General features: G+C 38.1%; 1 protein-coding gene across 1 annotated transcript; it reads right to left on the bottom strand.

Annotated features, from left to right (window-relative positions):
* Positions 1–10419: 10419 nt before the first annotated feature.
* On the bottom strand, positions 10420–34563 carry Mal2 (mal, T cell differentiation protein 2). Its single transcript, XM_026393886.2, has 4 exons — positions 34432–34563; positions 21208–21378; positions 14287–14448; positions 10420–11506 (listed from the first exon to the last, which is right to left on the bottom strand). The coding sequence occupies exons 1-4, from the start codon at positions 34561–34563 to the stop codon at positions 11435–11437; spliced, it is 537 nt and encodes a 178-aa protein (XP_026249671.2). The 3' UTR covers positions 10420–11434.
* Between the last annotated feature and the right edge of the window lie 37526 nt (positions 34564–72089).

Genomic DNA, 72089 nt, shown 5'->3' on the forward strand with positions numbered 1-72089 from the left:
AGAAGAATAATGAGACTGAGAATTGTTAACAAGCAGTGAAAACTAAACATACCAGCCTATTTTGTAGTTTACAAGGAGGACCCCATCTTAGGCAGTCAAAGAGCCACACGGCTAAAGAGCACACTCAAGATCTGACAGTTTTATTTAACTTTTAAGATAGAATGCTCTGCCAAAGCAAATCTCTATTGCTAAGTTCAGTGCTCTGGTAAAGAAAGCCTGGGGCCCTGAAACATAGACTTGGGACACTTGAATGAACACACCTTTGAGTTATGAATACATAATTCTGTTTAACTGCCAACATGTTTGGAGGAACTGCCAAATTATTTTCTATAGAAACTGTACCATTGTACACTCTCATCAACAATGTACAGAGGTTGCACTTTAATTATTTTTCCTTTAAAATATCATAGCTGTCCTTCCTACTGGATGTGAGGTGACATGCCATTGTGGTTTTTAATTTGCATTTCCCTGGTGGATAAGGCGGTTAAGCATCAATTTACCCACTATTGGCCATTTGTGTATCTTCTTTGGAGAAATGTCCATTTATTTGCTATGTTTTGAATCTAGTTGTTTGGCTTTTGTTTTTGAGTGTAGAAATTCTTTATTCTAGATACTAGAACTTTATAAAATATATGATTTGCCAGGCAAATCTTTCCCATTCTGTAAGTTGCCTTTTCACTTTTTATAGTGTTCTTTGGTATACAATAATTTTTAAAATTTTTTATGTGATCTTTTTAGTTATACGTTATGGTAGAATGTATTTTGACATACATAAAGTATAATATGCATAACTTCACATTCTCATGCTTGTACATGATATGGAGTTACACTGGTGGTGTATTAATTTATGAATGTAGGAAAGTAATGTCCAATTCATTCTACTGTCCTTCCTATTTCCATCTCCCTCCCTTCCCTGCATTCCCCTTTGTTTAATTCAAAGTACGTCTGTTTTTTCCTTCTCACCCTTATTGTGCATTGACATCCACATAACAATCATATATATTTATGCCCCTCCAAATGGAACATCTACATCAAACAAACACTTCTCAATTTCAGGAACCAAATAGACCACAAAACAATAGTACTGGCTGACTTTAAAACACCTCTCTCATCACTCAGTAGATCCTCCAAACAAAAACTAAAGAGAGAAGAACTAAAATAAATAAATATTTATGATTGTTATTTCTTGTTGGTGTATAATTCTCTTTAATAATATGAAATGCCCTTCTTTGTCCCTTCTAATTAACTTTGGCTTGATGTACATTTTATCTGAGGATAGAAACCCCTGTTTCTTTGCAAGATCCATGTGAATAATTTTTTTTTTCCTCATCCTTTTACCTTCAGTTTTGGGATGTCTTTGCCTATGTGGTGAGTCTCTTGGAGACAGCATATTGCTGGACCTTGTTTTTTAATACAATCTACCAGTCTATGTCTTTTGATTAATGAGTTTAGACAATTTATATTCAATGTTATTTTGAGAAGTGATTTTTATTCCCTGCCATTTTTATTTATTTCTGGTTTTTAATTTAAATTATTTTCTCCTATGATTATTCTTCTAGTGTTTGCTGGTTTTCATTTTTCATTTCTTCTTCATGAAATATTTTATTGAGAATGTTTTGTAGTTCAGGCTTTCTAGATCTGAATCCTTTAAGCTTTTGTTTATTGGGGAAGGTTTTTATTTCATCATTAATTCTGAAGCTTAATTTTGCTGGGTATAGTACTCTTGGCTGGCATCCATTGTCTTTCAGAGCTTGGTGTATATTATTTCCAAGACTTCCTAGCTTTCAGGGTCTATGTTGAGGAATCCGCTGAGATTCGGATTTTTTTTTTCCTATAAATGTGACCTGTCATTTTCCTCTGGCAGCTTTTAAAATTCTATCCTTGTTCTGTATGTTAGGCATTTTCATAATAATGTGTCTTGGTGCAAGTCTGTTGTAATTTTGTATATTTTGGGTCCTGTAAGCCTCTGGTATTTGATTTTCCATTTAATTCTTTAGTTTGGGGAAATTTTCTGATATTATTTTATTGAAAAGATTGTGCATTTCTTTGGTTTGTTTCTCCAAGCCTTCATCTATCCTGATAAATCTTAAATTAGGTATTTTCAGCTTATCTTGGAAGTTCTATTCATGGTTTCTTAACATCTTTTCTCCATGGTTAACTTTATTTTCAAGATTATATATTTTATCTTCATTTCCTGAAGCTCTATCTTCCAAGTGATCTAGTTTGTTGGTGATAGTTTCATTGAATTTTTAATTTGGGCTATTGATTTATTCATTTTGAGGAATTTTGCTTGTGTGTGTATTTATATTTTTTCAGAATCTCTCATTATTGAAATGATCTTTCACTTCCTGTATTTTCTGATTTCACTCCTTACATTGCCCTTTACATCACAGATCCGTTTGACTATGTACATTCTAAACACTTTCTCTGATGTTTCTTCTACTATGGTGTCAATGGATTCTGTTGTTGAAGTATCTTGATTTCTTTGAGGTGATTTGTTTCTTGCTTTTTCATGTTGTTGTGTGTTTACCATTTAACACTATGAATCTGATGCAGTAGAGATTCTACTCTCTGGACTTACAGAGACTCCGAATGTTTTTAGTATGTTAGTGTTTAGGGTGAGACAAATAATAACAACAACTAATGCAAAAAATATACAGAATTAAACATCTACATTTTTGCCCAAAAAAAGATAAAATGTGATCAATTATTGCCTACAATAAAACTGTAAGTTAGCAAAAGTTTTTATAATTTCAAATTGTGGATAGGGAGAGAATCAAAATGATATATGATGTGATGATCATGAGGGTGGAGATAAAAGTAAAAAGTTAAAGCAAGAGTGAAAGACAACAGTAGAAATTGGCTGTTAGCAGAAGAAATAGATAAAGAGAATCAAGGGAAACAGATAAGTGTGAAAAAATATATATAAAGTAAAAAATTAAAAACAAGAGAATACAAAACAATTGAATCAAACATTCTAGTCCTCAAAAAACTGATGCATGAAAAATAACAGGTTTCAAAAATGCTAGAAATGAGAAAAATGAACAAACATTAACATGTATAAATGTCCATAAACCATTAATGCCACAAGTAAACAGAGAAAAGAAAAAAAAAAACCTTAATGAAAAGTTAAAGAATTGTTTGCATTGGAGTTCAAAAGATTCTCAGCTTCCCTTCTCAGCACTATTAGGTGGGTGCATCTGGAGTATGATGCTTGCTCCACCCTCAGGGTGGGGTTGCTAGAGAGATAGAGATAATACCAGTAGGTAGAATTCCTGGAAGCAGGGTTTAGGCTTAGGTAGGTTCAAGGCTCTTTGATGAATGACAATTGGCTTGGAGATTTTAAATCAGCACACCTTCATCACCCAGAAATTGCTGATTCATGTTGGAAGACTGCACCCCTGCGATCTCTCCTGGGTTCCACTCATGTTGTAGAGGAGCCTATTTTTAGTCCACTCTGTCACCTCTGGACCTCATATTTCCTGGCCTTGGCTTCAGTCTCCAAACTCAATCTCTCCTTCCTCTACCCTTTTTAATATGGTCAGTCATATTTCTCCCACCCAGTCCTGCAAACAGCTGGATCGGTGAGGGAGAAGGAGAGCCAGGTGGATTTCCATGACCACTTGTCCCCTGTGTAAACCTCTCTCCATGTTTGGTTTTTTCCTTTTCACTTAGGCACACTCTATATCATGCAGTGTGGGTTTTCTAGGCTTGTATTTTGGGCCAAACTCAGATTTGCCAGGAATTGGTTCCCTCAGCTGCCAATCCCTGCACTGCAGCTGCAAAATTGTTCCTTCCTCTGTCCTCTGCATGCCACCAGGAGAGATGCACTTTCTCTCCCATACAATGATATTGTGCAACATGCCTTTCAGTTTAGTTGGATAGTCTTTGATCTCTTAACTCCATACCCAGACATGCCTAAGTCCTCCTAAAAATATGGATTCCTTTAGTTCCCTCATCCATCCATTTTGCTCACAGGGGGATACTGTAGTTGGTGTCCTCTGGCCATGGCAGTGGCTGTGGCACTGGGTATTTTTTACTTATTTTATTATATCCAGCCTCCTGGGTCCCCAATCTGTTTGAGGGTCCAATATTAAATTCTAGTAAAGCTCCCCCACCAACTTTTTTTGTTGTTCTTGTTCATCCACCTTGCTGAGTATCCATCTGTCTGCTTTCTTGGTTTCATACTATGGAACAGCCAGGAAGGTGACCTTCTCTATTCTTCCATCTTGAAACTCTCTGACAATAGTTTTTAATTTTCATGAAATCCAATTCACTCATTTCTTTTTTCTTGCTGGTACTTTCTGTGTTACTTTTGATAAGCCATGATCAAGTCCAAAGTCATAAAGACACACCTGCATGTTTTTTTCCCCCTAAGTTTATCTCACTGTTTGTGGAAGAAAGTGTCCTGAGGTCATAATATATGCAGCATGATGCACAGTGGACTATGGAATGCTAGACTAATCAGTATGACATCACATTCCATTCGGCATAGCCAGGGAGCTATTCCCACGATTTTGGTCATTGATCAGAATATCCAGAAATGGCTGGGCTGGCTGCAGTTGGAATGGCCTGCTGAAAGCACAGTTGAAGCACTTGGAAAATTCTGAGATCAAGGTGCTATGTTCCTGAATGCCATACACACACTGAATCTGACACATCTGTAGGGTCTTGTGTCCTCAAAAGAAAGAATTTATGGAGCTGGAAAAACAGATGGAAACAGGAGTGGTCCCATGTACCATCATTTCCAATGACTCACTGAAGACTTGGGGCTTCCTTTCCTTGAAACTTTGGGTTCATTCTTACAGGGGAGAAGAGCAATGGTTTCATTGAACCCTATGCCATGACTGCTACTGAGGCTTTTTGAACCTTTAGGGGACCATTTGGCAAGAAGGAGTCTCTCTTTGCAGGGGTAATTTGTCCTGGTCAGGAAAGGGGAGAGCAAGGAGTGATATGTATGGAAGTCAAGTGGTCTGCTCGGACACCTCATTCACACTTCCTTGCCTGATGGTGACCCTCCACTTCACAAGAAAAGGGCATATTTGGGGATTTAGACCACTCAGGGATGAGGTCTTAGGTCACACACCAGAAGCCCTAAAACCAACTGTAGTGATGTGGCTATCAGTTTGCCCACTAACTTCCATTTTCTAATTCATCCCTTCATGAAGAGAGGAGAATGAAGGAGTGGTTCCAAATACAGTTTGGAGAAGTGGATTTTTTTGGCACAAGGGACAAAAAGCAGCAATTACAACAAAGTGTGCTGTTCTGACTTCCAATAGAGTCATCCCCAGGAAGTGCACTGATAGCCTCCAGTTTCAGGTGCATTGAGGATCTTCTTTTGGCTTTTAAGCCAGTGAGCTGAGGCCACACTGTTTCTGGGTAATCCAATCCATAGAGAACAGTAAGGCACACAGTCAGTACAGGGCTTATGAATTCTGGCCAGTGTGGGACTCTGTGGACAGTCTGTGCCTGAGCTCAATGTTCACTGGATGAGACTTTTTAGAAGTATAGCACCATCTGAGGCTCTTCCTACCTGATCTTACTCCTCTTCCTTTCACAAGAGCCAGACCTGCATCAGGGATAGAGTTTCCCTTTGTACTCATGTATTCCACCATTTTTATCTCCATAGTTCCAACCTCCAAAAAACATCTTCCCCTTCTAACTCCATCTTGGCTTATTCCTTCCCAAAGCACCCACTCTCCCAGTGATAGATGAAATGACGATATAAGCTGGGGTAAATCAAGAGACTTGCTTCAAGTCATGCAGCTATTAAGAGAAATACGCCTTCCTTCTTGAATCCTTAATGGGGGCTATAACCGGGGTCTCATTAGAGGGTTCTTCTTCCTGCTCAGGAGAATATAAGCCATGCTAAAAACTTAAATTCTCAAATAATTAGTGAATAACAAAACACAAATAGTCAGAAATGTATTTACAATAGTGAAGCCCCTGATAGATCTAGTCCAGATGGGGGCTGGAACTAGACAGAGAAAAGATGACTCTGGTGGTTTGTTTAAGAGGGTACATCAAAGGCATGGATAAAGTTTCAAGGATGAAGTCTTCCTTTGTGATGTCTAGTAGTCAGCAGGTTGATTGGCATCTTCTCAGGTCATACCCACTTCAGGTGCTTTGCTGGCCATGGAAGAGCAGGATAGAAATTCACACTGTCCCTGGGCAACTGACCAGAGAAAATGTCCACTGCTCATTCTCAGACACCAGATGTTTCTATTCGCTAGGCTCCCATGCATGGTGACCCACATGCAACCCATGGATGGCTCGTGACAAATCCTTAGTATAATATATTCATGAAATCATGTGTTTTCTCTGCCAGTTATAATTTTCTAATTCACACTGAAAGTATCACTGTTAAAAAAACACTAATAGGGCTGGGGATGTGGCTCAAGCGGTAGCGTGCTCGCCTGGATGCGTGCGGCCCGGGTTCGATCCTCAGCACCACATGCAAACAAAGATCTTGTGTCCGCCGAAAACTAAAAAATGAATATTAAAAATTCTCTTTCTTAAATAAAAGAAAAAAACCACTAATAATACAAAACTGGGCAACTTATTCATGTCAGTTTGGGAAAGAACATATTTATTAGTTCAGAATTTGTTCTAAATGAGTACATTTGTCAAACAGTTAATTTGGGAGACTGAGACAACTTTATCACTTTAAAGAAATGGAGTATCTGTCATCTTCCTGGGAAACCATAGCACAGGTATTTAAAGAAGTCAGCACTTATAGCTGCCAGTCCTCTGTTAGATACTTCACTTTATTATCTCATTTAACACTTCCATCAAACCAGCAAAGGAGATAGATTCATTTTTATGACCTCCTAGTCAATGCTCCATTTCCCTGGCCTCCAAAATGGGAGTATGTTTACTTTCACAAATGTGCAAGATGATTCATTACAAGATGACAAAAGAAATTTTTTAACTATATTTGTGATCTACAAATGAAAATGTTTTACTAGAGTTAAAATGAGTTGACACTAGCTCATATAGTTCACATGAATAGGAAATTCATGCTCAAATATTAAGACAATAGACCAACTATAAAAGTAACAAATGATATTCTTAGACACTATGTACATAAATAAGATTATCATATTAAAAAAGATTCTGATACAAAAGTTCGGGTATATTCAGTAAGATGGTATATTTAGATGTCGACATGTACAACATGAAAATTTCATCTCAGTGATGTGTCATTGCTTCAGCAAAACTATATACTGGCTCAGGCCACCTGACACACTTAGAACACATCAAACCTGCATATGGGAGGTCTATAATAACATGCATCATAGGGTTGACCTTACATATATCCAAGGGTACAGCTCAGAGTTGGGAGGCTAAAACAATAAAATGTCATGTTACACATGCAGATATCTTCTTCCCATTTCCGGTGTAGAAGAATGTTTCTCATCTAAACCATTAGCCAGAGTCTATTCCCATTACAATTACAGAAAAGTGACACCTTTATCAATCAATTCTTAGTTCTGATAATTATTTCTTGAGTTAGTTGAGGCTACAGTGACTTTAGTCATGATAAAAAAATGGGAATATCTAATAAATTTAGATAGGATGTTAAAGTTTTATATTCACAAGTCCTCTGATACAGAGAACTGATTATATGGCATATTTATAACTCATATATATTTAATTACCAAAGATCCTGGAAGAATTCAGCCTAAATATATCATGACCTAGGCTACAAATGCCTAGCCATTATGTACTATACATTTTCAAGTGCTAACAAGATCAATTTTTACAGAATATATTGGCTGAAACTCAAAAGTGAGGTGTGGTGGTTAGCATTCATTCATTTGCTAATTTAATATGTATTTTCTGAGAGCATGCTATTTTCTCTGTTCTATTCCAGGCCCAGGGGATATAGCCATCAATGGAGCAGATGATTCCTCTCCACAAGCCTTACAATCTGGTGGAGAAGGGTAGAATCTAAATATATAAATTATGCTACACCTATCTACATTTATGAGGATTAAAGCTAATATTTTAAAAAATGCTATCATGTCATAAGCACTTTGGAGGAAAATGAAGAAAAGGAGAACAGGGGGTGCTAGTGTGAGATGCAAGGTAGGTCTCACTGCAGTGATAATGAACAGTGACCCAGGGAGAGTGAGGAAGCCAGTATTCCAGAATTGTCATCCAGACACATAAACTAGTGTTGACATTTTGCTAGGGCACAGCCTAATTAAAGTCTAAGCAACATGCTGCTTTTGCAAAGCTGAATTCTCAAAACATTAAAATATACATATATAATTAAGATGATCTCCTCCCCAAGATGATCTCTTCCTCCATGAACACCTTATGTTGTCACCCAAAACACTGGCTCACTGAGAAACAAACTAGAGGCATGGCATTTTAAAGACAAAAACTTTCATGTTGACTAGAATTCCATATTCTAGACTGTGTAGAGATGAAAATTCACTATCCATGTATAAATTCCATGTGTACCTGACTAGAGAGACTCCTTCTGAAATTAGTTCCAGGAGTGATTAGAAAGCCAGGGTAATGAAGCTACTGAAACCCATGGTCCATGCTGGTGCTAAGACAACAGGAACAGGCAGCCATGCACTCAGGAGCCTTTGCAGAATAGAGGTGTCTGACATTTTTCCCATGGTGCAGGTCTGGCCCAAGTTCCTGTAACTGAAATCATGAGCTTTGATCATGACAATGATGTTCTAAAAGATGACATCCACTACAAACAATTATGTTAAACATTCTGCTAAAAATTTCTTTTGGGAAAAAGAGGGTCATGTTTAAATGTAAACTCTGGGAGAACTGAGGCAAAAATGGAAATTAAGAGCTTCGACTTTGAAGCCAGACTGTTGGGGTTTAAATCTCATTTTGTCACTTGGTAGGTATGTGATCCTTATCTTTCTTACAGTGTGTTTTAGTACCCTAATCTTTAAACAAGATAATAGTATCCACCCCTTCAGGTTATGATGAGGATTAAAGCTGATATTTTAAAAAAAAAAAAAACGCTTAGCAACTGCATGGTACATATAGTGCACTGTATAAATGTTCTTTGAATAAAATGGAGTAGAATTTTCATTTGAATTTCCTTTTCACTATTACTTCCAAAGACTTGCCTCATCAAGGAAAAAAGATTTACTCACTTTTTTTTAAAGATTCTTTTACATACAATGTTTAAAACAGAACTCTTATGAGTCTAGAAGTTCTATCAAGTTTATATCAAACCTTTAACTGAATTTCAAAGTGAATAGTATAAGAAATAGATGACCAAAGAGATTATCAAATGAATACTTTATTAGAGTCATAACACTTATAAAATAAATTTCTTTTCATAGTGGAGTTACCAGATTTTAAGACCAACCAACACTTTCTCATTTTTACAGCTATGTAAAGAAATTCTTAAATGCCATAATTTTTGTTCAAGTGCTTTATCACTCAACTCACACATCCAGAATGCGATTAATCTACAAATCTAAGTATTCACAGTTAGGCGTTTTAGATTTGGTTCTTAAAGATCTAGAAGCAGTCCATTTACAAAAGTGCCACCAACACATTTTAATGAAATCATTTAATTTAATGCCACCAAGTACAGCCTGTTATACCTTAGGGGAAAAAAATAAAATCTTACCACTAAATTCTAGCAGACTACCTTCAAATGATTCCAAGTAGAATATACAATATATCTTTATGGCACGTTTATGACTTTGTAATATATAATTCATAATACAGGTTTAGGTGTGTGGTATGGACCTAGAAAAATCAAGGAAGTTAGATATTACAGAAAGCATAAAGTCATAAGACTGATTTTCTCAAGCTATATATTGAAACATCTCTTTTATCTTTATGATTTTATCACAAACCAAGCTCTAACAAGGTTCTTTTTACTATGGGAGTATCAGATAAATAGTGTTTGATCACTGGGCATTGATCATGCTATTCATTCATGGTTGCTCCATGTTCCATGAAATCCAATTGCCCAATGTGTACATGGTACTCCTAGTGGGCGATTCACCCAGAATACAGAGGGCTAAAACAATAAAGCAATCCCAAAGCCCTCTGTTCCCAAAGGTGACCTTCTTAGGGCAACAGACATACTTTGCATGGAGAGCATGGTGGGAGCCATGGTCTAACCCCAAGTCCCATTCAAGCCATTTTGGTATGTTTCCATGACCAGTGTCTCTAAAAGATTAATTTTTTTTATATCAATTTTTTTTTCATTTTTTGTGCTATTGTTTTCAACTGATTTTGTCTGTCATCAATGCAAAAACAACACAGATATCTGGGCTCTTAGCAAAACACGAAATCTACAACTTTATGCTATATTTAATATTCTATTCAAAAAGTAATGCAAAATAATTAGAAGTAAAAAGTTAAGTCTTCAGAAAGCTCTATTTGAAAAAGCTTCACATATATAAATATTTTTATATTCATGCACCTGGCAAACAACTGTGATCTGAAGCATAAATAAACCAAAGTAAGACATAAGTAGGTGAATACCAGTTCCAGCTGTCACTAATGGTCTCTGGGGATCCTGTTTGAGGAACACTGGGGAGAGAGTCTTGCTCAGCTGTGAGATCATTAGTTAGATTAAGCAAGTAAGGTTCACTTCACAAATTACTTTTCCCTATACCCAAGACTCTGTTAGAATTAGCTTGAGAAGCTACATGTCCTTCCAAGGGTAAGTATTTGACCATTAACAAAAGGCAGTGTGATTATTGCATAATGAGACTAAATGTCATGTGGCTTGTCTAACTAGGTTTATAAACCTTCATGATCAATTCAGTAAAATACAGAACACATAACTAAGGTTTTTCACCAGAGGTTGACAAACCATAGCCTGTGGGCCAAACGTAGCCTATCCCCTGTTTTTGTCAACAAAGCTTTATTGGGACACAGCCACATTCATTCACTGACATGCTGACAATGGCTGCTATCATGCTGCAAAGGCAGAACTAAATAGTCTCGATGGAGACAGACTGTATGATGCATGAAGCCTAAATATGGACCATCTAGTTCTTTGTAGAAAAAGTGTCCAATTCTTCTTTTACATTAAAAGATGGAACTCAGTTGGGAAGCCTGTTTGAAATGTGTAAGTTTTAGGGAGTATTATAAATCTATTAATATTAAGGTTCAGGTGACTGAGCAAACAAAAGGGATGCTACTTTTTCATGATTGATTTCTGTATATTTTAGGAACATTATGGGAATTTTAATTGTAAAGAGGTATAAAATGAAAGGTTATTTCTCCACTTAATATCATAATAAAATTAAAATTCCACCCAGGAAATAAACCAAAACTTGCACTTAAGATTTTCTCTATTTACTAAACAGATTATATTTGGAATGTTGTTATATCTGGACAAGACAGCATACAAATTGATCAGACATATTACAAAATAGACAAATGAAACTAACACACGACTATTAGTTTCCAAGGAGTGTTAGGGTCGCCATCTTCGTAAAGCCAGACACAAACTGCAACCATAACATAATGTTGTCATAAAGGCAAAAACCTAAGGAGAAAGAAATGAAAACTAATATCAGGTTCATAACTGACTTTAAGAACATGCATTCCTAAGGGGCAATGACTTGAAGACTGACTGACTTACCTGAATATACTTCAGCATTTATGAAATGGTTTATAATAATCTTTTTGGTGACTTGCCATTGTTTTAACCTCAACACCCTTACCCCTTCTTTTTAAACATTCTAGCCCCTAGTGCTTTTCTCATGAGTAGACAGCCTTATGTTGGACATTTGCTCACTACTGGGTTCACTTATATTTTGGGGGGTTACTTCTTAAGTATTTATAAATTGTATTAAAAATTCAATATGAGTTATCTATTCATATAGTGATTCATAGCCAACAAAGACAGTAAGTATCAAAACCTGGGGATACATCGAATGCTTTCTATTTACAACTCAATGAAGAGAACCCAGGATCACTGGGCTGGCTATCTTATGTGGGAAACAGTCCTCAGGCACCAGATGTACCTCCTCTGAATCCTTAGGGGTCAGTGAGGATTTCGTCAGCACCAACCACGTGTACCTCACTGCATTCAGGGCACAGAGACACACAGTGGATCTTGTCTTCAGCTTTTGGGGATTATGACCCCTAGAAAACTGCAGGACAAAGCAGTTCAATATGATAATATACTATGATTTTGTGCTGGGATTCTTATCCAGGAAACTACAGCTCTGGGAAGGAATAGCAGATTCACCTATAGAACATTTTCACAATTCAACTACCATTCCACTATTCTCCCACCCTCCTTCTGTTATTTTTCTCATAAATTTCTAATCTCCACATAATCCTCTGAATGAGAACGATTGACTTCAATATCTATTACTAACAAAAAGGAATCATTAGGTACATATACTGAAAGAAAAAGAAAAGCATGCAATAAAGTGCCACAGTGAACAAATGATATAAGCCAGTGCTATACACACTCTGGAACTAGAGATTTACTTAGGAGTGTGAGGATGAAATGGGACTTGGGTAGAACTTGAAGCATGCGTTGGGTTTACTAAGGCAGCTTCTCTTAGGCAGAGAGAAAAGTGAAGGAAAGCTGGCAAAGCAACAGAAAAGACCGAGCCAGAGCAGAATTACGCTTCGGAGAGCTCTGAAAACAAGGCTCGCCCATAGGGCAAGGGTATGCCCTAGTGACATTAGCTCCTCTTCACCTATTTGAGATCCTACTATCCATGTCAAAGTCAGAGCTTAGGGCTGCTATCGACAGACCAAAATGGGGCTACCTCAATGATCCTAGAGAAGGCAGTGAGATCCAGCTGACACCATGGAAAGGGAGGGACTGGAAATAAGAAACACGTAAGGAAAATCCAGTGGGGCTGAGGACTAACAGAAAGGAAGAATGTCAACTCCTGGTCCCTGAACTTCGCTTTGTGAAATTGTTAAAAACTGATGTTTTTCCAACCACGAGCTTTGGATTACAGGGACTCCAAAGATTTCATTCTGCCCTCAGGGATAATGAAGTGGGTAGAGGTGACTTTATGGAAACAGAGCAGGGGTTAGATTCAAGGCCCACTTCCCCCACCTTCAAAGTTTTAAGACTTAAGTAAAATGTTTTTATTTTTTTTTAAAAGAAAATATTAAAATTATCCATCCAAATTGTCTCCCTTTCAAATCCAGAACCATGACTTTTTCCTGTTGTAATCCTACTTTTAATGTAATTCATTGTAGGCACTTAATGAATTTTTGAAAATCCTAACAGATTTGAAAATTATCACAGTGTTTAAAATCATCTGTCCTCTATCCCTCAAAACTCAGACTCTAGACCTGAACTGTTCAACCTGGACAGCCACTGGCCATAGGTGGCTATTTAAATTTGAATTTACTAAAATTAAGTCACATTAAAAATTCAGTTAGTCCTTCTAGCTAATTTAATTGCTCTATAACCACATGTGGCTAGTGGACACCCTATTGGATAGCACACATATAAAAAGCACTATTACTCCAGAAAGTTCTATCATAAAGTGCTCTTCCAAGCAGATTTCAATGACTACATGGTGTGTATGGAGTTGTTTACAGGCTTCCTGGGTGAAACAGTAAAATACTAGGGTCATTAAATTTGCTATATAATCTGTTCAATATCAAGGCATTTCAGGAAATAATTTCCACTTGTGACAGTCTAAACAAATTATCTATAGAAACAAAAACATATCATTTCTTCAAATTCCCTATATGAACACAAAATGACAAATTCATACTGGGAATTAAAGAGGATAAAAATTTTAAAGAGTTCCCTACAGAACACATTTCCCTTGGCCATCATCCACTGTAATGGCATCCTTGCCTTCCCTACTCACCTGCACTCTCCTCAATGGCAGGAATTGCAACTTATTCATCCTGACCCCAACCCTAGCAAATGACCTGCTACATGACAGGTCCATGGTAAGTTATTTTCAATTAAAAACATTACAGAATACTAAAAAGCAAAGCCAGGAACAAATGTCCCTTATGATGTCTGAAAATTAAAATAAGTGGACAACACAACTGATTCTTCTTACAAAGCAGACTGTGCTGTGCAAGGTCCAGCAGTACTGACTCACTGTCCTTCCGCATGAACGTCAGGCTCGGTGTGCTTCAGTTTAATCATCTACAACACTGAGGGGATAGCAGTATATTGTTTGTAGGGTCCCTGTTCAGCTAAGCAGCTATTATAGGTTTAATGTTGACGGCTATTATTAAAGAGACTTTTGTGGCCTGAGGAGTTTCTTGGAGACCTGGAGAGTGGAGGCTGGAGCTGGTAGACTGTACTCACTGAACACTTACTGTGGCCGCTACGTTGATGTTATACTGGTTATCATTCAGGAGCGGCTGCACGCCATAGGTGATGGTTGAGTTGCAGTGCAGATCATGCAGGGAGGTGGCTGCTGCCTCCAGCAAGAAGGCTCCAAAGTAGAAGACGAACACTGTAAAGTGGTAGGCAAAATCCTGAAAGAGGAGGGGAAAGACATCTACAATTAAAAGAAGAACTTTTTCTATTCCTTATTTCAAGTGATGAAGTTTAAGTTCAGAAAGATCAGAATAACTAATCAAGTAATCTTAACTATGTTTACTGTTTGTTTTGGATGCTTTTAGCAATGTCAGGCTATTAGACTCCAAATGAAAATTGATGTACCCATTTTATTTGATATAGTGGCAAATCTTCTGATATATGAAATTTTAAAATAAAATATATTGTTTTAATTTGGATTAAGATATATAGGGATCAATATTAATTACCATAAAAGGAATAACATGCTACCTTTAAGTTCAAGTAAAATACCAGTAAATTACATTATTTTTATTATAGCTCTATATTTTCATAATTACTTTATTTTTGAGCAATTATTTTTATCATTAGGTCATTATCCCATGTACTGAAGGGTACAGCAGACTTATTAAATCATTGAATTCAGAGAATTCATATAATATATGATATATATTAATATATTCCATTCAAAACTATATATCTCATACTCTACAAAAAGTAGAGAAATATTAGGTCATTTTGTTGCTAGAATTAATGTGTAGTATAACTCTTAACATTTACATTGTCTTACCCTAATTAATATACCACCAATAACTGCTCTTTACTTTTAATAGTACTCGTATATAACTTATTTCATATAAATTATTAGTCCTTTTAAATAGTATTTATTATATACATTTTACAAAAGAATTTCTTTTTTCTTTTTTCACCCCAAATGACTATCTCAAAACCATACAAAACTTTTGGAGGGGTACAGTTCAATCCCACAAAAGTTATTTTTTCTTTTCTTTTTTAAAATAGTAATTTAGTTGAAAAATTGAAATTGTTTATTCTGTGCAACATGTTTTAAAACATGCATACACTATGTGGAATAGCTACTTAACATATGCATTACCTCACATACGTGCCATCCTCTTTTTTTTTTAGTGAAAACATTTAAAATTGATTCAGCAATTTTCAAGAAAACATTGTCATTAACCACAGTCACCATGTTCTACAATAGATATTAAACTTATCCCTCCTCATTAAAATTTTGTATTCTATGGCCAACATCTCCCAACCTCTCCTCCCCTACTGCCTCTGATTACCCACAATTTTACTCTCTTCCTCTATGAATTCAACATTTTTAGATCCAACATATTAGTGAGATGGTGTGGTATCTGTCTTTTGGTGTCTGGCTTCTTTCACTGAACATGTTCTCCATGTTCAGCCATGTTGTTGCAAATTACAGGATTTCCTTCCTTCTTTTTAAAAGCTGAATAGTATTCCACTGTGTATGTATACCACATTTTCTTTACCATTCCTTGGCCTTTGTAAATAATGCTGCAATGATCGTGGGAGTGCAAATATCTCTTTAAGGAACTGATTTCACTTCCTTTGGATATACACCTAGTAGTGGGAACGCTGGATCATATGGGAGATCTATTTTTAAGTCTTTCAGAAACCTGTTTACTGTTTTCTATTAATACTGTACTAATCTACATTTCTACCAACCACATTATGAGGGTTCAAAGTTCATTTTGTTTTCTATCAAACTGTTCCTATTAGTGATAAAGCAGTCTCACAAAATGGATTATTGCCCAGGTTCTTTAAAACATGTCCATGAAGCAAATAACACTGTTCACTGGAATTGTTCTTACACATTGAGAAGAAACAGCTTGGACAAACTAATCAGGGGTGAGAATTACAAAGACACAATGTCAAAGCTATTTTCTATTAAACAACTCCCACTTAATCGACTCACTAATACCTTCGAAAGATATAAGGAAAATGTTATATACTGGCCACATATCAACTGCAAAGGAGAGAGGTTCAAATTTGTGTGGTTATTAAACAAATGTTCATTGATGAAGGTCAAAATTCAAATTTCAATGTTACTACTTTTAGGGTTCAATGTAAGTGAGCTAGATATTCATTAGTAATAAAAACTGAGAAAGAATGTTTGAGATCAGTAGGCGTTTACTTAACAGGGTAAGGATCCTCATTTCTGGATCCTTAGAAATGGTCTCTTTTATCTTAAAAGGGAAAGATGAAATGCGGTGACGCAGCTGGCAACTTCGTGTGATCTAATCCGTGCCTGTTTCACTACCTCCTACCTCTCTGAACATTGGCCACCTTGGCCTGATTTGGCTCCTAGGAAACACTCCACACCTTGAGCTTCAGTGGACCTGAGATGTGCCAGGGGGCTTGAGCCAAGGCCACATTCTTCCTGGGCAGCTCCCAACTAATCACAGCACAGGGGGGGCATTGGTGCCTGGTCACTGGTGTCCAGCACAAGATCTTAGAGGGTGGGCTGTGCTCTGCAGCTTCTCCCTTATTTGGCCAAGACAATATCATAAACTGAAACTCTGCCCTCCCTTCCTTCCTCTCCTTCCTTCTTTCCTTTCCTCCTCTTCCCTTTCTCCCTTTCCCTCCCTCCTTCCCTCTCTTCCTTCCTCTCTTCCTTTTCTCCTCAAAAACAAAAATGCACAAAGGAACAAAAAGTTTCTCATGCACTTCTAAATCCATCGGAGTCTGCTCTCCAGTGGGCCTGAGATGACACATATGCTTTTCCTTCTTGGCCCTTACATAATTTTAACTAATGTATGAATTATGTAAGTCATTCCTTTACTGCCATTGTCTGATACAGCAAACTTTTCGAGAACCACCCACAGGCCTGCTACACCACCGTATTTCTAGGCTGGGTATCAGAAAATACTCCAGACCAGCCTCAGAGAGCTACACGCACATTGATCACTAGCCATCCTGGGTCATCTTATTCCAATCCCTTTCATGTGTGAGACATGTGCAAGAAGGTCTTCTGCAAGGTTCACACATTGTTTTGGACCACCCAGGTCATGGATGGTAAGCCTGAGGTTCTCAAATATCAGCAAGCATCAGAATCATCTGTAGAGCTTGTTGAAACACAACTGAGTGGGCTCTACCCCCAGAGTTTCTGACTTGGCAGGTCTGGGTAGAATCTGAGGATGTGATTTCAGGCAAGTTTCCAGCTGCTGCTGCTGCTCTGGTCAGGGCCTACTGTTTGTGTGCCCTCGTTAGTAGATGACCCTAGTCCCTCTCTGAGTTTCCTTCACATGGCCTCCTCTCTGCCAATCTTCTCAGTGCTCACACACCCTAAACACAGCCCTCTTATCATCACGTTTGTCTTAGACAATCTGAGCTTTAAACACAGCTTGGATCTTTTCAGCAACAAGTGACTCTCTCCCACATTCCTGTCTTCAGCCCATGCTAGGTGCTTCTGTCCAGGGTCAAACCTTCACTAACTAGTTGATAAAATAAAAACAGCAGCATCATATATTTGGGAATCCTGGTTACAGAAGATCAGCATGAAAAGAAACAGCAGTCACTGTGAACTTAAGTTTCTCACCTGTACAAATGAAGACAGTGATACTTGCTATCTATAAAGAGCTGTCCTAAAAGTCAAATAAGTAAATGGATGTGGGGCAGAAAACTGGCTCAGGACATTTAAGTTGTTAAATGACAATGTTTATAATATATTGGAAATTGATCAAATGTGTGCCAGTTTTACTTAGAAGGAATATTGGGAAGCATGTTTAACTATACAGGATTTTAAAATAATTCCTTTCAATTTTCTAAAAATAAGAACATCACCTCCCTAAGAAAAGGAGGATATAAATATGGAGTTTCTTCTTTAAAGTAAGGCTAACAATGGTATTAACACCTTTCCACCAAACAAAACTAAAAACAAGAACCCAACAAACTGTTTCAAAACAAAATCTTCTCTTCCCTGGATTAGAATAGGGCAAGTTTTTAGATTTTAATATATGTTATTACATATTGTACTTTCATGTCAACAGTTATGCTAAGGTTAGAAAGCTTGAGAAAAATACTGAACATATCTAGTACTATGAATTCGAATTTAATTGCATGATCAATAAGAAGGAATATGGTAGACAGTGTCATATAACAAACACTGATAGGAAGTAAATTATTTATTAAAATGCAAGTTATACAGTTAGAATTAAAATATTATCACAAGAGAAAAAAATTATTTTTTGAGCAATTAATCTTTAACATTTCCAGAATGTAGCAATTAAAAATTGTTACCATCTGGTGCTGACTGCATGATAAGTATGGCTCGAAAATTTTCCTGGCTGAGTGTGTACAAGATGTAATAAGAAACCTTCCAAAAGCCAGCAATGTGATAAAAAATGAATGAGAAAGAAGAAAAATGCCTAAGAGGAAAACAAACAAGGAGTGACCTCAACTTGTGAGGCAACTGCTCTGTATGGAGCCACATCTACATCCCTTTTTAATTTTATTTTGAGTCAGGGTCTCCTTGAAAAGCATGTCTACCATGTGACAAGCCCTAAACCACGACATCTACTGTACCATGTGGTGTGTGTGGCTATTGTAAGTCGAACATCCCTAACTTGATAATCTGACATCTGAAATACTCCAAAATCTGAAACATTTTGAGCAGTAAACATTTCAATATACAAATATTCCAAAATTCAAAGGGCCCCAAAATCTGAAATATTTTTGGTCCCAAGCCTTTTGGATAAAAGATCCTCAACCTGTTCAATTTTCTGCTTCAGTAAGAGTGGACTATTCCAACTAAAAAAAAACAGGATAAACTTGGCAGGCGTCCTATGGCACAAACTGATAGATCTTTCCAATTTCAATTGTCACTTTCATATAGTGGTTTACTTAATATAGCAAAAACTCTTACATTTTATTTTCTGAACCTCAGATATAACGCTACATACAAATGGGCAGAAAATACAGGTTTAGGAAAAATAAAAAGTTACCAAATGCATGATTGTACTCAATACCAAAGATAAGACTTCATACAAGCAAAAGGAAAAAAAGACTATAGAGATATATATCTAATAAGACCAGGAATTATACTTTCAAGATATTTAACCTTTATTAAGTAATGTTAATCAACCAATTAGAAAGACAATTAGAATGCTGGCCACTGCAGGTTCCTATAGACACTGGGCAATTAGGGAATCCAGAAAGGTCCAGGGAAGTGTCAGAATGGTGGGTGGAGCATTTGGGAAGAGGCAAATGGGTTGGGACAGTGACTATTAATAGTACCAATAGCACTACAGAAGAAGAAACTGGCCTAATATCTATGAGTGTGATACTTAAAGAACTCGGTGGCCCTTACCAAAATTGGAGATTGATTCATTCTTATACTTATTATGGAAAAACCAGGTGTTTACAGACAGAAGAATAAGCTTCTATCTTCGATCTGATTGGGACTTTAGATCTTTATCTCATGACTATTAGAAATATTTTCTCATTAATAATGAGAAATTAGGGCAAAAATGTAGAAATAGATTACATTAGCAATTTAATGGAAATGGAAGGACTTTCAAAATTCCAAACTGTAAGCCTCAGTGTGTTTAAGGAATTAGAATTATTGACTGCTTGCTGTAATCCAGACAGAAGGAAACACTATGTAATTCATTACTTCCATTATTCTTTAATAGCCTCTGGTCAGATGTATTATTATGACCACTTTAGAAAAAGAAATTAAAATTTAGAGATGTTAACTATTTTGCCCATGGTTACATAGCTCTTAAGCAAACCAGACCCAAGCTCAAAGGCTGTGAAGGACTGCAATCCTTGCACCCACTGCCCCTGGGATGAACAAGCAGTCACATTCACCATGTGAATGCATGTGAAAAATGTGAATGCATGTGAAAAATGCATGTAAAAACATTTGGTTCTCAAATGTATCTGTTCAATTGTTTAATAATTGTAATAAAATTCATTTGTTGCATGAAATGAAAACCTGTTTCATTTATGAGTCATAAAGGAGCTGCTGAAACTCCTCATGCTCTATAAATTAAACAGGGGATATTTTCCTATAACATCTGTCCTAGAGCTGCTGAGCAAAACGTTATTATACTTGGAAAGAACATATATAAAGCCTGATTGAAGGTCTGACTGTAAGTTTTAAAACTTAAAAAAGTGTGATCGAAATTTCTTGGGGCTCTACATGAATTTCATGATAGCTCTGGCACCATGGATTGAAATCAGGCTGCACTGGGTCTTCCTAAAATAAGTCCCAGAGAATGAGTGACACAATCATGAAAACATCTCTGACACAGGAGAACAAAGTAATTTGGTACAACTTAATGGTGTCATGATTTTAAAAAATGTGATTGTAAACTTTTTTTATACCTTACTAATTCTTGTACTATAAGTTATCTACAGATGGCAAAATATGCAGGAAAATATGCATAGGCAATATGCAAATATTGTGCCGTTTTATATAAAGAACTTGAACATGCATAGATTTTAGTATCCTGATGGTGGGCCTGCAACCAATCCCCCTAGAATACTGAGGGACCACTGTATATATTGAAATATATGAAACAGAAATCAATGGAAAATTTCAAGAAACATGTGAAAACGTTTGGTTCTCAAAATGCATCTGTTCAATTGTTCAATAATTATAATGAAACTCATTTGTTGCATGAAATGAAACCCTGTTTCATTTATGAGCCATAAAGGAGAAATAGAATGATTTCTCAGCTCCACTAAATGGGAATTTCACAAACTGGGACTCTGCTGTCCATCAAGGCAAGCAGCAGGCACCTTAGCAGCACCCATGGCCTGAACCCATTCTCTCCTAAAGATGGTAACAAACAGAAGACAGACTCAGGCATTTCCAAACAGAATGAGATATCAATCAGTCTCTTACATTTTCTTGCAAGAGATTTAAAATAGAAACTCCTTACCAGGAAGTTCCAGTTGGCATCAATTTGATTGACCATGCCAGAGAGGAACACACCCAGGAAGAGAAGAGAAAAGAAAAAAGCTGTCACGGACACAAACATGACCCATCCTTGTAGCAGAGGTAGAGGAACATTGGAGGAGGCCACCAAAATCCAGACGAGACCCCCGAGCAGCTGAAAGAAAAAAAAGATGAAAGAATGTAATGGATTTGCTTAAAAAAATACCTTTTAGACAACAAAATTCAATCTGCTTTTTATCAATGTCACTTTTCTCCTTTCTCCAGAACCATGCACACATTCCTACCTGTCTGCTCATCATTTCTCTATCATGAAAGGTGCCTGGGGTGAAACTAGTCCTTCTACCTGGAGGTCAGATCCAACTCCACACCTGTTTCTCTGTTGGGCTTTCTCCTTCGCCCAGGAACATGCACAGCATTTTCTCTTCATCTAAAAACATATTCCTCTGATCCCACTGCCTCTCTAACTACTACCCTGTGGATAGACTCTCATGTCCAGAAAACATTTTACAAATTGCTTGGTCTCCACTTCTTCTCCTTGTAGCTACTCTTCAAATCATGATAAACTGCCTTCTGCTCTCACCAAGTCTTAGAGAGTTTATGAATAAAGAACTATAACTTTCTAATTTTTCACATCCATTGTCACATCCAGGTCTTTCTCATGACCTATTTGTATATTTGATATTATTGCCTATATAGAGAATAATAGTTGCAGCTGTTGTACATGATAATAAGCAATAAAACTACCATTATTTATTATCTACAATGTGCTGGACATTGGAATAAGTACTTTACATTGATCAAATCGTCAATAAATACCTGTGGCATGTCAGGCTCTGTGCTAGAGGCCAGGAATAAAATGGCAAAGAAGCTACATTTGGTTTCTGTTGTCACAGGACTCTTAGCCTATTATAGGAAAGGTATAACTGAGCAAGTGATTACAATGCTATTCAGTAAATGTCACAACTGGGTAAATACTGGGTAGGATAGGTCCACATAACAAGGGCTCTAGATTTAGATTTGGAAACCAGGAAACACTTTCTATAAGCACTAATCCCAAGGACAGGGCTGAGGGTCAAGCAGAGGGAAGGTAGGGTATTTCAGCAGGTCTTGAGATGATGGGGTGAGAGCTGTCAGAGTGGGGTTCAGGTGAAGAACAGAGCTCAGCATGGCAGAAGCAATGTCTACCATACCACATGAGAATCCTAGCTGAAGACTTAGCAGAAGGGGCCTGAAAGTCAGGCCAAGGTGCTAGGCAGGCCAAAGGCAGGCCACAATCAAGCAGGAAACAGTATGTTTGAGATTTTCATTTAGAATTTTCTCTGGCTGGAGCATGAGAACAGGCTGGAGAGGAAAGGATGCAGGGATGGAGGACCACACAGGAGACTGATAACAACAGTGTGCAAATCAGAACCAGGGCACTGATGACCAAGAGATGTGCAGGGATTAGAGAGAGATGTAGAAGTAGCCTGATGATAGTGATGGGTCAAATCTGGGACATGACAAAAAAAAAAAACCAGATAAGAAAAATACCTAGATTTCTCGCTTGTCCAAGTAGGACTGAGTGAGAGAATACAGGAGAGGAAACAGTGGGAGTGAAGGTGATGGACTCCAAGACCACCGGGCTCCACTCCAGCATTAAAATAAGAAAGGGCACGTCCTGTCCTGTGCACAGCATCCCAGGCTTTGGTGACCTTTTTCATCCTTGTCTAATGCCACAAAACCCTTCACATTTTGTATTATAGGAAAAAGAATAAAACCCAAGGCTTTTGCACATCTAAGTAGCCTGCCACTTGCTGGACCAGAATGCCACTCCCTCCAGCACATATCTGAGAAACTGCCACTCATAGCTGACCTTGAGCCCATCATCTGAAGTCTTTCCTGAGTTCCAGCTCTTGCTAGGTTGCCCCTCCCTCCCCTTAGACACTCTCCCTCTGGGGGGATTGTCACACCATTGAGATGCTGTACTTGAGTTCCCCTGGCTTGCACTCCACCTGCACTGACATAGCTTATGGGCAGCTTATGCTGTTTTACGTGTTAGGCCTTTCCTGACCATTAGTCAGGTATCATGCTTCACTTAACAACACAAAAACTTCAGCCATACAACTGACCTGAGGTTGCCTCAGGCAGGTGGGAATCTCTCTTTCCTTTTCCATACAGAATGCTCTCAAATATTTACTTAGTGAACAAACACACTAGTGACTATATGAGAACAGTTTGAGCTCCAAATATTAAAAAATAATAACCATCTTTATCTTAAGTATGTAGATAACATCCAAACTGCACAAGAATTAAAATTTTAAAAACATAAATTTTGATTTAAGTTTTAAAAGAGGCCCATTCAGCAATTTATTATTGCTTGAGGAAACATTTTTGGAAATTATTAATAATAAATTATAATTAAAGCACCAGTTTAATAAATTTGTACTTTTAGTAATAGTACACCTCAAGTCTTACTTTCAATTGAAAAATCAACCATCAATCCAGAATATTTTGTAAAATAAATCTAAATAAGATGACATTATTGCATATTAAAATTTTAGCTATCCTCTTCTCATTGATTATGAAATGAATAAACTTGTTCCTGATTAAAAAATATTTTCTACACTTTTATGCAATTTAATACATATTTAAAGGCAACAAGAATGTCTTTAATGGGTCAATCTTTCTTTTTATCCTAGATTTTCCTTTCTGGTAGTCTTTTCTTATGCTCTCACTACATTATTTTAAATGCGATTTGAGAAATGCACATAAGTACTAAATATCTATTAGTTCAAGAATCATTTACTAAGAACCTATGTGGCAATCTAACAGATGATAAAGAACAACTGGCTATTGCAGACTAACTACATAAGCACAATCTTATGATTCAGGGATTGTGATAAATTCACATTTATAAATAATCCTTTGCAATTAACACAACACTTAATAAATGTGGACTACACCCCCGCAAAGGTAGCCCCAAACCTACTGATAGGCACTGGAGAACAACATTCAAGGGGGAAAAAAAGGCAAGGCTCTTGCTTCAGAAGTCCTAAATAAGGGAGAAATAGACACCATTTAATCTGATGCAGGAGCAGATTGTGGTGAGTGCTATAAAAAGAGCTCAGCACAGTGAGCTCTGCAAGACAGGAGGAGGCTGGGAGGAAATGCAACAGGAAGACTCAGGAAAGGGAGGCAGGACAGCAGGAGTCAGCCCTCAAGACAGACCTGGGCTTGGACAGGGAGGCCCTGATGTACAACAGTCTGGATTAATTGTCCAATTGTCCTAAAAAATCACAGCTCTTCCCACAACTCAAAGGCTTGGAAAGGAAACAGTGCTTACATGGAAAGTGACCCAATTTGCTCCTCATCTGTGGTGTGTGTGCTGCATGGAAAGAGGAGAGAGAAGAAGCACGTCAACATCCCTCCCTTTCTCTCGTGTAATCACATGCACCACCTCTAAGTCAGAGAGTCTACAAAGTCCAGGTGCAAGTCCTGCTCAAAGGCTAGCATCAAACAACAGAGGACAGGCAGAGAATGTAGCTAAGTGCACCATGGAGAGCCTTCTTCCTTTCAGGAGCCTCAAGAAGCTTGGATGGGTCACTATGGCTTTGACACAATTATTTCTTCCCTATTTCATAATTTCCTTTTGACAAAAGTGAACTTTCCTCCCAAGCTTCCCAATCTGGCCCCAACACTGCAAAGTGAGCTTTCATGATTACTGCTGCTTTTCTGAATTCTGGGCTTCAGTAAGCTCAGAGTATTCATCAGATAGAGTGCACTCATCAGTGTCTCCATTTAGGAGAGATGATTCTGAACGGAGAAGCCTTGTTTCTAAAGGCAAAAAGCAGAGCACCAAATGGTTAAAATCTGAGGGAGAAGAGTTGATAAAGTATCATAGCAACTGCAGAGTGTGCACAGCATGAAGAAAGGTATTTGGAATGCCATGATTCACCCACGTTGTTCTCATCTTGGATCCAACTCCACATTCTCACCTTTAGCCTACACTGCCTTCTATTGCTCTCTAGTGTCCTAAAAAGTGAGACAGTCATGCACAAAGCTGCTAAATGCTTTAAGGAACCGAATCAGCCTCAGGACTCTAGACCTCGAGTAGCTCTGATAAGGCAGGTACTCTACTTTCATGTGATGCAAAGTTAAAACCCTCCTAGTACACACAAGTACTCAGATACATTCTGAGTTGCAATCATTACACTGCTGCCCACTCCTAAAGCAACTGATCTTCTTTATAGTTTAATATATATTTGTCACTTTAGTTTGGCCTTGGCAAACCAGAAAGGTATGATTTAGCTTAATCCCTCCCATAAGAAAACCAGTGAAAGCTTCATCCACTGACACACTAAGCTGAACCCTCTGAGTTGGAACTAGAAACTGGCTGCCTGAATTACTGACTTCTCAACTCGTCTCCTACTTGGAAGACCTGCCTAGGCTCCCAAAGGATTCCTTTTGCAAAAACCCTTTTTTCTTTTCCAATGCCACTAATTTCCTAATAATCTGCTTTTATACACAAACACTGACATCTTAGCTAATAATTTTCAAACTAATTTAGTACCTCTTCATACACCCTTTATTATTATACTAAATAAACAGGCTAATTTCTACTCTGACCTATTTTCAGCTAATGTTTGGAATGATGATAGACAAAGGTAAGCGAATCTGAAGGTAGAAGAGACTAGTAAGAACACCTCTAAAGAAAATTACTTCATTGTTTCGAATTTTCTGTAGAGAACATAAGCTCCTCTAATTCTCTTATTATCTACACACTAGACATTTTATCATTCCATTGTAGGGAGAATGAACTGCCAGCAAGCTTAGAGGAAGAAAAGAAAAAGAAACCCCCAGACTGTCTCCCAGTCTGGTTTCTGGAGTTTACACAGGAGGGTGAAGCTAACGATGATAACAGAAATATTAGCTAACATTTACTGAGCTCTTATGTTCCAAGCACCATTCTAAGGGTTTTATTTCTATCAACTTAATTCTCAAAACCCTGAAACATAATATTATTATTCCCACTTTACAGATAAGGTAACTGAGGTACATAGCTATTAATAACTTCCTCTAAATTATACAATTCATAATGTCAGACCTGGGATTTGAACTCAGTAACTGGTTTCCAGAGCTTAAGCTTTTGACATTATTCCCTTGGCCTCTCCCATGGTTTAGTGTTCATTTTAAAGAAGGGTTTCTATTCATTCTCCCGGTGATTCCATGACCACAAAAAACTAGGTAGAGAAGTACACTGGCATTTTTTTCTGATGACACAGTCCACAACTTCCATCAGAATCACAAAGGGGTTTGTGGCCCCCTAAAACCTCAACTGGGCTATACAAAACAAATCTCCTTTCCTTGACCTTATCCTATGTAGCTCAAGGTCAATCATTTCAGCAACTTGGTTTACCTACTTATTAAACCCTCCTGTTTTAGTGGATGCTTGCTTACTGGGTACTCATTCTTGAAACATGGTTATAGAAGCTTTTAATGTAGTCAGAAACTTATCATCTAGAAAAAAGATTGTCTACAATTAGCTCCATTTTACTATTTGTATTGTGAAAGGTTTTTTTTTTTTTTTTTTTTTTTAAGCTGGAAACACATTTCAGTCAACAGATACAAAACAAGAATTGGTAGAAACTTCACAAGGCAGGCCACAAAAGCGTAAACTCATTCCCAATGTAGCTGCAGCCCAGGGGTAACAACACTGGAGAATAATTCTGCCTCCCTCCCCAAGCCTACCTTCTCTGCAGCAGTGCTCCATTTTCTACCATCTTTGCTTGGTACTCTAGCCTCTGCCCCTCATCCCATTCTCTGTACACAGAACTGGTCTTATTTGGCCAACCTTCTGTCTAGCATGTACCCACCAAGAGTTTTTCTGTATAACTAAACTGCATCACCAAGTACTCCAGAAAGAGTTCCCTGCTGGATGCCATCCTTTGGTGCTTCCGTGGCTACTGATGCATGTATCCTCCTTAGCACTCGCAACAACTAGACTGAAATCATGGCCCCACATGTCTTTTGCCCACTGGGTTGTGAGATCAGGTTGGGTGACATTGCCTTAAACAGCTCTGAAAGCTCGGAACCCAGGACAGTGCTTTCTACATATGGCATTCAGTTACACCCTCCTTGAAATGAATGGAAACCATTCAGTGTGTGTAAGAATTGGTTCCACAAGAAAATTCTCCAGAAGTGCAGCCTGGGATACTGGGAACACACAGCTGCCCAGAGCCCAGCCCACTTTATACCAAAGTTATGAGTGTCATATAGGATGACTATGAAAGGACTTGACTCTCTTATATACAATAGGTCATGTAAGAAATTCAGGTCAAACTGTAGCCAGCTGGGTATAACACAAGTGTTTAAAAACAGGCAAGACGACTAGTAGAGCAGGATCATGCACTTCTCAATTTTCAAGTGGTTATTGGCATCCACCACCACCTGCCACAGATCTTAGGCAACTGGGGTGAAAAGTTCTGGAAAGGCAGCATCTCTTGCAAGTCTATGATACTCATTTTCAATCTTCCTTGGGCTCCCAATTTTCCCAGTTAACCCACTGTTATTGCAATTGCCATGATGTAATAGTGGGAACTTTTGATGCAGATAGGTCTGAAGTTCTGCCACCTGCCTTCCTGACACCCTCCTGTAACCATGTGACTCCATCCAGACTGGTCTGGGATGGGGACCAGTCCAAATTAGAGGTAGAAGTCAGAAAGGTTTGTTTGTTTTTTTTTTTTTTTGTTTGTTTGTTTTAATTAAGAAAAGTAAAGATGAATTCCGGGAATCAACAACAACAAAAAGATATATAGAGAACAGGCCTATTAACAAAATAGACTAATTGAAAAATACCTTTTGCTTTTTAGGTTTACATTAGAAATACGTTTGAGAGGCCTATTATGTGTTTTACCTTCTTCTTCCCCATTTGACCCAAACTTCTATTCCAGCTACTTAAATACGTGCTAACCTTAAATTAACCCATATTACAGAGGAGAAATATGTTCTGCCCCCTATATATTCTTTTCATAATTTCCTTTGATTTTCAAAATCCTCTTTTCATGTTCATAACTAGTTATCATGTAGTGTTCCTGCATGCCACCGCCCTCATGTTGGCAAGAACCAGACAAATCACTGCTCCTTTTCTTTTTACCTTCTTCTTGCTGAATGCTATTATATCAAAGTTATGAGTGTCATATAGGATGACTATGAAAGGACTTGTCCCTCTTATCTACAATAGATCATGTAAGAAATTCAGGTCAAACTGTAGCTAGCTGGGGAGAACTACTGCATTTTGAGTTGGGCAAGAGCATAACCAGGCCACAGCTGCATTTCTCCACTCTAGCCTTCTTCCATAATACCCTCATACACTATTCAGTATGCACCCCAGAACAAATGCATAACATTTTTTACTGCACATGCATGATACTGTGCACACCAATCCTGTTCCTATCCTTTGTCATTATATGGTCCTTTCCATTCAGCTGTATCAATGCCAAGTCCACAGCTCTTATATCAGGTACCTTTCAACTGGGCTATACAAAACAAATCTCCTTTCCTTGACCTTATCCTATGTAGCTCAAGGTCAATCATTTCAGCAACTTGGTTTAAAGTTTTCCAAATTTCAACTCTTCATATTTTCATAGGGCTATGGGTCAGGGCAAACAATTGCTGATGATACCTGTGGAAAAGTCATTTGCTTATTTTCTCTTATGAAAATGTAAAGGCTCTCATCACACAGATGGAGATATTTTAACATGCAAGCGAAGGAAGAATTTTACTTATAGGAGTAAAACCCATTTAGAAAGGCAGACATGAACACAGACAGTCCTTCTTGACCACAGTAAATGTGCAACATCCCTTTCCAATTAAAATTTATTATCTGGCCAAGAAAAGAAAACTCTACACATCAAAATATTTATGTATTAGGTTATAGTTAAAGATTTTGGTTGAAAATAACCTGAGATCCCTTGTATAGATTTATCTGCATGATGCTACCTGCCTTTTAGACAGTTCCTCCCCTTCACCATCATCCTTTAAGATTCACTTGTTTTCTGGCATTATTCCTCTCAGTTACATCTTCTAATTTGATTTAGTATCATTTAGGAGCATGTCAATCATTACATACATGGTTGGCCCCCTAAATCTCAGATCTCTCTCTTCTCCAGCATTCTTTCGTTGGACCTTTTCCAGGTTCTCAGCACCATCTATCCAAAGTATAATAATAGGCGCCCTCATTGATCTTCCTGCCTTCAATCTCTGTGTTTTACAATCAAACTTCACTAAAAATGACTAAGACATAAGTCTGATTAAGTTCATCCCTGTCCTTCAGCAGCTCCCCAACTGGCCTCCTACTCCCCAGCAAAATTCAACCTGAACCCTGCTTGTAGTTTTTCCTTCTGTTTCTGCCACCTTCAAAACAGCCATGTTAAACTAACAATTGCTAGAACTCCATGCATTGTCTTTCTGTGTCTCAGGTTTTCATATATATGCCCTTCTTTCCAGCTAGAGTTCTCTTCCCCACTTTTTCTGTCTATTGAAGTGCCGATCATTATTTAAGACTAAACTCAAATTTACCATTAAAGTTGGTTGTCCCAGCCTCTCCAGTAGCCACATTGTCTACCCTGCTCCTCTGCAATATTTTCAAAAGCCTATTTTTAATTTATTTTTTGGTATTGGGGATTGAACCCGGGAGTACTTAACCACTGAAACACATCCCCAGCTCTTTTTTTTTTTTTAAATTTTACATTTTATTTAGAGACAGGGTCTCGCTGAGTTGCTCAGGGTCTTGTTAAATTGCTGAGGCTGGCTTTGTACTTGTGATTTTCCTGCCTCAGCCTCCTGAGCTGCTGGGATTACAGGTGTATACCACCACACCCAGTTTCATAAACCTATTTAACACTTCATATATACCAATGTAATTCTTTCTTGTCTTTATATTCCACCAAACAATAATCTTTCTTTCTTTCTTTTTATTTTTTTTTTTTGTACCAGCAATTGAACCCAGGGATGCTTAACCACTGATACATATCCCTAGCCCCGCCCTTTTTTCCTTTTTTTTTAAATTTTTGAAACAGGTTCTGGCTACATTGCTTAGGGCCTCACTAAAGTTGCTGAGGCTGGCTTTGAACTTGAAATCCTTCTGCCTCAGCCTCCTGAGCCACTGGGATTATAGGCATAAGCCACCAAGCCAGACTGACAATAATCTTTTTAAGGGCAAGAATTATATTATGTATTCTATCTCCAGGGCATAAAGGAAGGCCTGAAGGTCTATTCTTAATTATGTTATTATGTTAAATAAATAAAAATCACTGGCATCAAACACTGCTGTTAAGCATGTGAAAAACAGTCCTACAGTCTCTCTCATCAAGAGAGATGTGAATGAATAACTTGGGGAATGTAGACAGTTTCCTGAACAATGAAACTACAAAATAAACTGAATAGTGACTTCTATTCTTTTTCATGATTAATACTCTTATGTTCAATCTTTCTAGTGCATTTTGCAAGGCAGTCTCATTGAGAACAGGAACTCTAAATAATTTTCTTCAGTTCAATAGTAAAGCTGCTCCAATGTACTTTTCTTACAGGCCTGTCTGGAAATGTTTTAGGATAGTCCACATCCAACATGGATCTCTTTCTTCCCCAAGTGGAAGCTATTTTCCTGCATATCCTTTCAACTAGCTTACCAGGGCTTGAAGGCCCTAACATTTTTATTCCCATAAGAATGTCTTGCATACATTAGGTACTCAGCAAACACCTGATGAATGATTTAGAGAACATTCCTTGAAGAAACACGGAGAAATTTTGAAAATGATAACTTTTAAAGGTGATGTTTTCTATCCTAAACTAAAAGGCTTGGCTTTGCAATATTAACTTAGTAGTAAACTCCGTGGCAAGCATGCATTGGTTAAGTATAGCTGAAGCCAAAAATCAAATGGCTGGTGATTTAGTTATCCAGAAGTGGAACATACCTGTTTCAAAAAACCACACTATGCATATGAGGGTGAAATATTCTTCATCTTTGAAACCAGCATTATAAATTGCTTTAGCTGGTTCTGGCAGGCTGGCACTATTTATCTTTTGTATTATCTTTCCAACAAATGGCTTATACCTGAAAGATGTGAATGAAATATAATAAAGGGGATTGGGATTGAATACTTTGAGCAAAGTTAACTGGTGAATTTGACAATGGAACTGCAATATCACGGTATCATTAGCTTAGAACCCTATTGACAGTCTAGTCTATCTTCACAGGATAGAGTTTTCACATGTTAAGATTCAGAGGGCAACCAGACATAAATGAAGAAACCCTGGGGAAAAATGGACCTGAATGGGAGGTCAAAATTAATAAGGAGTTTGGAGATACCCAGAAACATTGGCAGATACTAAAATAATTGGTCCCTCAATGGAGATCACTTACTATTAGTAGAGTATCTGAGGAATTCGCATATTTAATTTCCAGTGAGAGGAATGTTTAAAGAGGAGCCATGGGAGACTGACTAGGGAGTCAGAAAGAAATCAGGAAAGTAGAAAGTATGGAGAAAGTTGGGAACAAAGGTGCATTGAAATTGGTTACTTATTTCCCATCTGTACATCACTGAAGGCAGCATTCTACACAGAGGGGTATAATGCAGCCTTGATCTCTGTGTCCTTGAGATACATAATCCAACAACTTAAGCACTTCAGAAGGATAAGAGCCAAGAAGGAGCAACAAGTTTGGCTCCAATGTGGTCTCTTGTTTCTCTAAGGTCACTAGTTTCATTGGAACATTTTGATCCTTTTTTATTGGAGGAGGGTGGAGGGAAAAAAATGCAAGTAAAACAGGTACTAGAGACTTAAGATTTAAACTTATAAAGATGTTTGACCATGAAATGTGAAAAGCACATTAAAATGGCTTTTGGAAGTGATGCTGTTCTATCTAAGTAAGAAGCCAGAGGAAATGAATAAGAGAAATGGACCAGATACTTCTTTGAGTCTGGGATCCTTCTTAGGATGGGGAGCAATGGAAATTCAGGCAAGTGAAGAATCTGAATTTTCAAGAAAAGAGTTGTCTTCTTTTTAGAAAATTTTTTCATAATACCTTTATTCTATTTATTTATTTTTTATGTGATGCTGAGGTTGAACCCAGGGCCTCACACATGCTAAGCAGCGCTCTACAACTGAGCCACAGTCCTAGCCCTACAACTGTCTTCTTTATAGAGCCTAGAGGAAGCCTCCCTCAGTGGTTCCCAGTTATGACTGGGTACTAGAATCTCCAGGGACACTTAAAAAAAAAAAAAAAAAAGAGCTGATCCTGGGTGCTCCTCCAGAGATTCTGATTTAATTAGTCTGGGCTGGCAACCTTAAAAGCCACCAAGTTATTAAGTACAGCAAGAACTGAGAACTAACCACTGGGCTAGATAAAAAGAAAGATATGGGGTAGAGGAAGGGAAATTGAATAAGTCACCTTCCACACCCTCTTCCCACAATTAGACAGTGTTTCTGACAGTGTCACATGACCGTAGATTGTTTTTGAGGTGATATTTGCCTTGATAGCACATGGATAAGCTTTTCCCCCCCTATATACATATATTTGCATATACATATATATGTATCTCTCTATGTACATATGCAACTGTATAAAGCTATCAATAAATATCAGAAACATATAACCAGAATATCAAATTTGAGGTTCCATTCATATTATTGCTTAGGATAAGGTTAACTTCTAATTGAAATTTAGAAAGAGAGTATATTTACATGAACATTCTGTAAATTCCAATATGGGTAGAATGTGGATATGGCGGAAACTTCTAAAAGAGTTAGGCAAACACCTGGGGTTTGAAGAACCTGGAACTTAAGTAGCCCAGAGTCTATGAAATCTTTCTTCCCAGATCTTGCTGTTCTAAAGTGTCTCCCTCTCACAGCTGTGCAGCTGATCCAATGCCAAACTCTTCCTGTTCTTCTCACATGGATGCCTGTTCCTTATCCGGAGCATTTGGATGCTTCTGAACTCCCTACGAACTCAAACTCACACTAGCCTAATAGTCACTGTATGATTATTGATGGCATTGCCTGTAATTTACTAGTGTCCATTCCTTCAGATTAAAATCTGAGCTAAATTTAACTTAGAGTGGCTTAGCATAATAAGGCAGAAAACCAGTGCTTACAAGGTGTTCCAGCCCCCCAGGCACAAAAGTGAAACCGTGTCCCAAATCCTGGTTATGCAAACTCAAAGAGGATGGGGGTAGATATGAAAACCCCAAACTGAGCAAACAAAACCAGCATTCAGGAAAGGCACTGCGAACATTTCACTATTTATTTGCCATTCTCAGGGCATGATGCAACCTCGGTTGCCCAATTCATATTTGCACATTACCCTCTTGTCCACAACGAGCTTCAAAACCTTCCAACTCCATAAAATTCCTTTTAATAAGTTCAAGCGAGGGACCAAGAAGGTTCAAGGCACCAAAGGCTAGGTGATCCCACCTTTACTTAGGCCCAAGGAAGTGTGTTGACAAGGTTTGGAATTTCGTAGGTACCCTAGGAAGGGAGATGGTGCAGAGGCAGGCAGAGAAGTACTTGCCAGCCACGCTTCCACCACTCCTTTTCCATTCTCACGCCCACTTGATTAGAAACTGCCAACTGCATCGTACATACCTCACCTTTCTCCCTGCCCTAACTCTCCTGCGCCCCGTTCCTTTCCCCAATCCAAAGGGCACTAATAATGGCAAGGGTGAGTGGGGTAAAAACATGCCCAGCTCTAAAGCCTCCCTCCTCCTCTTCCTGGTGCCTCCCGCCCCCGCTTTCCACATCCTGGCAGCCTCTGGGTCACCCAGTATTCGGTACACCTTTGCACCACCCAACAAAATGGCAGGTCAGCAACAGGCGAGGCCAAATGCGCGGCCCCTGGCCAAACCCTGAGTCTCCGAAGGCGCCTCCAAGCCCAAACACCTCTCTCTTTCCCAAAGTCCCAAATCCTCTGCCCCACCGGGCTGCCTGCTCGCTCTCTAAGGCCATTTCCGTCGCCAGCGGGCGAGCAGGTGCCAGTGTAACAGGTGCCGGCCAAGAGGGCTCAGGCGGCTGCGCCTAGCCTGCAGAGGTCCCCCAAGAGGGGCGCAGGAAAAGCCACCTCGAAGGGAAGGAGGCCGAGAGCGGAGGCAGAGGGAGTCAGCGTGGGTGGGCGACAAGGATGCCGCTCTCGGTCCACGCTCCCCGGGAGCCACCCTCGCCAGGCTGCCCCACTTACAATCTCCAGGCAGACGAAGGCGCCCGAGTAGGTCCGCAGGATGTCGGGGCCGGTGGGCAGGGTGACCCGGGGCGCTGGGAAAGACACGGCAGGGTTCGGGGGCGGCGGGACTGGCGCTCCGCCGGCCGACATGCTGCCGCCGCCGCTGCTACGTCTCCGCGCGCCGCCGCCGCCGCCTCCCTCCTCCGCCTCCCGGGCTCCCGCCGCCGCCGCCGCCGCCGCCGCAGCTCAGGTCGGCGGGGTCCGGGCGTGCCGCGCGGGAGGGGCGTGGCTGCGTGGCCCTCCGGCCCGGAGAGACCCCGCCCCGTCACGTGGGCTCAGGTGAGCGCACCCCAGCCCTGGTGCCCACTCGGGTCACGTGCGCAGGTGCGGCCGCTGCCTGGTGCGCCTCCCTGCCCAGTTACTCCTGTCCCCTCCCTCTGGGGCCAGCGCCCAGTGCTCCCAGCAGCCTCTCCAGGGCGGCTCTACAGCCCTGTCCTGCTCTTTATTTTGCCTGCTGCCCTCTTCCACCTGTTTTCTCCACCCGTCTACCCGCTTCCCGGGGGTCCTCTCCCACTTTCCTCACTTCGTCATATAAAGACAGGTTTTGTGGCTGTGATTCAGAAGGTACACTCTAGGTCTCCAGAGTGGGGTATATTTTAAATTTGGAACTCTAGACGGATTTAAAAAATGCCCCTGGGACAACCTGGAGCTTTGGAGTCAAATGACTCAGCTCTAACACTAAGGGCTGGCAGTGGATTCACAGCAGGGGCTGCAAGGAGTCCCACGGATTGCTCTTTTGTGAAACAGGGATGCGGGTATTTACCTGGAATCATGTGCGGATTAGATGATATAGCAAGAAAAGAATAGCGCATTACCGGTCGTTAAAGGGTAGCTAACATCCTGAGCCATTTTTCTGATTTGTAATACATCACTACTGTATGGACACAATATTGCGAAAGTTATATTTTGCACCCAGAACTTTATTAATTGTTGATTTGACCTGTCAGAAACTTGATGCCTTTGCGTTTTCCAAACGTAAAACCTAAGGATTCTAGATGTGATTTGATCCTGTCCTTCAACTTATCCCCATTTTATCCTTGGTTTCAATGTCAACACTTTTGTAGGTGAAATGGGAGATTAACTTGCTCAAAGATCAACTGAAGATAAGCAAAACTATACACACTAGCACACACGTCTAGACAAAGTTGGAAAAAAAATATTAGCTAATGTCAGACATTGTCCAGTTGAATCAGATATTGTCTATCAAGTTGAGGAATGGTGTTGAGCTCTATGCACTGGTCAGCAGGTTTTAGTTACTCTTCCACTATTATTTAAATAAATGAAACCCATAGGTGTGGTGGTAGTAAAAGGACAGGGTGTGGGTGAAACCTTTTGTGTACACTTCCTGTCATCTCCACCTGTTAGTCATCACTTTGAGGTATTTAATGTGTGCTGGTTTTTTTTTTTAATTTTGAAGGTTTTTTTTAAAATTAATTTGGTCAGTGAGCCCTTTTGTGTTCAGACCTTGATTGGCAGGGAATTATCTTTCTTTTTATTTTCTGCATAAGAGTGCTCAGTAAGCACTTAAAGAATGTCAAAGAGAAAACCATGTCAAAAAAAATTCATTGTGGAGATGCTCAGTATATATGATGTGTCTAAAATATTCTAGTAGATGAATTTGAAATGATTTGAAGTTTTCAGAAGCGCTAATGGCTCAGAAGAACTTCAGATGAACTAATTTTTAAAATTGTCCCCAAAGGAGAAAGTTTTCCACGGTGTTCCTTCCAGCACCCTCCTTGCTATAGCATGTACCCTGACCATGCTACTTTGCCCTCCTGTGTCTATCATGAGCAGCAGAATGAAGATTATCATGGAGTTCTTTTTTGTTGCGTCATATGTGCTTGAAAATGAACATTCTGGAACAGGTTTCCCTCTTATGATCACTACAAACAACTTTTTTCTCTTGATAATACCATCTTTCTTCTAATAAAGGTCTTTGGATGAAAGGAAGAAAAGCACTCATCCTCAACCTCCTTCTATCCCTCCATCTTTCTGTCTCTTCCCCCACAATTGACTATGTGCTCTTAATAATTTCACCTTCCTGCTCTTTCTTCATTCATTTCTGTGATTTACTGACCTCTAGCATGACTTTCTTTGTTCAAAGACTTCCTTTGGACCCCATTTATTGGAATGAAAATTTCACGCTTGTGGCACTTGCAGAAATCTTACTTCACAACCACTTCCTACATCCAGGGAAGTGAAGTCACATTCACACCCACTGTATTGCTGGGAATTTCTCCACTGCCATTCTCTATGAGGACTACCTTGTATTCATATTTCTCCTTCATTGACCTCAAGATGTTTACTCCTGTCTAAATCTCTCACTGAGGCAATCCTGACTTTTCTGGCTTCCCTGGCCAATCTGATGCTGGTATGAGTCCTACATATTGCTTTCCATCTTACACATTACTGTTAACTTCATTTGCTGCTTCATATTCTTCATCAGTCTCTTCCCTCTGATTCTGCCATCTCACTGCCTAGAGTTGCTAAGAGAACATCAGAACCAAGACTCTTGGTTCCACTACTGGCCAAGTTATCTCACTGTGGTTGGGCCTTAGGGTTACCATTTGTCATTTTCCTCTATTTCCCCACCATTTCTCTTAGTTATTTTTCTTTCACTTACCCCTCCTTTGTGCCTGGCACAAGTAGAATGAATGTGCCAACCTACTCTACTGCCTCTTATTTTACAAAAAAATTTAGTACATGTAACCAATAATACTTGTTTCATTGAAAACACTGCCATCAATCCAGTTATCCAAGACAAATATCTGGGTGTTTTCCTCGGTACTTGCTTCTGGTACCACATATTAAATTAGTTTCCACATTCTGATAGTTCTATCATTTTGTTCTCTGGAGTACATCCCAGAGTACTTAATGAAGCCCTGGATAGAGTATTCAGATCAGTTTTGCCTCAGTGCTAGGGCAAAGTCAGCTTTAGATAAAAGACTGCTCTAGACCTATCTTATGAAGTTTTATTAAAAGCATCAGGAGGCTCAAACAATTCAAATATTCAAAAATATTATAGGAATAAAAAATGTTTGGCAATCAACAAGATAAACTTCACAATGTCTGGCATCCAATTAAAAATTACCTGCATACAAGCAAGCAGGAACTATGAAACATAATGAAGATATAGTCAATCACTATAAAAAGACCCAGAAATCACCCAGATGGTTTTCCAGTAAGTATAAATTAAGAGAGTTATTATAATTATATTTCATATATTAAATACAATTTTAACATGTCATGTAGAAACAGGAACGTATGGAAAGGCATGAAGTGTTGCATGCCTGTAATCCCAGTGATTTAAGAGGCTGAGACAGGTTTGTCTCAAATTTGTCTCAAAAAATAAATAAGTTAAATAAAAAGGACTGGATATCCTCAGTACCAAAGGAAAGAAAATAAGACCTAAACTGAACTTCTGGATGTAGAGTCAGTACAGTCTGGGAAAAAAAAATACTGTGCAGAAATTAATAGCAAATTAGACACTGCAGAAAACAGGATTAGTTAACTTGAATACATAGAAATAGAAACTGATATGAAATACATAGAAGGAAAAGGACTAAGAAAAAATGAATACAGCATTAATAAAAAGTGGGGTAACATAAAATGTTTGTAATTAAAATCTCAGAATAAGTGGAGAGATGAAAAAATTATAAGGAAATAAATGATTTGAAAGATATCCAAATATTTTGTAAAATATATCTATAGACCCAATAAACTCAAGGAACCCTAGGAATTGGAAATGTGAGGATCCTATGTCAAGGCACGTCATAATCAAACTGCTTAAAAACAATGCTAAATAGAAAATCTTTAACCATCAAAAGAGACACAGTAGATACTAAGAAATAAAATAAGAATAGCACAATTTCTCATGGGAAGCAATTTAAATAGGAACAGAGTAGAACATCTTTAAGTTACTCGAAGAAACAGATATAAACACCATCAACCTAAAATTCTACATGCAGCAAAAGTATCCATTTGAAAATGAAGGTGAAATATAGACTATTTCAGATATGGAAAGAGATGAAAAAATTTGATAGCAGCGGGAAATGTACTATAGGAAATGGTGAAGGAAATCTTTGGGGTTGGAAAAAATAAATGCCAGTGGTAATTCACATCAACACAAAGAAATAAAATGGCCAGAAAGGAAAAATGTGTGGTAAATACCAGATATTTGAAATTTAAAGAAGAATAATTTAAATTATAATTGTTTAAAATAAAAGTTGTAACAGTGTATTGTTAAAATTTATAATATACATACAAATAAAATGTATGACTACCACATCACAAAGGCCTTATGATAGAAAAGCCACATATATATTTTAAAGTTCCTGTAATTTGCTTGGAGTGCTTGAAATTTAGCATGTGGAATTAGACTGTGAAAAATAAAAGATGTATACTTTAAACTGGAAAAAAACAACAACAAAGAAAAATAGAGTTACAGCTAATAAGCCACAAGGGATATATATATATATATATATATATATATATATATATATATATTAATCCAAAACAAGAAGAGGATAGCAAAGAAACAAATACAAAGATAATAGAATGAAACCAAATAATTTCATTAAATGTAAGTTTCCTAAAATCCTCAGTTGATTTAAAAAAGCAAGACCCCCATATATGCTAGCTTCAGAAACTTGCTTTAGTTACAAAGTCACAAATATATTAAAAGTGAAAAGATTTAACTAGCCTTATTACAGCAAGAATAATCAAAATAAAAGTCAAAAAGAATAATCAAAAAGAAAGCCTGAGGGGCTGTATTAATATCAGATCAAATAGATTTTAATGCCAAGAAAGTTATCAAGAATCAAGACGATCATTGCATAATGATAAAAGAGTCAATTTACTAAGAGGGCTTCAAATTCCCAAGTACTTATGCACCTGATAACAGTTTTAAAATAAATGATGCAAAACCAACAGGATGCAAAAGGAAATATAGAAATCTGCAATGGTAATCAGAGATCTCATCACCTCTTTTTCAATAAATGATAAAAATAACTAGAAAGGTCAGGGACAATATAGAAGGCTTGGTCAGCAAACAACACCCTGCCTTCAGTCGGCCTCCCCAGAGGCAGACCCTGGGATACAGATTCATGTCCAAAAGAATCCTAAAGAACTTGTCAGAGAAGAGCCTGGAAAAGAAATGACTAAGGCAAGATGGATAAGTACAGGAAACCAGAAAAGGAAGGGAATAATCTCAGGCAATATCTGCCTGATCCTGAAGAAAAATTGGAGTGCCTGTTATTGCTCTGCTTGGCCAATGTGAGGCAAAGCTTTCCTACTTCTTCACTTGACTGTGGGGGAAAGGAACAGGAAAGGGAGGGTGAATGTCAACGCCAAGCTCTTCCACTCTCTGATTTTTTACGTGATTCACCTTCAGTACTTCAAGGTTATTTTCCAAGCATAAGCTGCAATATGATAGATGAAAGAACCCAAACCAAAATGGGAAGAAGGGCATATGGAAATAAAGAAACACTCAAGCAACCTGGGAGTGTGATGACATCATCTGCTGTGGTCCCTAATCTACACCCCAAACTCTGCTCTCTCTCAAACTTCAGACCTCTACTTCTGGTTGTGTGTTGGAGAGTTCCATACTTCAATCTCAACATGTCCTGCAAGAAACTATATTTCTCTATAAAATTTGACCTTTCCCTCCTGTGGGTTCTTTCTATTCTTGCTGTTAGCATATTGCCAATTTTTCGGTCTTTATAATAATAATAAACATCTTTGTTCTATTATACTTCCTTTTATCTGGTTTATAAATCTTTGCTATCTCACTTTTTTGGTATCTCATCTATCTTTCTTATTCATTCATTCCCGCTACTTAAAACAATGCCATTACATCTCTCCATCTCTCTCTCTCTCTCTCTCTCTCTCTCTCTCTCTCTCTCTCTCTCTCTCTCTCTCTCTCTTTGGTGTGTGTGTGTGTGTGGGGGTACTGGAGGTTACTCAGGGTGCTCAACCACTGAGTCACATCCCAGCCCTATTTTGTATTTTATTTAGACACAGGGTCTCACTGAGTTGTCTCTTTTGCTGATGCTGGCTTTGAACTTGTGATCCTCCTGTCTCAGCCTCCCAAGCCACTGGCATTACAGGTGTGCGCCACCATGCCTGGCCTACACCACTTTTGAATTATACTAGATTTCAAATATCACTTTTATGTGTCTAGTCTTTCTATTGTCTGGTGAATTTTAAAGAGTTTACCACATTGATTTTACCAAAGCAAACTTGATGTGTCATATTCCCACCTAACAGCTTTTGATGGCTGCCCATTAACTCCGCAGGAAATGGCAAACTGAACAATTTGATATACCTCATTCTTGCACATTCTAACCTCTTGGTCTTTCCTCATCTCTCCATTTATCCTGACTCCCTTGAAATGTCCCTCATTCAACTTTTGAATATGCACAATTGATCTGTTCTTCAAGATCCTGTATGAGAGCCCTCACTTTCACAATGCCCTATGTTCTCCTTTTGATTTTTCTACCTTTCCAACACTCACATTCTATATTTTTTTTCTTTTTTTATTGTTGGTCGTTCAAAACATTACATAGTTCTTAATACATCATATTTCACAGTTTGATTCAAGTGGGTTATGAACTCCCAGTTTTACCCCGTATACAGATTGCTGTATCACATCAGTTACCCTTCACATTCTATATTGCACAATGTATAAAAACATGCAACCCCCCATGTGCATCTCACTGTGTGTACATACATAACTTCATTATAAATATCTCTTTTCTCTTTTGTGTTCACTATTGCCCCCTACCCTCTGCATCATTTTGGTACCATGCTTTATATATATTATTTCATTCTTTCATTCAGCAGATTTTTTTTTTTATTTCTTGTGTGACCAGTATGTTTCAGGCATTAGAAATACACTGGCACATAAAGTAGAAAACTATTCTTCATCAAACTATCAAGCTTATAGTGTGGTGGGAGAAGAGGTCATCAATAAAATAAATATTTTTGTAAAATTGTGTCAAATGTTATAAATGGCAGGAATGCTTTAAATCAGGATTCAAAGTTGCAAGCATCAGAAACTGAATCTAGATGATTTAAACAAAAATACATTTTATGTAGAAGATACACTGTATATTAATCAGCTTTGCATCACTGTAACAAAGTGCTTAAAAAAGCAAGTTGAGGAAAAGATTTATTTTGATTCATAGTTTCAGAGGTTTTGGTCCATGGTTGGCTGGCTCTATTGTGGAGAGACACAGTAATATGGTTGAGAGGTTGTAGTAGAGCAGAGCTGTTCACCTCATGGCATCTGGGAAAGAGAGGGGTGGCTGAGACAAGATATGCTCTTCCAGGGCACACCCTTAGTGATCTACCCTCTCCAACCAGTGGCTTTACTCCCAATAAGGCCATCAGCTATGAACTCATCCATTATGCATTAATCCTTTGATGAGATCAGAGCCCTCTTGATCCTATTACTTCCCAAGAACCCCACCTTAAACGTTGTTGCATGGGAGACCAAGCCTTCCACACTTGAGCCAGATTCAAACTATAACATAGTACTTCATAGAATTATCAGAAAGGCTGGAAAGCCAAGCTCAGAAAGTGAAATAAGGGCAGATGCACAGCCAAAAGTCATACCCAAAGTTAAGCTACAGTACTTATACAAGGACAGTACTTTTAACTTCACTAATCACTAACACACTGACTGACGCTCCTTGCATTGCCAGACATGGATTGAGGATTCCACCATTAGCACCAATGCTGTTGCTGCCTTTGTGGTTCTTCAGAACTGGATGTTGGCACAGCCATTTTCATCCCCTTGAGAATAAATCTGTTTCCAGCCATTCTTCTTTTAGTTACTAGTTTGTGGTTCAAAGCTGGGAGCAGGTGCATCTAACTTTCTAAGAATAGTTTGTGCATCTGTAATCTAGCTGAAAGGAAAGCTAGGAACATGGGTTATCTACTACTAGATTTCTATAATGAAAGGTGGGCTCTGTTTCTCACCATAACTTAGACTATGGAAAATTGATCAAAGAAGGACTTGTCTGTATGCTGGGTAGCCAGAAAGACCTTGATAAAGGTAAGAGTGTAAGAGTAAAAAAACAAAGCTTTTTCACCCAGAATGGGAGGTTGAGGAAAATTTTGATGAGTGTATGACTCATTGGTAGACCCCACAGAAGTAAAGAAGCTAGTTAGTTAAAGGGTAGAGGAGGAAGGGCACAGGACAAACAGTGGTAAGAGCAGATGCAAAGGCCCTTACTCCAGAGGAGGCTGGTGGTGAGAACTGGGTCAAATCCCTGGCCTTTGAGATAGAGCCAGGGAGTAAATTGAAGGCTCCTCCAGAGTCTTACAGTTAATGCTTAAGATCCTGAACCTTATGGAATGAGCTCTGTGAGAACATTGCAAGGTGTATTAAGGAAATGAACTCATGAAGCACACAATATAAAGAGGTAGCCCAGGGCACCGCATGAAAAATTAATTGGCCTCAAATTTTGAAACTGTCCAACAACAAATGGGAAAGTAGTTTGGGGAGATAGTAAATTTGCAATCTGGAAAGAACTTACTTGCTTAGGTTGAACAAATCATTTAACCTCCCTGACACTCATTCCTTATCCATACAATGGGGTTATTTTTCCTGTTTTTGTCCACCATTGAGGTTATTGTGAGGCAAAATAAAATATAAGACATGCTTTTAATTATGGAGTGATCATAAATATGGTATTTTAACAAATATTTAGTGAGTTCACAATTATTTTTCTAACTATGGTGGAGGGTAAAAAAATATTGCACTTGTTGGAAAATATTCTAGTTTTACATTTCCAACTCATTTATTCTCAAGTGTCCTTATATTCCTGACAATAGCCCTATAGAGAGGCAATGCTATTCTGCAGCTTGACTTACACAGTGTATGCACAGGACTTCTCATAGTATTAAACACATAGGAAGAACATATTCAGCACTAAGTATCATTAGTAATAACCCAAGCATCATAGAGATTATTCCTTCAAAATGCAACATTGGATTTTCATTTTGGTGGTTGTTTAAATTTATCCAACAGAAAATGACTTTAGAATCCATAAAATAAAGAAATGGGTTGGTGTTTACAAGGACAAGAGAGAATGGGTGTTGCCATCATCTTTTACCAAAGAACACACATTTCAAACACCCGGGGCTTTGTCATTATAAAAGACAGAAAGAAATATTTCCCCAAGGAATTTATACTATCAATGCTCTTTAAACTTTAGACATAACCATATTTGACCTTACTAGAAAATTATCCAAGGGCAGACATAGCCTATTAAGCTAATTTTTATTTGATTCATATTACATATGAAGCCATAGCTCCTGGAAAGATCAAAGCAGAGGTGAGTAGCTTGTGGGTTACACAGAAAGACTATGTCTTAGGGAAATTTTAGGTTCAAGTAAAACTAAGTGGAAGGTACAAAGATATATAATACACCTGTAGCCTCCAAACATGCATAACCTTTCCTGTTATCAGTACCCCTCACCTGAGTGACATATTTGTTGCAAATGAAGAACCCACATTCCCACTTCACCACCCCACGTCTGAGATTTGCATTAGGATTGCTGCTGGTATGGTGCATTCTATGAATTTGGAAAAATTGCACAAGTACAGTATCAAACAGAGTAGATTCACTGTGCTAACGTTGCCCTGGGCTTCACCTACTTATCCATTCTTCACTGCAGCCCCTGGCAACCCCTCATCTTGTTCTGTCTCCACAGTTTTCCATTCCCTATAGTTTTATACAGCCTATACATAGACTCTGTAGCCTTTTCAGATTGACTCCTTTATTTACTTTAATAAGCATTTAATAAATACTAATATATATTTGAATAAGTATTTAAGTTTCAGACTTTCATGTCTTTCCATGACTTAAGGTTCATTTCTTTGTAGTGCTGAGTAATATTTCATTGTCTAGCTTGTAGAATTTAAGGAGAAAAACAGATGTCCAAAAAATACAGTTTTTGAAGTGGGGAGAATAATTTATTGAAAAGTTAGGTAAAATGACAAACATATGGCACATGTCACACTACCTTTTGTCCCCATACCTATAACAGACATCGGTGATTAATCATAGCAGTCTTCTTTGGAGCAGATGGCATTTGGGGAGAAAAGGCTGTCATCCTTGCCTCCGGTCTTCATGCAAGGAGTGTTAAGCTGTTTTGGCAGAGGAATGAGATATTCTAAAAGACAGGGAGAAAGACAGCAGAGGACCTATTTGATTAAAAAAGAAAACTCCTTAAACTGTCCGTCTAGTAGAGTCTAATTAGTCTGTGTTGATTAATTATCTATTATATTCCAGGAATCTCTTGAAGAATCTGGGCCAGATGTCAGTAAGAAATAAGGGGGGGGGGAAAACAAAACCTAAGAATTATCTGCTGTAAACTAGCCTCCCAGAAAAGCAGCTGTCCTTGTATAAACTCCATAGGAGTTGGCTGTGCCTAGGTTCTTGGGATGAATCAATTCTAGTCAAATGAAAGGTCTGGGCTCCAATCCATAATCATACCAGGGAAAGGGCTGATGTGTCCCCCACCAGAAACCTTGATGTTGCAACTCCTATTGCTGGTTTGACATAGTGTGAAACCACGAGGTGTAGACTCCAGGGCCCTAAGCACACACTGTCGTTTCCCACCACCAGTGGACACAAAATCGGTAGGATAGGATTGGAGCCAACATTCTGCCACACCACTGCAGAAATCTCGCCAGGGAGGGGCTGGTGCTTCTCTAATCCTGCAGCTTCAAGCTTCACAGCTCAAGGTTTAAGATCCTCTGAATCTTATGCCTTAATGCACTTTTTATTAGTGCATTATATTATACATAAGAATGGAGTTCATTTTGAAATAATCAAACATACATGGAATAATTTACTCCATTTCAGTCCTCCGTGCCTCCTCTTTCTTTTAGCTCCTCTCCTCCTCTTGTTACCTTTCTCTGCTTTACTGGTTTTCCTTCTATTTGTTTGTATTTATTTATTTGGTGCTTTATAAATATACACAAAGATAGAATTCACTGTGGTATATTCATATATGTACATAGCATGGTTCGGTCCATTTCATTCACAATTCCTCCCTTTTCCCATCCCCCCCCAGTCCCTTTCTTTGTACTTATGCCTGATTTTGCAATGGGAAATCCAGATCTGCTCCCAATTCTGTCTCCAGTGGTGTTTCCCAATGAATGCTATTCCAGCCAACATGTGTGTGTGCATATGTGTACATGTGTATGAACATTAGTATGCAATAATGTTACTTATTCTTCAGAGTAAATTGCTCTAATCTGGTTTCTTTCCTTTTAAATATGAGATCAGACATGAGAGGGTGAATAATTTTGAGTAGAGGGAGAAGAGGTAATTTCAGAAAATTAAGACTTTGGAGAGATATAAGGTAAATGTGGAAATCAATGTTTCTCCATTTTAATGTTTCTTCCCTTTCATACCTACTATCCACACTACTAAATCTGCTGACTACAGTTGAATAATTTATCTGTGGTTTCAACACCCATCTGCTACTTATGTTTTCCTGCTTTATTGGCTTTTTTTGATTCTCATCTCAAGCTCCCAACCGAAGCCTCCGTTTCTTTCTGCCCAGCTTCCTCAGAATGGTGACCCACTGAGAGCCATGTATTTGGTTGCTTCTGCAGACCCGTCTCTTATCATTTTCCTTTGCTTCAACAGCAGCTAGAGCTGACTTCTGTATCTCGGCATGTTGGTAACTGTTGAACCACTGTCTCGGGTGGAGGTGAACTTGTAACACATTTATTCCACCATAGTCCATTTCAAGCCAGCAATGGGAAGTCACTGAGGGTGGAGTTCTGAGGAATTGTGTTGTAGTATATGGTATGCCCACTCTACAGAGATGGTAGGTGGGAATGCCTTCTAGAGCAAAGATAACAACTGTTAACAAATAACTAGGAATTGCTAAGTTTGAGCAGTGCCTTGGTTTAAATGCAATTTATCTATCATAAGTCTACATAATTTGAATTTTAATAATAGCTATGCTTAATAAGCAGTCTGAAAGTTACTTTAGAATTTCAAGAGCAAGCTCTCATGAGTTGGTACAGGCTGGCTCAAGAACACCACTGCTTCCTCCCCGGGGCCACACCACATTTGTGTGGGAGGAGGTGAATGAAGGATAGACCTAGAAAGTGAATCATTACAATTTTTTTCTCAGGTTGAAATTTTCTTGAAGATATGTCTGAAAATATCAGCCATATCCCCCAACACACACACAGCAGACAGAGACAGAAGGAAACATATTTCAGGAGCCCCATTTCGAAGCTCTCCTTTCCACTCTCTTTCTCTTCCTGCAAGTGTTCCCTATGCACTGAGATACCAGTAGGGACTGGAGTGAACCAGAATGTGAAAATAAACTTTGTCATTCTCAGGTCCCACCACAAACTGCAATGTATGGGCTTGGGTGATATTTTTATTCTATAAAAGGATTATAACACCAATTACCTGAATAAAACTTATTATAATTTTTCTCTTTCTTTTTTTTTTTTTACAAATTTGTACTAAAATGTGTTTCTTCCAAATTCATGTTAAAATGTATGAAAATGGTTCTCCTATGACTTTATTTTATTTCCAAGTACCTTTTTCATGCCTGTTCATCTGGGCATTGCTTTAAGAAATCAAGGAATCTTGCCAGGCATGATGGCACACACCTGTAATCCCAGCACTTGGGAGGCTGAGGCAGGAGGATTGCAAGTTTGAGTTCAACCTCAGCAATGAGACCCTGCTTCAAAATAAAAAATAGGAAAGGTTGGGGATATAGCTCAGTGGTAAAACACCCCTTGGTTAATCCTCAATACCACACATACATACACATACAAAAAAAGAAAAAAGAAAAAAAAAGAAACTAGGGAAACTTATAACAGACTGGGTTTCCTGGAATGCTAACTTTAACCATAAAAATAAACAAATATCTTTATTCTCCTATAAACTTTCCATGCACTCTTTACATATACTGTTAGCTATCTTTGGGAATTTACAAACTGGTTTACAATCTGTATAATCATTAGAAAGCAGACTTATTTTTAATTAAACATATTTCACTACAATAATTAGTCTACTATGTACTCATTAAGTGGGACTATCTATCATTTTTTTCTAAACACTGCATTTGTTTCTCAGCCTTAAACTGTCTCAGGGCTCCTCCCACGCTGAGTACTCATTAACCTTCTGTCTTCACATTCATCCTCATTTGAACATTAATGAGCTGCCTTGTTTTTTTTTTTTAAGTAACCAATATTATCCAGAGAAGCAGTTCCACCTATTATTTTTGTTTAGATGACAATTTAGCTCCAGAAATACTTTAGAGAAACTGGTTTTTCAACTGTTATCACTAATGAATATCAAAATACTGATTGTGTGTAATTGAGAATACAAATACATATTCACATTTGGTATTTTGATATCTACCAGAAAAAAAAACAGATTGCAAATCAGTGTCTATGATTTTCATATAGGGTGAATATTTATATCAATTCTTGTATCTAGTCAGCTATGCAGTTTTTATATATGACATATATTACTTACAAAATGCATACTATATGTGATGTGTATATATGTCTTTATAAATGCTGTTATGGCAGTTATATTATGCATCTTTATATATACACATGTATGCTTTTATGGCCATATAATATGGTAGTTGAGCTAGCTATTAAATTAGGCTACCTGAGTTTAAATATCAGATCCAGTGCTTATCACATGTGTGACTTGGAGCAGGTAACTTTACCCTGCCTTTCTGTGGCAGTTCCTTTTCCTGTGAAATAAGAATAATAGTGGCACCTTCCTGTTAAAGTCATAATGAGGTTTAGATAGCATTTAATCAGGTAAGTAGAAACCTCATGAGCATTATAGGATAAAAAATGTATTTTAGGTGTTCAAATGTATATATAGCCATGGGAGGAATATGGGGAAGTAAAGTTAAAAGATCAGAAAAATTGTTAACCAGCCCTGGCATGGGTGAATGAGCAGGAACTTTCCAGGGGCTAGGTACTTCCAGCTGCTGTGGAAAACTATGGGAAATGATTGATACTTGTGGCTGCTGCCTCTGTGATTTCTCAGCAAAACACCTCCCTTGAGCTGTGCCCATGTTAGGTTACCAGATAAACTGTGGATGTCTGATTAAATCTGAATTTCAGAAAAATGACAAATAATCTCTTGGTATATTATGATTTAAATATAGTATGGGATATAATTATACCTAAAAAACCCCTGCTGTTTATCTGAAATTCAAGTTCAGCTGAGCATCCCTATATTTTTATTTGCTAAATCTAACCACAGCCTATGGTCACTTTGGGTCAATAGGACCAGTACTTGGGACAGATAACTGGGCAAATCGAGAATAACTAGTATCCAAGAGAAAATGCATTTGTCACCAATGTTGGCTTGGTGCATCTGTTTCATTTCTTATTTCTCAGGTTTCTGTGTCTAAATGCCTTAGTGTAGGCTCTGCAGTATGCATCACAGGATGACGTTCCCTGGCATCTTGTCAGGCGAGGTCTGCCCCGGAAGATATCAGGAATGTTCACAAGAGTGGTGTTTCTGGTTTTCTGTTTCTCTCTCAGCTCTTTATTCTCTCCTCTTCATATTTTCACATCCACCCTTAGCCTCTGTTTTCAAAAACTTATTCTCTAATGTGCATGGCAGGCTCACTTCAATTGCACCTGAGCAGGATGTGAGCTGGTAAAAACTTCCGGATTATCCTCTTAGGTGAACACCAGTGATTTGCCCTTTAGCATCTCTATTCCCTTTCTGACAACTGGGATTTGCATCTTCTTTAATGAAATTCCCCATTCTCAGTCCATGTAATTTAGGTGGGGAAAAGCCTATTCTGGCCTGTAAGGTAGGAATGTGGCGGAGACCTGGCCAATCATCCAGCTATATTCATAATTCAAATCAGTTCTGTGAGATTAAGTCCTATGGTTCCTGCAAGAATGTTTGGGAAAGGTAAACTGTGTTTTCACTGGACTGCTGCTCAAGAGATTCTTGAACTTGAATATTTCGGGGATTACTTTGTGGAGCTAGCCATGCTGGAAAGCAAAGCAAAGCACAGAGGTAAACAGAGCCTGTAATGAGGAGGGAGACTGTACTCTGAATCCACTTGTGATCCTGGATCCAATTCTCAGCTCATTGTTCAATAAATTTCCTCTTGTCTGAGCTGGTTTGAGTTTATACACATATGTAGAATAAGGCCAGGCTGAAAACGATGCCTAATGTGTTTGATTGGTAAAGGTACAATTACCCACTTTTACATTTAGACACTGAATTACTTACTCAGAAAAATGAAGAGTAAGTCAGATGTACCAGGTCCCCAGGTCTCTCTCTCTCTCTCTCTCTCTCTCTCTCTCTCTCTCTCTCTCTCTCTCTCTCACACACACACACACACACACACACACACACACACACACAAATTAAACAAATAAAATAAAACAGACAAATAAACAAATAAAAACCCCACATAGTTTTATGGTATGGATTGTAGTAGTGGTTTCATGAGTATAAATTTATCTCCAGACTTGTCAGGTTGTATAGCATTAATTATGCACGGCTTTTAGTGTGTCAAATTAATAAAAACAGAACACAATTTATGTTTTGAAAAAAACCCAAAAGCAAACAAACAAACAAAAAAATGCCAGATGAAACACTTACCCCCCAAAATCAGATGAGTGAAACAGATCTGTTGCAGAGACACTGATTGTATATGTAAGTGAAGACGTTTTATATTCTGTGCCTCTCTTCTGGGGAGGGTTGGGTCAAAATCCCCACACTTTGTCAGAGACCCAAAGATGCTAGGATGCAAGTGGGCAGGTAGATGGCTTCACAGTGACTCTTAGGGAACCAGCTGGAGAACCGTATGTTCTGCCAACAGTTGGAAAATCTGTGGTCTAGGCCTTTGTACACGGGGATGGATATACAGATGGTCTCCAGGACATGATGGTAGAGCTATTCCTGTGTAAGTCCTGAGTGACAGAGACCCATCTAATGGAGTGGAAATTTGTCCTTTTTACCAGTAGTACAGGAATTTCCTCAGTTTTGAAAATTCCCCCACCTTGAGACATACAGTACAGAAGCTGAAAGTGCTAGACACTCACTTTCTGCCTAATTTCTAATCTCCCTTGCAGCTTGGGCTGTGAATGATGCACAGGATCTGCTTATCAAATGTGCCTGCTTCAGACTTTGATGAAGGAGCCAATATTGAAATAAAGCTGAGACCATACAGAACCCATCTCAAGTAGGGTGACCATGTGTGCCCTGCAACACACATATCCAGCTTTTAGTGGCTAGAGTAGCAGCTGCTTCAGAGGAGCTTGATTAGCTATGAAGCAAAATGCAGGGGCTCAGACAGCAGGTAGCAGTGGTGCGTCCGCCAGGGATTTAGGATGGTGGCATTGGGTGTTGGTGCATCACTTCCCTATTTGGGCTCTCCTGCAGATTCTGGGAGCTACTTAATATATTTTAGCAAAGCCATTTGGTGTTTAAAAAGTCAAGGTATTTTTCTCAATTGCAAATAGAAGCCCTAATTGACATATTCTATAAAACAAAATTTTTACTATTTGCCTACTACCTACCATTTTCATCTTAGCAACTATATTATTCCATCTGTCCATCATTAAGCCATCTTTATGTGGTTCTTACTCATCATATTATTCAAGACCTAAATAAATGCATTTCCAATGGTGACATTTCATTTTCATATTAGACAATATGTAAATTTTAAGAATGACACACATTCATTGTAATAAATATGCAAAACACATTAGAGTGGAAAATGATCATCCACAATCCTATCACCTGATTCTTTCATTTTTTTTTTCATTTCTAGTCATTTTATACATATTTGCAGTGATGATAACAGTACCTCAAAAACTTCTTTCATTCTACTTCTATAAAATATCATAAATATTTCATGCTATTTTAAGAAACTCGGATCATTTTACTTATTGTGGGCTTATAGGCTATTTCAATCTTTGAATGGCTATGAGCAAATCTTATGTTGAGTATCTTTGTTCATAAAATGTTTTTCTATGTTTCACATGAATCTCTTAGCATATAGTTATAAAAGTAGTGTTTGTTACCAAGTGAATGATGTGTCTTGACACACATATCAAATTTCTTTCCAAAAGGTCTGTTGTGGATGAGGGGGTCAGTTTCACTGGATACCAAGTAGTACCATGATGCCATTTGTAAAAGATGTTAACTTGATAGTCAAAATGCCACTTTTAGTGGATAGTGGGCAAAGGACAGGAGGAGATAATCAGTTTACTAAATAAAGAGGAAAATGTCTAATAAGCAGATGGGAATATCCAACTTCACTAGTCATTGCAAAATTAAAATTATACTGACTTTTAAACTGTCCTGAGGTAAGGATTTCTAGAACTATGTACGTTTCCTGGTTGTGTCTACGTAGGAGAGAAATGGATACAGTTTTGAAGTGATGACTTAATCTAAGGAGGGGATATATGCAGGCCCATACCCGTGTGTCCTTTTCCTCTTCTAATAACCTTCTGAGGTATAAGGATTTGTCCCTTATTTGTTCATGTCTCACTGAATACAGTTATGTCTGATGTAAGTGGAACAGGATTTTTATAGCAAGCGATTTATTTTTCTAGGTCACATTTATCTTTGTTGAAGAATGATATCTCATCCCAATTACCCTTGTCAATGACAGTAGCGTGTCATTTCTCTTATTGTTTATTATTCTAAATATCTTCGGTCTTCTTTTTGCATTGGGCTGGTAATATCAATTTTTATTTTTCATTTGTATTTGTTGGTTAGCTTGTTTCCTAATATACCTCATGTCTCCCTCTCTGTACTATGCATTTAAATTGTCATTTTTACAGATACCAAATTTCTAAAGTGATCCAATGCCTTTTCTTTTTTTTTTTTTTGTGATGGTGCTAGGGTTTGAAACCACAGCCTCATGCTACCTAATCAAGCACCCACTGAACCTCACTCAGCTCTTCAAATTTCATGTATGTCCTGTTTCTCTTGGACATACATTAGCAGCTTAAAGGTATCTTGAAGAAAAGGTCATATACTGCTTGTAGACATGTCTGCCAGATAATACTTAAATTATCAGAAATAAATCCCTGATGTTTAAAACTTCTAAATTTTTATTTACAGGTTTAGATTTAAGCTTCACCCTTTAAGAAAAATATGCATAATATGGAAACACTGGGCCCACATTCTTCCAGATCTGAACATAAGCAGTGGCTGCCCTTTTATAGTATAGTCCTATGCTCTTCTGTTCACCATAGACCCTGCCAGGATCATTTCATTGCTTATGTCACTTTATGGAAAATCAGTATAGCCTCATTCTTAGGAGTACAGACACTCAGACTGCCTGGCTGCAAAACCTGGTTCTACCTTCTTGCTAGCTCTATGACTGCAGCGAGTTCTTATTCCTTCATATGCCTCAGTGGTCTATCTGCAAAGTAGGTTTAAGAATGCCCATCTTATAAGGTTGTCACTAAAGTTAAACTTATAAAATATAAAGTGTGTAGACTGATGCTTGCATATAATCTGTGTTCAATAAATATTGGGTGTTATGGTTAACCATCTGGAGCTTGTTCACAGTTATTTGCTGCCTTTGTTTTAAGATCTGCTGATGTGACTTGAGAATCCCCCATAGATGCTGTGCTCTCAAAACTGTCAGGTTTTCTTGTGAGAATTGTCACTTTCTTCTTAGTGAGAAACTCATGGTGAAGGTTGGTCTCCTTCACCCCTTCTCCTCCCCCAGGTGTCAGGATGGATGGTACTAGAATGCCAGAGAGGTTTGGGGATCTAGAAGTGATGTCTCCTCAGCCAGAACCCAGTTGCTGCCCCCAGATTATGAGCAACTCAAGGGGAGCATAGTTGTTCTGTATGTCTTCCTTCCCATGTCAGTTGAAGAGTGATGATATCAAGATGGAAAGTTCATCCCTTTCAGTTCTCCAGATTCCATTTCTGCTCACATCCTCCTTAGCTAGTTCTTTTGCTCACTGCCACTCTTCTGAATCTTTGCCTTTCACCTCTTATCATCTCGTTGCTTTCAGGAAAATCTTGTCCAAATGGCACTGTGTTTTCTTCCCTTTACAGCTACACCTTCTAAATGAGTAGTCTATACATACTGTCTTCAACAGCATTCTGTTTCCTTCTTAAGAAAATACACACTTAGCATCATATTCTCTTGCTCATCCATTTATTGTCTTATACTCTTTAAGGCTGAGTATAAGACAATCCCAAAAAATCAAAGACGGAATGTTTGCTATGATATGCAGATGCTAACTCACTATAAGGTTTTGGGGGCGGGGGGTTGGCTAGGGAAGAATAGAGGTACTTTGGACTGGGCAGAGGGGAGTGAAGGGAAGGGAGCGGGTATGGGGGTAGGAAGAACAATAGGGTGAATCGGACATTATTACCCTATGTGCATATTTGACTACATGACTGGTGTGATTCCATATTATGTACAACCAGAAGAATGAGAAATTATACTCTATTTTATGTATAATGTGTCAAAATGCATTCTACTGTCATGTGTAACTAATTAGAACAAATAATACACGGTATTAAAATACTAAAATAATTTTGTATTAAAAAACACACACAACATAGTTTAACTTCTCTTGTTCCTCATGCAACATAAATAGAAATTGCTCCTGTCAAGTCCCTAATGACCCCCAGCTGTGAATCTAATGCTAATTATTTTCTTTTTCTTTTTAACATAGCAGCTTTCTTGTGCAGGAATTTATATATAAAGCATTTCACCACCTAAGTATACAATGGATTGGTGTGTACTATGTTCAGAGCACATGAACACCACCACAATCACCTTTAAAACATTTCCACAACTGAAAAGAAATCCCACATCCAACAGCAATCTCTCCTGTATCTCCTCTACCCAACCCCCACAAATGACTGATCTGTTGAATAAGTAAATTCAACCCCCAAATGAATTTACTTATTCTGAACATTTTATGTAAATGGAACCATACACTATTGCCTTTGTGGATGACTTCTTTCATTTAACAAAATGTTTTCAATATTCATTCATGTGATAGCATGTCAAATCACTATTTCTTCTGTGTGTGACTGAATACTATTCCCTTATGTAGACATATTGTTTGTTTATCCATCCGTCAGTTGTTAAACATTTGAGTTGTTTCCACCTTTTGTCTATTATGAAAAATATTCCTGTGAATGTTTTTAGGCAGGTTTTATGTGGATATATATTGATGGGCTTATTGTTTGGATCACATTGTATTTTCATTTTCATTAATCACACGTATTTTCTAATTTTATAATTTTTGGACCATTTCATTATTAAGGCGTGTGTCCTGTATTCCCAGCTACTTGGAAAGCTGAGGAGAGAGAATCTCAAATTTGACACCAGCCATAGCAATGTAGTAAGACTTTGTCTCAATATAAAAACTAAAAAGGGCTAAGAATGTGTTTATTGTAGAATGTTCCTGGGTTCAATTCCCAGAAATGCCCCATGTCCCATACCTCCACAATTCAATGTCCAACCTTTGTGCTATTGATTTCTAAGTTCATTGCATACTTGTTGAAGAGCATACTTACGAATATTCAACCATTCAAATTTATTGAGGCTTGTCTTGTGGTCTAGGAAGTGGTTTATCTGTTGAATGTTCCATGTACATGAGAAGAATGCACATTCTGTATCTTGTTGTTGGGTGGCATGTACTATAGATAATGGTTAAATCTCATTAGCTTTTAGTGTTCAAGTTTTCTAATTTGGGGGGGGGGTGTTTTCCCTGTTTTTTTCCCATCTATTATTGAAACCAATGCATCGAACTTTCCAATTATTATTTTTGATGATCTTTTTCTGCCTTCAATTTGTCAGCTTTTGTTTCATTTATTTTAGTCACTGTGATTAGTTGCATATATGTAAAATTCTTATTGCTTCTCCATGGGTTAACACATATGCCATTAAAGAACATCTTTATCTCTAGTAACATTTTTTAAAAGTCTCTTTTGTCTGATATTCATCAACCACTCCAGTTTTCTGATGGCTGCTTTATGTATGATATATTCTTTTCCATTATTTGCTTTTTACTTATTTGTATATTTGAATCAAATGTGTACCATCTACACTTCTGAATATAGGTGAATCTTGTATTTTTTATTCAGTCTAAGAACCTCTGCTATTTTTTTATTGTATCAACTGGCCATTTGTATATAATTTTTTTTGTGAAGTGTCTGTTCAATACTTTGTCTGTTTTCTAAAAATTTGGATCATCTTATTATAGAATTGGACATAAGCCCTTTGTTAGATACATATATGGAAATATTCTCTCTCAATTTTTTGCTAGCTTTTAAATTTTTAAAATATTGTCCTCTAAAGAGCAGAAAGTTTGAATTTTGATGAGTTTCAACTTAATTTTTTTTCTTAGATGGGTCAAATTTTTGGTCCACTATGTATGAAATCTTTACTATTTGGCATGGCTAGTAACTTTTATTATTTGATGGTATACAAATATTATGTTGATGACTGGATTAATTTGTTTTCCTTTAAAGAGTATTGAGATAGTTGTGTGTGTGTGTGTGTGTGTGTGTGTGTGTGTGAGAGAGAGAGAGAGAGAGAGAGAGAGAGAGAGAGAGAGAGAAATAGAGAGAGAGAGAATGATGGCAGGGAATTTGGTTACTTAAGAATCAATTTGAAACTTTTTAGGTTTGTTCTTAAAGTTTGTAAGAGCAGGTCTAATGTAACCTTTATTCTAGGTCTAGGTCAGTCTTAACCACTAAAGTACAACCCTACCCCTCTGAGTGCCCTAAGCACTTTAAAATGTGGTTGCTGGACTAGCAGCATCAAAATCACTTTGCTACTAATGTAAAATCTTGGACCTACTCCAGACTTACTGAATTGGAAACCCTGGGCTTTGGGCTCAGCTATCTGTTTTTTAACAAGTTCTCCAGCTAAAGCCTACCTCAATCTGTACCAGCCTTTAGCATGTAGCTGGATCACTACACTAGAACAATCCTTTTAAAATATTCATGTGGATATGAATTACTTAGGGATTCTGTTAAAATGAGTTTTCTGATTCAGTAGTCTGAATAATGCCTGAAGTTATGAAGTTTTCACAAGCTCCTAGGTGCTGCTACTGCTGCTGATTCCTTGACCACATTTTGAATAACAAGAACCTACAGGTCTTACTTTCAGCCAAAAGGTGTAATTTCAATGGCATAAGAATATTTTTATATTTTTAAAGTAGCTGTATAATGATAAACAGTCTATTTTTGAAATTTCTGCATTGAGGACCCTATACTGGATACATATTATTCACAAAAATATGTATATTTTAGGTGGAAACAGTATAGGGATTTCTCTATATTTCTAAATCCAAGTTTCAAGAATGAGAAACTTTTAATTAGTAATAAAAATATGTCATTTGCTGAAAATTTTGATTATGTGCTGGGTACTCTGCCTTATCTCTTTCAATCTTTATAATATCTCTAGGAGGCCAGTATCATTATTTTCCCTGTTTTATATTTCTTATTTTAATCTTTCCAACTGAAGCTCAGGTTAAATTAACTTGTCCGACGCTATCCAGCCAGTACTTGGCAAAACCGTTACTTAAATCTAGGTCTATCAAATTCAAACCTCCATATTCCAGTTTTTGTACTTTTTCTTCTGCTTTTGGTATTTTCAATTGAATGCAATCATAAATACAGTTAACTTACTATGCATTGGGTTACTGTGCTGACATAACCATCTGTGTTAAGCATAGGAATTGTACTATTTCCTTTATATCAACTTAGCAAAGCAATACCTTTATTTTATTTAGAAGGAGGTAGTATATCTTGGCAAATAAAAGGAAGACTTTGAAGTGATTGACAAATAACACAACATTTTGCACACTGGGTCTGAAGATACACCATCTCTGCTTCAAAAATCTTAGCATTTTGATGTCTTGATTGGGAAGTTGGAGTGGCTAGGTGAGGGCTTCAGGAAGAGAAGATGAGTACACTGTGTGCAATGTGGTCTCTCTCTCTCTCTTTCTCTCTCTCTCTCCCATTCTCTCCCTCTCTTTCTTTCTCCCTCCCCACCCCCCACAGGCAAGGGAACTCTGTTCTTTGCAGTAATTACTTTGTAGCCTGAAGAATGAGATTTGATCATTCATATCTTATCTTGAACCAGGAAATACATTATTATTAGTTAAAAAGTTATCCATATTAAAAATTAGCAAACCAACACTACAGTCTGCAGTTTGGGAAAACTAGAAAGACTCCCTCTATAAAAATCATACACACCTTATTTTCAATGAGGCTAAGACTCTTCCTTTTCTTAAACATGACAATCTCTAATATGAATGACCCTAGGTAAAGAACAGCCTATATAGATTACTTTCTGAAGTTACAAAAATTATGAATTCTCTCTCTCTCTCTCTCTCTCTCTCTCTCTCTCTCTCTCTCTCTGTATAAATAAACTTCAGCTATATTTCTGCTGAAGGACGTAGGAAGCATAAAAGGCCTTTCAGAAATATCATGGCCTTGTGCTTTTCTAACCATATTCTTGGACCAAATTTACCAATAAGATGGACTGATTTTACTGTCTGCATTCAATTTGTAAGAAATAACTGGGCTTAATTTGATCCCATGTCTTTAATAAAAACACAAAGCATTAGTGCATATTTATGAAGCTCTTTATGATCTAATTTGGAAAAATAGCCAATTAAAAAAAATGCTCAATGGTAGAGCTGAAGAAAATAGAGAACACTTTGAGATCTCCTTCACTCTTGACTTATAGATCTTAGATAGAAGGACACTAAAGGTGCTTGGAAACCAGGAAGCATCTGGGTCCCTCCTGTGCAGTATTTGGCAGCATTTTTGTGGACAGAGTGGAACTAAGACTTTGCAGCCAGGTGAGCAGTTCACAGCTGGCCACAAACCAAAGAGGAAGTATACCCAGGTGGGCATGTAGAAATCAGGAGGCTGCAGACACTCAAGGGCAAAGTCATACAAGGGCTCAAAGTCTGACTGGGCAGGCTCCCATAAACTGCGAATGCCACAGGGAGGGAAAGGCAGGGACAGCCAGGGAACCAGAAACTCTGCAAGCTGCATAAGCCCAGTTCCAGTGACAAAAGACTTCCATAACAGAGACCAAACCCTGTTTATGATGTAGCCGGAAAGGCATGAGCCAAAGAATCTGACCTCAGACTCCTCCCTGGTTTCTGTGGCTTAGCCTCTGAGTTCCCGAGTGCTTGACACAGAGAAAGGAGAAATGGGCCACCATGGAGTTTAATGACTCACCTACAGAATAGGTATTTTACTGGCCTTATGTTGTAAGGATCAAAATGAATGTAGTAAAGGTACAGGAAATGTTTAACATGCTTTATAAACAGATAAAGAGAGTTCCCTTTTCTCATTTTCAACACCCACCTTCCATGTTCACTTTTAGCTGGGGCAGGAGGCGGGGAATGATGAAAGCTGGTGAAAGGCTGTGCTTCTTGTAGCTTGAAAGTAAAGTGAGAAGCAGGAGAGAAGGATGTGCACTGGCACAGGAATTGGGCATTTGCCAGGAAGGGTTGGATGTTTAAATTGTGGGCAGGTTATGGAAGCAGCTTCCAACTGGAAATTCCAGTTGGCACCAGCATGGTGTCATATTTTCTATTTTGAACTAAAATAACTTACTGTTTTAAAAACTCCTTGCCAATTTGTCTCTAAGATCCCTTGACCTTATTTCATTGTCAATGAGGTTTCTGCCAAGAGGAGATACATCTGGTGGTAAATATGTAGGCATGTGCAATAGCAAGTGCCAGGGAAGAACATCAACCTGAGATTGTGTTTGCAGAGCAAGTCCACTCTACTCTTTACTAAGCTAATACATATTATTTGATGTGGTGCTTGATGCAGAAAACTGTACCCTACAAAAGTTGATCTGAAATTAATTTCTGACCATGTCCTTCTCTTGTCATTACCTTCACTGATCCCACACCCTCCTTCCCACACTGGTGCCCAAAGGAGGAAATACGGATCCCTTAATATGTCAGATGAATTTATGTGGCCTTACTGATCACCTTTCCGCCTCTCATGCATAGCCTGAGGCCGAAATAAACTATTTGAGATTCCAGTATTATCCCTTGTTCTCTCTGGATCTTTGTAAGTGGCATGAACTTAATCTGCAAAGTTTTTGTCTTTCCATTCCATATGTTCAAAGTCCTACTGATACTTGACATCTGTGTTTGGAAATCACTTTATCACCAGGAAGTGTCCCTGAATCTCCTATGGCTGATCCAATCACCCTCCTACCCTGTGCTTCTGTAGTACCCACTGCTTATACCTAAATATGCAGAAAAAAATCTACTGTGTAGTAATTGCCTATATCTCAATCTCTATTTTCCACAAAAACTGAATGTGTAAGAGAGAAGAACTGCCTAGTCAACCTGCATCCCAAACACTTAATAGGCATTAGCTACTCAATAATTATATATTAAATACATAAAAGAATAAACTGACCTTGAACATTATAAAAATTTCCCAACAATTACAAAAATAATCAAAAGCAATTTTGGCAACCATGAAACAAGAAAACACATACTGCAGCATCAGTAGCCCCTGATCAAAAATAGTTCAAAGTTTTGCAGAATGTCCAAGAAAACTTTACGAGGTAAAAGTATATCATTGAAGGGTCTAACTTCTAGGTACATATACATAGGCATGGGAATACTTCCATATAAACCTGTGAAAATTATGAAAACAATTGTTGAAAGTTACTCAGCATAACAAACTTTCATGAAACAGGAATGAAATCACGTAATGAAACAAACAGTAGTGCTACCCAACATGATAAACAGTCAATAAGTGGTAGCTAATCATACGATGTTGTTTTTTACACCTGTGAAATGCTCAGGTTACTGGGTTCTGTACTGCCTGTCCATTTCACTTTTATTTTGGTGTTACATATGTAAAGTGACAATACTGCCTAAGAAAAGGACTGAGTTTTGCTGTCCAAGTTCATCTCCATTCATTCAACATTCTTTTTTAAAGCCCAGGTTGGGATATTGTGCTGCATTATTGAGACTCTCTTCCCCATTGTTACTGAAAGAAGCTGCACCTCTGACCTTTGAGGATGCAAAAGAACAGACCTGTCACAAGGACCAGGCAGCACATTGCATTTCAAACCTCCCCAACCTTTCTCAAGGCCCTTCACCACTGCTTTCTCATTTTTCAGTCTCTGCACAGACTCTGCCTCCCTTCCCACTGTTAGGGATGTTCCTACTGAAGGCCCTTTATTTCATGGAAGCCCTGCATCCTGCCCCAGCCCAACCCTGTAGATTCCAAGCTCAGCAGGAAATTGCCTCCTTGTATTCTGAATCACTCTCCTTAGCTGTTTTCCTGTTTGACTAGAAATTTGCTCAAGTCTCTATACATTCAAACCAAAACCAAAACGCAACAAACTCTCTCCTTTGCAACGATGTCCCTTCTCAGCTCCTATGTTTTTCACCTTTTTGTGGCTACAAATCTCTAGAAAGAGAAGCTTGCATTTCCATCGGTGACTTCCTTACTTCTCTTGGGCCCACTTCAGTCTGCCTCCTGGCCCCATCTTCCACTCCACTGCTCTTCTTAAGGTCTACAAACACCAAATCAAACCATTTATATTTGTTTGTTTGTTCTACCTTTGTTACATTTAACTTATTTCCAGTAGCGACTTTCCCTTCTTCTATTTGATTTCTCTTCAATGCTCTTTGAAGTTTGGTTTTCCATGGTTTTGCTTTGGGGACTCAACTTTTTTTCAGTCTATATTCTGCAGGAGAGCTCACCCATTTGTACAATTTCAACTGCCTCTACCTCTCATGCAGATTAATATTCCTATTTGTATTTCCAGATGCGTCCATTTTCTGATCTCCTATATATCTAATGGCCTACTAGATATATTCATTTGGGTGCTCCATGGGCATCTCAAATGCTTAATGTCCAAAAATCAAATTCAGATTTCCCCATAATTTTACTCCAAATGTGTTACATAATAGGGTGGATGATCAAGTCAGAAGTCCTGCTCTTTTAATGAAATATATATCTACTACGAACCTACTATATGCAATGGTGGTAGAGCCCAGATTAAAGAAATGATCACTACTCCTAAGGAGCTTGCATTCCAGGAGGGAGATCTGCGTATTGCTCCATTTTATTTATATTGGAATCTCACTGGATTTGCCTCTTCAGTATCTCTGTCTGTGACCTCCTTTCTAATCCCATTCACAGACTTGTTTTAAATAAAATGTTTGACATTGCTGCCCGGAGAAAAAACGTAATAATGAGGTTTCTAAGCCTTCAATGTCTTTGCTTCCAATTTGGTCTAGTACAGAAAAGCTTATTTCTTCTTCTTCCTGCTCTCGGTGGGGTGTTTTCCTTAATCCCCTTTACCCTTCCTTTATGTCCTTATTCTTCCTCAATCTTGATGATTTATGAGTCTCCTATGAAGGAAGCTTACCCTTCAGTGATAGAGCCTCACCCAGAAAGAATTGGAGTTTTCATAATCCCTTTGACCTTGATTGGTATTACTGATACTGTCTTTGTCACTGTTTTTCCTTAGACCTTATCAATCTGTTTTTACCATATAGGATGAATCTCTCCATTTTATTCCTCTATACATACGTGATGCGTTTTGTGATTTGAACAATGGAATTTACTGCTATGGATTCTATTCTCAGGCAGCCACATTATCATTTGTTAACATATCAACATTTCAGGGTCAGAGTTTTAGGGATAAATAATTCTATGGGAGTTAAATCTAGAAACAATGTATTATAAAATGACGGTGAAGTTTGTATACATGCAGAAAGTTAGCTAATGATTCCAGGGTAGATTCCTCACTGTCCCAGGTGCCTTTGGTCACTTGAGTGCCAGCTCAGACTCCCTAGCTCTTCCTGTTATTCCCTTGACTTTCTGTCCTGGGGCCTTCCCCTAATCCTCAGGAGGATGCTCAGCCTACATCAGTGGCCTACAGACATGTGTAAGAGAGTTAATCCCCATGGAGTCAACACTGAGTGGTGATAATTCTCCAGGCTTCTGTCTTGCAGGATTGTAAGGGGTCCTAGCAGAATCCAGCCTTGTCAACGATGGCAGCCATCTTGAAAGAACACTCACGCTGATTTCCCTTCTTCACTATTTTATTTTTCCAACTCCCTCCTCCTTTTTGATTCCTGAATGCCCCACCAAATAAACCATTGCTTTAAAGACTGTTTCAGGCTCTGATTTAGTGAGAAATTCAATCAAAGACCCATGCATTTGAAAATGTTATGGATTCACATGACTAATAACTGTATAGTTAGCCAGCATTTTCTCCAGTGATTTGTTCTTGGATTGAAAAACCTCCTGATCTCCCTTACCCTTACCCCTTTGAGTTTGGCTCATGGGTAGATGATATTTTCTACCATAAAATCCTTCACTTCCTTTATCCTTGAGCACATTGTTGAATTGTCTGCCTTACCCCCTGGATCAGCAGCTGTGTGACGACAGGGTTCAATTTTGTTTTATTCATTTCGATATCCTTAACCTTTTGCCTAGGGCAAAATATTACTTGAAATTAATCATATGAAACCACTATTCATTTCAATATGGATTCTCAATAAAGGTGTGCTGAATATACAAATCTAAGGAAAATCATATTTAAAATATCAGGAATTGGTCCTGAGCTGTTCCCACCTCCTGCAGTTCCCTACTCAGGGAAACAGGGCAGACCAAATGTGCCAGGAGTCTCATGGCAGGAAGCCTGTGACTTCTTGTCCTATGAATGCAGTAGCCACACCCAGAATGTAAGCAAAGCCAGAGGTATTTAAAAAAAGAAAAAGAAGAACATGACTATAGATATCATTCTATAAAGTAATTTGCTAGAATCAGCTCATTAATCCTGTCAGCAACCCCACAAGCAGATGCTGTTTTTATTCTCATTTTACAGAGGGGAAAATCAAGACAGAGAGTTCAAGTGGCTTGCTGAGACTCATGTTTCCTGCTGATGGCCGTGCCCAGATTCAAGCTCAGTGTAACACCAAACCTCACCCTCCACTGCTCTTGAGAAACAGCGATCCTGGTAAAGGCATTGGCAGGACCAGGTAACTTAAAAGAAATGTTTGTGTGTCTGCCTGTCCTGGTTGGGAAGGAAGTTTCTGAGATATGGCATGCTAAACAATTAATAGTTTCATATCTGTGAAAGATTTCCTAGTGCAACTGAGCTCAGTGAGCTGCATATTTTATAAAAAGGACATAATTCTACTGATAATTATTTTTCCTGCAAAGAAATAAGTCATGTTTTTTTTTCCAAGTATAGAAGGAGAAACTTATTGTCAGAACACTGACATTTACCTCTGTAAATTTAAACAGTTCCTGAAGGTCATGGGAAACAAGTGGCAAAGAGAATGGTTCTGTTTGAAAATAAAATGATCATATAAAAGCTCCTTTGGAATGCTAACATTCTATTAAAGCATAACTAACATATTTAAACCATTATTGTGCCATTGTAAATATGCTTTTAGATTTTTATATTACAGACAACTTCCTGAACTCTATTATTTTGCAAAATCAAATCATTATTTTGGTGAAAATAATGATAGGTAGGTTTTGTTGGTAAAGGTATCAGCGATTGTCTTGCAACTTGAATGCAGTCATTGAGAGCCCAGAGTTTTTGTTATAATGAAGACTGTCAATCTAGTCTTTTTGAGACAACCTGTATGATGCTGCCACATTTACATTGTAAACACTTGAACACATAAATTTCTAAGATAGCTTATTCTGGTGTTTTAGCTGAACTTCTAATCATCAAGAGGCCAAGTTTCCATGGTAAATGAAAGACGTCAATAGTAAGTGAATATGCCTTCTTACACATCACTCAGAATGTTTTACCACAGTGTAATATCCTTTTTATTATTGAGCAAGCCAGTGATGTCCAAGCTCATCTTAAGGCCCATCTGCAGTTTTCTTCCTTATCACTCCAGAAACGAGACAGATGATGCAGTATACTCAGGATCCACATTTCCCAAATGTTTAACATTGTACAAACTAAATGGAACTTTGATTCAATGTGTTAAAAGTCAGTTATTTACAAGACACATGTTGGTTACTGTAAATAAATAAAGCTGCTAACTAATTATGCATGCTCAACATACCCTTTTAGAGTGTATCAGAAGTAGAAAGGGCTACCTGGGAGCATTATAAACTGGAAGGAAGATTGTACACAAAATGTAGCTCGAGGAGACCATGTTCCTGGGTTCACTCAAATGAGGGAATATGGTAAATATTTATTGTGCAGCTATACTGTGCCTATGTCTAAATACAGGCTCCGAATAATTCAGTGGTCATTCAATATGTAATTAAAAGAGTTGCTGTCACATACCAGGCATTGCACTGAGTGTGGGGGACTCAATATAGAGCAATACAGACTCAGTCTTTGCCTCAAGAAGGTACATTTAAAGGGGAGACTACAAACATAAACATGGAGAAGGCTCAGGCCAACTGTTTCCAGGGTTAGGTATCTTCTCTTCCAGACTCTCTTTCCTCTTTTCTCCATCCAACTGTGCACCCAGGAAGTTGGTCTGTGAGCACAACATAATGGACTCCTTTTCCCTGTGGCTGTGTGTTGTACTTGTCCAGCAGTGGCCAAAGACTGAAGGTAGAGAATATGGTGAGATCGGTTTCTTCCCTACATGGTAGCTGCAGGCTGGCTGAGCCCATCTAAGAAAACCTTACAGCTTCTTTCAACTAGCCCTTTCTGCACTAATTTCTAGTACATGCTTTCTCTTTTGGCCCTTTTAGACCTTTAGGTTGACCTACTGTTATCAGCTTCTAGATACTGCCATGTTCATGTGGTTTCCTTGCTCACATGCCTTAAAAATGGCACCTTTATTCATCTGTCTTTGTCTCCATGAGTGTGTAACATTTGTATCCTGCTGACACTCAGACTGTACAATCCCTAACTAGCCACTGAAGTACAGCCTTCTGTTTACCTACAATAAATCTTTGTAGGGAGAAGTCTGTGCAGTTTTGAGGTTAATTTACAGAACAGCTGTGCTTACATAATATGGTCACTAACCCTGCTGAAGCAGGGTGTGAAGGTTTTAAGTACCATTGAGATCTACAGGATCAGAATAGGCCATTTCAAGTAGTATAAATTTCTCTAAATGAAAGTTTTGGAAAAGAATAAAGTATGGAAGTAGGCTACATAATTCAAGGATGCTTCTACATATGACTCTGCTATATGCTCAGAGTTAGGCAAACATGGCTGATTAAAATGAGAATCTGCAATAAAGATGGTCCTTGGCACTAATTCATTAATGTATTAGGTAAATTAGACACTGGATAGGAAATGTTCCTTAGTCTGACCCCCTAGGGAGCTTCTGTTACATATACGGAGGGCCCATGGCACTTTCCCTAGTTTGCATAGATAAATATTCAGAAATCATTTTTTTCCTTCCCTTTGTATTGTTTTTCTTTAAGTAGAGAGTTGAAGCTTATTGAGATATATATAGCAGAGTCATATGTAGAAGTTAGAGTCTTGCCATAAATTTGGTTTAAGTTATATAATTCAGAAGACTACACAAATCTTCTAACGATTAAAATGAAAGCATCAGATATTGGTTACCTTAGATAGGGTGTTACTATTATTATTATTGATATTATCATTTTTCTTTTTCCTCAATTTATAGTTCAGACACTCACATAAACTGAAGGTACAATAAGTATTTACTGAATGAATGAGCAGAGTAATGAAAGGAATATTAATAAAAACCAAAATGAATTCCATTGGATTTTCTTCAAATTACTGAATTGCAAACTTAATTTTTAAAATGTATCAGAATTTATCCAGGTAAATGATTATCATTCTTCAAAGGAATTACCTTGGGGGTGAAGTGGGAAGTAAGCAAGATTATTTCAATAATTCTACTTTTATTCAAAGTATTTTACTAAGTACCTTTTCCATAGGCAGTCATACATTCTCTTAAATAGTAGCAAATCTGAGTCCTTTGTAAAATGATCCATTTTTTTATTACTGTTAAAATTATGCAGAGTTAACTTTTGCATGTAGGATGAGTGATCAAACTAGGTTATTTAAACGAGGCATGATTATAAAGTAATGATAACTTTTAAAAATGATAAGGCTCAAATATAATCAGAAATAATTGAATTTCAACATGTGGCAATTCCAGAAATATTCTGTGCAATACCAGAAACTGTTGAAAATGTTGCACAAGAGTTGTCACAGAGGATGAAGAAGAAGCAGACTCCAGAGCTTGGCAGATGGACTTAAACCCCTCCTTGGCCACTTATCCACTGCATGGATCTTTGAGGCTATGATTCCATCCACAACAAAGAATGGTGTTGGCTACCTTAGGAGTCTGCTACTAGAGCTGGTCTGTGATCTGTGCCAGATACTCACCATACTCTTTACTTTCACCCTAGAATGATCTTGAAAATAATTTGAAGTTCTCAACTCAGGAATGAACTGAAGTATATCCACTGTACTTGAGTTTGAAGGAAAAGACACAAGTTGTACAGCTGGAGCCAAGCATGAGGCGACACACAGTGAATAAGTGTTAAAAAAGTAAAAAGATGGCTTCAACCTTGTCCTGTGGCTGCAGAAAGCATCCTGTCATCATTCATGCTCTGTATATAGCCATCTCTTGGAGGTGTTTATTTAGAATATGATGGCATTTGGCAAGGAACTAAGATTTGGAGATTCTCCAATAGTTGGCTAATACCTGCCTAGATTCAAGAAGGCAATATGCCAAAGGGAGATTCTTGGAAAAATCATTCTGTTTATTTCTAAAAGACTTTCCACTAAATCTCAGTAGAGTCTTCATGCTATATAATGCTGTGAGAAAGCCTTTATTGTGGCCTATACTCATCAGGACGGCTGGACTCCTTGGTTCCATGTCTGTAGGTCTACACCTTCATCTCAGTTTTCGATTTTAACACTATGCTGTTGGGTAAAATAGGTCCCAAAGAAAAGAGAGTATTTGTTTATTTATACTTCTTATACCAATAATTCAGTAATCTGGCCTAAATTGTTTTTTGAGGCCATCCCTAGAAAGTGACAAATCTCTTATGGAATAGAAGGGTAGAGATGAGCCCACACACAGTTGTCCCCATGAATCCTGTTTGTGCCAGCTCCCACTGCAAACTTCCCTTTCCAATTGAATCCATTCAGATTTTCAGTTCCAACGCAGCCCTTGTTAGCTTTATCATCTCGATGCCCTTTTTATTATCTGTGAGTATTAATCCTTGTATCTGGAAATGAAGATCTCTCACTTCCTGAAGTTTGTTGCAGGGAGGGGGCTGTGTGTGACTCTCATAAAGTGTTAACTCCCCTCCAAAGCTTCTTTCAGGCTCATTTGTTACCTCCCATCGGGCACTTTGATTTCAAAGATCTTAAGAAATTTTTGATATACACCAAGGCAAGAAAACTAAAAGGAGAAAACAGAAAAGTCAAAAGAATAAAAGAGAATCAACCAAATAGACAGATTCTCAGATAGAAGCAATTATCTTGTCTGCCCAGCAATTCTCATTTTCTTCTTCTGGTCACTTGTTCTGCACCCTCAGGTATTTTTGTTTTTCACCCTTAATGGTCTAAGAGTGGGCAAAGAAATTCAAAGTGAATTTACCTTACTGTCTGACTTGAATTGATTGGTCTGGAAAGTACTCTTCACTTCAATTGGCCAAATAAGAGATCTCATTGGTTGTTTAATTTCGGGCAGAAGAAACAGCAGGGGTCAGCCATTTTCTGGCTAGGACTTTGAATGATTGAAAATTCCACACCTCCTGTTGGTGGGAAAATCTTTTCTAAGAAAATAAAGCAACATGTGAAGAGAAGATATATAGCACATTCTGGAGACAATGGATTTTCTATTTCTACTTGTATTCTAGGCTATATTTGTTCTTTTTGTGGTTACAAATCATCCATTTTTTTGGGGGGGGGCTCAACTAGTTTCTTCTCCAGAAAGAAGTTTGACTTAGGAAATCATTTAAAAAATAAACACTCCATAAACCATCACTGTAGGGCCAACAGGAAGTTCTAGAATTGCCCACCGGAGATCCTGAAGTTGAACCTGGTTCCAGAGTGGATATTGTCCTTGCCTGGCTCTATTGAGAACTAAATTAGAGAGGATTGAGGTCTGGGGCAAAGGAGAAATTGGAAAGGAGGAGGCCTTCCAAAAGAAGCTGTTGACCCCTATGAGCTAGTCCCAGAGTGAGCAACAAAAATAACAGACCAAGTTGAAGCACAGAGTCTTCAACTGCTCATAATCCAATAGAGCAAGCACATCAGAAGTAGTTGTAAGGGATAGGATCTATTTTGCAGATGCTGATACTCAGTTACTAAGAAGCCAGTGCCCCAAAGTAAGGATGACTATGACTCCACTAGCAGACATGAAGGGGTGGTGTAGATACGGATAAAAGGTTTTGCCACTCAAGACAATGAGATGAATAAGAGCTTATTACAAAGACAGTGTCTTAATTCTTCATTTGTATCATCTCTTGGTCCATTGTCAATACTTCTATTTCATGGGTGAGGCTCCCACATTAACAATAACACAAAGCCCAGTGAGGTTACATCCCCATTTTAGAACACAAAGCATGAGAAAAACCAAATTTATACCATCATTATGTTTGAACACTAAAGCATTCTTCACTCTACAAAAGATGTACCACAGCATGTCTCTAATCTAAACAGTAACCTCCTTCCAATATAGTTAAGTATAAGTCAATTTGTGTATAGCCATCCAGGAAATGTCACTTACATGAAGAAAGACAAACCAGTAAGAACAAATAAATTGTCCAAGGTGTTTAGCTTGCTGTACATAAGAATTCAAAGGTTGTACACAAGTTCACTTCTTTCCAAATACATCCTATTTACTACTTTAATAGTTCTGAGATGTTCTCTGATTATTTATTCATCCTTACAGTTAAGATGGGAAGGTTGGAGGCTCTTCAGCTGGCTCTTTAGAACTTAACACCCCAAATTAGGAGTTCACTAACACAGTAGCAAGGACTATTGTGCATAGAAAAGTAACCACAGTCTCTTAGATGAGTGGGTAGAGTCCTTCAGCACAGAAAGCACTTTTCCACTAAGTATTTTACATGAGCCTTATTACTTTGAAGCTTCTATTATTAGTTTTTTCTTTTTAAAAGATGATGAAATGAGACAGGGACATTAAATGACTTGCTGGAGACTGTCTATGGGAGTAGTGCATGGAAAGCCAGAATCTATAACCTATTCTTGGGACAATACAGCAACTTCACACCAGAACACCTTAGCTGTCCTTGAATGAGCTGTCTGCATTAGCTTGTAAATGACAGTAACAAATTCCTCTTAAGGCAGTTTCCTGTTGTCCAAGCATGATGCTGCATAATTGGCCCAGGATTGAAAATTGTTCAGAAATCAAAGCCCCAAATGCATTCAGACAGTTTTTCAATTGTTTGACACCAACCTTTCCTTGGATCTGATCCAGCTGTCAGGTAACTGACAATAATGCCCCCAGTTCCTAGCTGGTAAATTAACTACTGCTATTTGTTTGTGTTTAACTAATTTAGCAAAATATGTGTATTCTACAACTAGCTCAACTATATGCTAAACTAGAACATTTGGGTTTTGCTTTGCAGGAATAAATCAGAGAAGAATTTTTAAATACCAAGTCTGGGGCTGGGATTGTAGCTCAGTGGTAGAGTGCTTGCCTAGCATGTATGAGGCCCTGGGTTCAATCCTCACACTACATAAAGATAAATAAATTAATTAGAGGTATTATGTCAATCTACAGTTCTCTCTCTCTCTCTCTCTCTCTCTCTCTCTCTCTCTCTATATATATATATATATATATATATTAAATATAGTCCAAAATTACATACTTATTTTTTTATTGATTTAAAAAAATAAATGACAGTGGAATTAATTACAATTCTTATTACACATATACAGCACAACTTTTCATATCTTTGGTTGTATATAAAGTATGTTGGCACCAATTTGTTTCTTCATACATGTACCTTGGATAATGATGTCTATCACATTCCACCATCCTTGCTAACCCCCGTCCCCTCCTTTTCCCTCCCACCCCTCTACCTTTTTAGAGTTTTTCATCACGACTCTATTTTTGTGAGTATCTAAAATATATAGTCATTGTTTTTATAATGGTAAATTTGATTTATTGAGCAAATACCCAAAATAATACAGTTTCTCCAGCTTATCAAAAATATTAGATAAAATTTAGATTGTGTTTATATTTCATACAGGAAAAAAATGAGAAGTAGAAGAATAGTTGATTAGCTTAATAAATAGCTAGAAAAGAATTTTCTCTAGTCATCAGTTTAATCATATCATTCTTCTTTCCCAACTAGGAAGTTTTAATTTTATGTATTGAAGCAGTTTGTATAAGGGAACAAAAATTGGTAGAGTTAACGCTTTCTCTGAACAGTTTTATATACATATTTATCATCCCAGGATAATAATAAAAGGAAGCACTCAGTCACTTCACACTGGAGAACTGGGGATAGAGCATCTAGCAACCAGTATGTATCTTTAAAATCTGTGCTACCTCCAATCATAGTGACTTTGGTCATTTTTGTAGAGTCCCTTAGTGGGGATGTTCTATCTCCAGCTAACTGGAATCTGAAAAGATAAAGGCTTTCTGAATACTCTTGTGGCAATAGTTGTTTCCAATTTAAAAACACTATCTATATAGTTATTTGCTGAGGCCTTTCTCTTTAGTCAAATTATATATGTATAAGACATAAGACTTCCCACTTAATTTTAGATTTATTTATGGGGCCAACTCACAGCAAGAATTTCATGCTTTGAAAGTCCTCTTGAAATGATTTCTTGTTTTGCTTAATTTACAGTGTTGCAATATGCAGCTAGCTTTTCACATAAATACCATGTTGCCATGATAATCCTTTACATCTTACTTCACCTTAGAGTTGGAAAATCTAAGTCTTCCATACATTGTATCATTGTTTCTATGTTACATAATTAAGTCAATTAAACATACCTATGCATATTTAAAGCATAGGTTGTTATCAAAATTTCCTCACAGACATATGGCCCATCTCAATGGCCTCAGGGAGGGTGTCTCTCAAAGGTAACCAACCAACCGCTGTTGGCACTTTATCTTGTCTGGGAATGAGATTTGTGTGGGTTGGGCTCCAAATGTTATTGAAGTTGCCTAGCTACCACATTTAGGGAGAGGAGAAACTGATAGTTTTGACAGCATTCAGCCATGTAGCAATTTACCAGGACCTCTCTTGACAGCTGGGTCCTAGGGAGTTTTCCATTTTCATCTAGCATGCCTTTAAGTAAGATTGGCTCCGCTGCAAAATGCTAACGTGGATAGTTCTCTTCTGTTACTCCTGATTCACATCAGCGTTTAGTAGTTTTTAGGCTAACATATAGATCAGAAGTAAATTTTAAAAGTATATATTTTAGCTCTTCTGATGCTCTAAGGTGCAATGGAGAACTATCAGAGGATACATGAAGCTTGCTCTGAGAGAACGGAGATGCTGAGAGGAGCTTCCTGGAGGAGCAGATCGTCAATGCAGGACACAATGAATATGTTGGCCCAGAAAAAAATAAAATACCTGGAAGGCGGTTGACTCAAGAAAAAGAACCCAGCACGTTCAAGGGTCTCC

Source organism: Urocitellus parryii, chromosome 7 (assembly GCF_045843805.1).
Source record: "Urocitellus parryii isolate mUroPar1 chromosome 7, mUroPar1.hap1, whole genome shotgun sequence".
NCBI classification, from domain to species: Eukaryota; Metazoa; Chordata; class Mammalia; order Rodentia; family Sciuridae; genus Urocitellus; species Urocitellus parryii.

Excerpts from the sequence above, each read along its gene's own strand:
- Mal2 (XM_026393886.2), bottom strand. The coding sequence starts at position 34,563 with ATGTCGGCCGGCGGAGCGCCAGTCCCGCCGCCCCCGAACCCTGCCGTG. Across the intron at positions 21,379-34,431 it reads CCTTCGTCTGCCTGGAGATT|CTGCTCGGGGGTCTCGTCTG; the intron begins GTAAGTGGGGCA and ends TTTTTCTTTCAG. Across the intron at positions 14,449-21,207 it reads ATGCCAACTGGAACTTCCTG|GATTTTGCCTACCACTTTAC; the intron begins GTAAGGAGTTTC and ends CTCCTCTTTCAG.